The 72,089-nt window shown below is 33.2% G+C and overlaps 3 protein-coding genes and 1 pseudogene across 3 annotated transcripts; 3 read left to right on the forward strand and 1 right to left on the reverse strand.

Annotated features, from left to right (window-relative positions):
- Positions 1-20,551: 20,551 nt before the first annotated feature.
- Positions 20,552-36,366, forward strand: LOC120274674 (chloride channel protein CLC-d). Its single transcript, XM_039281205.1, is given in 26 exon segments — positions 20,552-20,821; positions 20,823-20,852; positions 20,939-21,011; positions 23,156-23,377; positions 23,452-23,498; positions 23,586-23,684; positions 24,188-24,262; positions 25,273-25,361; positions 27,918-28,014; positions 28,016-28,059; positions 28,144-28,214; positions 28,340-28,419; positions 28,521-28,634; positions 28,636-28,671; positions 28,802-28,861; positions 28,967-29,041; positions 30,336-30,487; positions 30,983-31,118; positions 31,186-31,317; positions 31,396-31,473; positions 31,563-31,618; positions 31,766-31,846; positions 31,927-32,083; positions 32,171-32,272; positions 32,378-32,424; positions 36,072-36,366. Coding segments are annotated over 26 exon segments (2,379 nt in total). The 5' UTR covers positions 20,552-20,683; the 3' UTR covers positions 36,160-36,366.
- A 1,295-nt stretch (positions 36,367-37,661) lies between these two features.
- LOC120274649 lies at positions 37,662-39,038 on the reverse strand (annotated as a pseudogene).
- A 571-nt stretch (positions 39,039-39,609) lies between these two features.
- Positions 39,610-40,543, forward strand: LOC120274650. The gene is made up of 2 exons (XM_039281184.1): positions 39,610-39,831; positions 39,905-40,543. The coding sequence occupies exons 1-2, from the start codon at positions 39,610-39,612 to the stop codon at positions 40,541-40,543; spliced, it is 861 nt and encodes a 286-aa protein (XP_039137118.1).
- Positions 40,544-42,703: 2,160 nt separating this feature from the next.
- On the forward strand, positions 42,704-47,180 carry LOC120274462 (sugar transport protein MST4-like). The gene is given in 6 exon segments (XM_039280996.1): positions 42,704-42,907; positions 43,442-43,494; positions 43,497-43,766; positions 44,708-44,832; positions 45,192-45,480; positions 46,360-47,180. Coding segments are annotated over 6 exon segments (1,509 nt in total). The 5' UTR covers positions 42,704-42,804; the 3' UTR covers positions 47,029-47,180.
- The last annotated feature ends 24,909 nt before the right edge of the window (positions 47,181-72,089 follow it).

Here is a 72,089-nt window from a genome sequence, read left to right on the forward strand (position 1 = left end):
AGCTAATTGATCCATTTGGCAATATAGGGGAATTATTGAGCACATGTTAGTCAAGGTTGATAAATTTATTTTTCTTGTGGATTTTGTCATTCTAGATGTTGATGAGGATGTAGAGGTACCTCTTGTCTTAAAGCATCTCTAATGGGTCAGAGAAAGAGCACTCAATGATTTCTCTGCCCATTAGGGAAGGTTGGTGACTATTGAGCACTCAGTGGCCACCAACTGTTTAATTGGTAGGTCCCACTTTTATTTTACAGTCAAACATAATGGGACCCACCTATTAATTAATGATTTTTGTAAAAAAAATTCAAAATGTTTTAACCGTTGCATCACCCAACGCTCAGAATTTTTTATTTAATTTATATACACCCACATTCTCAAACAAAACCTACATTTTTCTCCACTTTGTCATCTTTAATTTTTCTACTCTATTATGGATAAAAATGCCACTCGAACTTACCTAGATCCAAATTTTTCAAATAATTTTCAAAATATTTTATATTTTGTTCCACCAAAAGTGCAAAATTTTCAATATCCTCAAAATTCACAAAGTTACCCAAACTCACAAAATTTCCCCCACTTTTAATCCAAATATCCAAAATCAACCATGTTTTCTATATGGTTATCCTATGTTTCGGGACCCAGTTTTTTCAATCCTATCATGGCAAGTCAACAAGTCAATGTAGAAACAAGTGACTTTCTAATTCCTGCAGGTGCCCCTGAAAATTTGGATAAAAGTTCTCATGTCAATCAACAAAATACAATGAAAATAGGTTCATTTTTTGACTCTCAATTCACCCTTATTCCACACAACCAGATATTGAGAAAATCATTTTGGATGAAGAACAACATGAAGAATAAGTTAAAAAAAATAGCAGTCATGGATTATGGAAGATAATAAAATGCTCGTGAGTGCATGGCTTATAATTTCAATTGATAGCATTATAGGCACTTCCCAAAATGATAGGACATTCTCGTAAATGAGTGACCGAGTATTTCAATAAAAATCGGTGATCTAGTCCAAGAAGAAAAACAACTTGCTGTAAACAACATTGGTTTTGGATGCTTTCACTTAATAATGTATATAACCAATTATACAACAAATTATTAGGGGAGCATCATAGTGGATGGAGTGATGATTAGTTGAAGGGACGTGCTCGTACTCTATATTATCATAATTGTAAAAAATATTTCATCCATGAGCATGTTTGGGTTATGTTGAAAGATAATCCAAAATGGAAAGCAAATATGTCTCTTCCTAGGTCTTCAAAGAAATTTAAGATCAATCAAAGCGGTGCTTATACATTATCATCCAATGCAGATATAAGTATTGATATAGATGACAAAGTGGTTGAAGTTCGTCCGATCGATTCAAAAAGCAACAAAGGCAAAATCAAAGGCAAAGAGAAAAGGGAAGTCAAATGTGGCCAAAAAAATGTGGATGAAGATATGGAAGCAATATGGGCAAGGAATTACGTTGATGAAAAAAATTACTAGAAGTGCGAGGTTTGAAAAAATCTTTTGAAATGGTCGCTAATCATTAAATTTTGACCATGGATACTACTCACATGAATGCAGAATAACTTGAGAATTATCATCTTATATGTAATGTCATAAAATAAAAATATAATATATAATGTTTATATGCTTTATTTTTAATGTAATGTAATTTTAAATTAATGTGGTCATGTAATGTAGTTTTATTTATTATATAATGTGTTATTAATGTATTTTATCATTAATACAATTTGAGTGATATGAAATATAAAATTAAATGTAATTCATTTTATAAAGCTAGCCATTAAGAAACTAACCATCATAAAAATTAACCGCTTTTGAAAGTAGCCGTTTTAAAACTAGCCGTTAAAAACTAGTTGTTATGTTGTGCATATATATATATATATATATGATGAGAATAAGTTCCATACTTCTCCACTCAATAAACTCTATATTTTATTAAACTACATCACTTTGTTAACATATTAGAGAATGGATCAAGCCAACTTGGAACAAATCAAGCAATATTTGGTAGATGAGTTGATGGATGGTTCAAAGAAAAAATCTAGTAGCAATAGAAGAAGCCAAAGCCATTTGAATCATGATCGTGGAGTAGGACATGAAAGCCTTTTCAATGACTACTTCACCGATGAACTAGTTTATCCTGATAATGTATTTCATCAAAGATTTTGAATGCTCATGGCATTGTTCTTATGATCGTAGAAGCACTAGCAAACTATTCATAATATTTCCAATTATGGGTTGACGCAATTGGTAAACGGTGGCTTTCACCACTTCGAAATATGTACTGCTACTATAAGACATTTAGCATATGGGGTACCAACTGATCAATATGATGAGTACATACCAATTGCTTAATGTATTGCAATTGAATGTTTATTCAAATTCTGTTGATGTATGATTGAAATTTTTGCCGCAAGGAATCTAAGAAGACCGAATAATGAATATGTTAGACATTTATTTCAAGTGCATTCTAAGCATCACAGCTTTCTCGATATGCTTTGTAGCATAAATTGCATGCATTGTCATTGGAAAAATTGCCCAAACGTATGGAAGGCCATTTCACTCGAGGTAATCAAGGGGTTCCAACAATTAAATTGGAAGTGGTTGCTTCAATAGACCTATGGATTTGGCATGCACTCTTCGGAGTTACTAGTTCTAACAATGTTATAAATATGCTCAACCAATCTTTGATGTTCAATGACATATTATAAGGATATGCTCCAGAAATTCAGTTCAATGTTAATAGAGTACAACATACACAAAAGGATATTATCTTCCTCATGGAATACATCTAGATTGGGCAACATTCATTAAAAGTTTCTCACATTTGGAAGACCCAAAGAGGATCAAGTTCAAACGAAATGCAAGAGCCTAGACGAAAATACGTTCCATGAGTATTTCGCATGCTTCAATCTCGGTGGGCAATTGTACGTGGCCATGCTCACTTTTGGCACATGGAGAACTTGAGATATTTAATGTACACATGCATAATATTGCATAACATGATTGTTGAAGATGAAGGAGATATAATCAAAGATTGAGTTGATGATGAAGTGAATCCCTATTCCTCATCAGTCGAGGATGCACTCAAGATTTTCAACAATACCTAAGAAATGCAAAATTACATGATCAAGAAGTACACCAAAAACTTCGATCAAACTTGGTAGCTTATTTTGCGCCATTTCGTAGTGAACGAAAATGAAAATTAGTTTTTTTTAAATTTTTTAATAATAACTTTAATTATGTAATATTTAAATTTTTTTAATTTATATTAAGTTGTTTTTCATTTCTTGATCAATTTGATAATTTTTTTTATCATCCACAAATTAGTTAATTTTTGAAAAATATATTATAATAATTTATTATTAACATCCATAAATAATATGCATGTTTACATCTAAATCTAGTTTTGGGTCACCAATACAAATGAAGTTAAACCATTATCACTGCTCTTCATAGGCACATAAGTACTCAAGGCTTCATCATCTACATTTATTCCTTTTTATATGTTACGTTCATTCATTGAGGATATCCATCTTTTTAAAATTTATTTCAAAAAAAAAGATTTATATTATCTAGTAGATTTTATTTTGTGAGATTTTGGTAAATATCTATTTAATTTAATTTTAATTTTAAAAAACTCTCTAATACTATAAATCTTAGGTATGATTTAAATTAAAGGCCTGTTCTCTAGGCCTTGGGAATTTTTATAAATTTTGGGGGGTTATTATGGTCACTCTCTTTTTAGCCATGCAGTTTATTTCTTTAAGGCTGGTTTGATTTATGAATGTATGTATATATATATATATATATATATATATATACTTTTTTAAAAAGAAAAAATATTCAAAATTAAAAATATTTCTTAAAATATGAGATAAAAAGTAATGTTAAAAATATTCTCCAAATTTATACCTCATCTTCAAAATTTATATTTTCAAAGGATTTAAAATTTATACGTCTATGAGACATAAAACTTTTGTTTAAGATATTTTTTGATATTTTTTAAGATTATTTATCTTATTAAATATCTAAATTATTCAATTTGGTCACTAAAATATGTCAAGCATACTTTATTTATTAGTGTTCTCAAGGTTTTGATTTGTGCTCCAAAGAAAAGACTTTAATACCACCGTAGTAATCTTGTTTTTATGACAATATTTAGTAAACATTCACAGAAAATAAAATATTGAGGAGGAAAAATATTTGTGTCAAAACAAATGAAAATATTAGTCATAATAATATTTGTTGTCACATTAATATTTCATTCCCACCGAAATTACTTTGACATCAAATTTCATATACATATAGTGGAAAAGTTTAGTCACAAAAAGATTGCATATATTAATAGTGACAATGTAATTGTGAGACATTATAAATCAACACAATTGCAATTGTATTAGTGTAAAAAAAAATACATGACAATTAACTTAAACTATGTGTCAATTAATTTTATTTTTTTTGTCACAAAAAACCATACATTTGTGGCAAAAAGATAGATAGCCATAGAAAAGTTGCCACTAAATGTCTTAATTTTTGTCATGATGGTATCTTCTATTATGACCTGCTGCTTTACATATGCTACAAGTCATTCTGGCCCATTTCTCAGTCACCTTCCCATTTGTGAATCCACTATTCTCTTCACCTATTTCCTTCCTCCTTAACAGTGTTTTTATTTCTCTTTTATTGTTCACTAGTAGAGGTGGTATCATGGGCTCTTGTTCACTTTTGGGCTAAGAATCCCTATCATGTCTGGGGTTTAAAGAATGTCCATAAGTATCTAAATATATGCTCACAATATAACACTCATATAGGTAATTTTTTGGTCTTATCTTTGTTGTAATAAATCACTAACACTACATACCTACAAAACACACCAGTGAGCTGCAAACCCTATAAGAACAACTTCCTTCAACTTTATCAACAACAAACTGCTCATCAGTGCCTAAAACTTGATACTTAGCTCCCCTAACCAAGTTGTTTTATAAAAACAACTCATTTGCTTGTATCTTCTCTAATTTTTTTTAAAATTCTAGGGCAATAAGTGGTTGTGAAATTTTTCAATAGCATCTCTTCTCCTTTGTATTCTACTCATTAGTTGGATTCTAATCATCTCATTCATTGCAACTATTCCCTTTGTCCTTGCTTCAAGTATATGGCTATTAAAACATTCACACAAGTTATCTAATAAGATGTCACACGTAAATTTTTCTTAAAAATGTGCCCTAGTCCAATGCTTAGCAGCTATTTTTTTCATGTAATCACATGCTCCTTGAGACATTCCTACCAAGATTTCCATTACTCTATCAAATGCAGCTGGGTATGTTGCTTTAGCACAACTCCACATTTGGTCCTTGAGTGCCCTTACTCTAAAATTTTTTCTGAAAATTGGTGTGGATGTATCTCACTCAAAACCCATGCTCACTATTAGGAAATAACTCATCAATTGCATTAATTAAATACTAATTTGGACACACCATCACCCATAACATAAGACAAATAGAAGAAACAAAAAATATTAGTCAGAAGAAGATGTAAGCCATTCACACCACATGTCATCCAACACCCTTGAGAAAAAGTAACATAAAAAATAATTAGCAAACAAGAAAAAAGCAAAGATACATATCTTCTATCTATCACTCATAAAACACCAATAGTAACTGTTTGTAATCATGAGGTCCTCTACTAATAGCTACAAAAACCCTACCCAATTTTCGTACCCAACCTTTTTATTTCTCGTATTCACCACAGAAATGGAATGTGTTAAATATAGTTACTTGCATCTATACCTACTACAGTCAGCAACTGACCCCATATAAGCCTTTTCAAAAACAACCATCTATGGAGATAATTCTCCTGCATCCTGACAAAACCCATTTCTAAGGGTGACGGACACACATACATTGCCTCAAAAACACCTTGATCACATCTAATTTTAATTGTTGAGTCAGGGTTGGTCTTAAGGAGCTCTAGCCTGTAATCATATAGTCTATGCATCTGATATTCCTCATCACCATCTATTTCCTTAATATTAATAGGAAAACATATAACAATGATGAAAAGTAAACAGAAGGAAAATAGCTTAAGGAAACCATTTCTGAACCTAGCTATCTAGATGAATGCCTATGAAGTAGTGAATGATTACCTCAAGGCAATTCATCTGGCCCTATATGTTGTTAAATTAGTTATTTCAATTTCTTGGTTGGTCTTCACAACTTGTATAATTCCAGTATATTTTAAATTGTTCTAGGTATGTTCTTGCTATCTAACTAGCATTTACATATTTGGTTTTATGTTTTTTTCCACACTTATGCTTCAACACCCCTGATTTGATCTAAACTATAACCCTATCCTTCACCATTGGTGAAGCCCACAAATAGAAAGGGCATCCTTATGTACAATGAGCTTTGCATCTTGTTTTGGTGTTTGCCCTAAAGTTCATGACATATCTGTGTTTAATTTTATAATTTTTTACTCCTTTAAATTTTTTGAAACCTCTAAACTTCATTCCCATCTTAAACTAAGGGTTTTTCATGTCAATGCCCTCATTGAAACTTTTGAATTTTTTGGCCTAGCATTAACCATTTCATCTGAATCTTTTGATGAGCATGACTGTAGCTTATCAGAATCTACGTATCAAGCCGAACTTCATCATTATCCCCCAACCCTGGTTGTTCTCCATGTACAGCTACAATAGATCTACATAGGCATCTATTTTCACATAAATCCTCATCAATGTCATCATCAAGATTATAGTCTGAGTCATGGAATTCAATTTCTTCATTACTATTTTTCCCATCATATGTTTTACCTATTAAAATCCCCTCTAAGTCATCTTCATCATGTTCTCCTTCATCATCTTGGAAATATGTTGTTTCCTTATCATTAACACCAGAAACATACTCCTAATCCCCTCCATCAATAACATCACCAATGCTACCTGCGTGACACCAATTTCCACCAGGAATCCACCCTTGATATCTTATATCTATACATGCATAAACCTTTCTACTGGAATCCACAAGCATGCCCATTGTAACAGCATCTAAGTTAGTTACTATTTCTCCAAAGCCTCCATTTTCACTATTTCCATCCAACCACCATATGCCACACCTTTCCATATCTAGTTTAAATTCTTTGGTCATGCTTAGGAGTTCAAACTTTGATATTTGATCTACGCAAACAAAACCCACATATCCTGCCATCCCTTCTATACCATTGCCATGTAGTGAATACATACTGTGAATAATTCTGCATCTAGTACTGAAATTAAATCTAACAATGAGGAACTTAAATTACTATCCTCTACAGGTGAAAGAGTGAGCTCTAACCTAAATGGTCTCGTTCACCAAAAATAAAAGTTTGACCCTATGCCAAACATATAATCCAACAGACTTAAAACAACAATGATCATAGCCAATATAATTTTGTTACACACATTAACATAATGGAGATAGGTTAAACATAGTTAGTAGAAATTGAATAAAAGTTTTTCAGCAACAAGAGGAGAGTACATCAAGTTATAAAAGCTGCATAGGAAAAGAATCATACAACAAATAAAACATGGTACATTAGACACTTTGTTTCATTGTCAACGTAGGATTGTTTTAATAATTTATTTTTCAGCGTGTATTAAGAATTATAAGAAACCATCCAGAAGCAGAACGGTTAGACGACAAGTGTTAGGGCTCAACAACCTCATTAACCCATAGCCCTGGTTGCTCTTAAGCTTCAAATGAGAGTCTGTGATTCCTAATACACATAATGCTACAAATATAACAGATAAAAAAATTATAAATTACCTCTTGATTACTTATAAAAATATTATATACTTCGTAAAAATAAACAAAGAAGATAACCTATAAAAAGATCCATACAGTAGTGTGCATGCCTTCATATATCTGTGCTTTAAAATTTCTTCATTCAAGGAACATACATCAATTAAAAAAATGCCATCATAAAACAAAGAACAAGCAATAGTGGACAGTGAGTTAGGAAAAATAACGTCAAAGATCTCTATATATGAAACAAACAACAAATGTAATAGATAATCCCAAATGTAATGCACAATAGCAACATTAAATAATCTCAACATATTTTTTGGCATGGAAAATAAACTCAACAAACTTTACTGTTAATCTAGAGGGTTTTATTTTTATATTGAATGCATTAGGAATCACAACAAAAAATTCAGAAGCCGATCGGTTTAAGGACAAGTGTCAGGGCTCAACAACCTCATGAACTTGTAGCTCAGGTTGCTCTTAAGTTTCAAATGAGAGTGGGATTCCTAATACAGTCAGTACTACGAATTTAACGGATAATAGCAAATAATTACTCACAACCATAGTACTAATATCAATAATTTCTATTTAAAGGACAACAAACATCATAATTACATGATAAAGTAATAAAATTCCTAATGTCAAAGTCCAAGCATCAAATAAAAATTCATTATACAGTTAATGCTAATAAATTAATGGTTTGGCTATCATATGGCCTTCCAATTATTTATAGAAACATTAACTTCAGATTAAAAAAAAAAGACTCCAGCATTAAGAATAATTTCTTCATACAACAAAGTGCATGCAACAAGTAATAATTTTTTTTTTTTTTGCATGGAAAATACACCCCTACGAACTTTACTATTAACCTAGAGAATTTTTTTTCTTGAATGCATTAGGAATTACAACAAATTTACTTATAAAACCATTACATAAAAAATGACTCCAAAAAAAAATCCATTCAACAATACACAAAGTTCCATATTTCTAAAACCATTATAAAACCATTACATACTTGTAACATTACTTCATAAGAACAAGTAAGCTTCATACATCAAAGACCACATACCAAAAGAGATCCATATAAATGAAATTCTTATAAAACCATTACATACTTATAAAATTACTTCATAAGAACTAGAGAGCCCCATACATAAAAAACCTCATAAAAAACCAATCGTTGCAGTGATTACTTTATATATATATATATATATATATATATATAAAGAGATCCATACAACAATACACATACCTTCACTCATAAATACTTCCTAAGGAACAATAATTTAGTAGAAACAATAATAATAATGATCACTTTATATGCAACTTAAAACAAAGACCCTATCTTTTTTATATAACAAACCACCATTAAAATAATTTCTTCATGCATCAAAGAGCATGTAGCAAGGAACACAAACTCATAAGAAATAATAATTTCAAAATCCACTATATATGAAACTCACAACAAGTAATAAAATTTTTTTGGCATGAAAAATAAACTCAACAAACTTTACTGTTAACCTAGAGTTTTTTTATTTTGTTTGAGGACAAGTGTTAGGGCTCAACAACCTCATTAACTCATAACTCATGTTGCTCTTAAGCTTCAAATGAATGTGTGTGATTCCTAATGCAGTAAGTACTACAAATCTAATAGGTCATAACTATCAAATAAATTTCTTATTACTTATAAAAACATTATATATGTTATAAAAAAAAATTACTCCACAAGTAAAAAAACTAAGTTCCTAAATGCAAATAAAATCACTAAGTAATAAAAAAATTTGTCACTATTTAGTGAAGCACTATTTTGTGAACCCTAAATGCAAATGAAACATATATAAAAAAAAAGTAAAGTTCCAAAACATCAATTTCAAACTTACAATAAACTATGAAGGTAGTAGCCCGATTAGGGTTTCCCGAAAAAAATAAAAATAATTACTCACGCGGCTGCTCAAGATAAGAGAAAAGGATGATGGTTGTCCCTCGCTCACGTGGTGACACTTGATGGGAGAAGAAGGGGATGGAATACCTTTTCACTTGAGCAGTGGGCCTCACCTTGGATGATGGACACTAGTTTTGTTGATGTGGCGTTAGGATGCTTATGTGGGCAACTTAAGTGATGTGGAGCCTCCAACAAAGCCGGATGATGTCATAGTTGAGCTGACTTTGCATTTTTCTGGTGGCCACATTAGCAAATTGGATCTGGTTACTCGCAGGTGGCCTCCCAGTGAAACAAAATCAAAGATGAGTAACATTTTTATGCAAATTGAATCAAATAACCAAAATGAAACAAGACCATAGTTCAGTGACCTATTAAAAAATTATACCCTCAATTGCCGCATTATCCTAAGTGTCATCTCACCATCCAACCAATGGCTATCAAATAGACCATCAAAATGAATTTTTAGAGGCTAAACCAAAGAATAACCTAAACTTTAAGAGCCATTGGTTAAAAAAATAAATAAAAAAAAAAAAAAAGCCAGAAGCTGTTTATTTTTACTTATAACAACCAAACATCCATTTTCAAAGTAAAAGAGCTTTCTATTCCTTTAACTTGCTACAACCAATATCCATTTTAAAGTAAAAGATCTTTCAACAATTTAAAAACTAATTTCCCCCATAATTTTAAACATTGACAGGCTTTTCAACCTCAAAACAAAAATACATAACACTGACAATAACCTAGTGGTAAGACACTTAACTCCAATGCGGGAGATTGAAGGTTTGTGTGGTGTTTCGGTTTTAACGAGTGTGAAGACTCGAACTTTTTGTTGGAGTCTGTATGTTTTTGCTTCTATAGTTCAGGCTGAGTCTGTTTGTTTGCGTTCGAGTTGGGTTTAACTCGCACAGATGGGCGCTTGCTTACGCGCTCACCGTGTGGCTCACTGGGTCATCCTGGTAGCCCTTGCAAGGCACAGGCCACTGACTAGCTGCCCATGCGAGTGGTGTGCGCTAGCAGGGCTGCCGTGCAGTGTGCTTGGGCCCTTTTTAAGCTTTTTTTAGCACTTTTCTTTGTTTTTCTTCTCTGCTTTGGCTTCCCTCCCCCCTTAACTCTTCCCCTCATTCCTTGGTGTTCCTTGGAGCAAGAAGGAAGAATGCCTTGCTAGCCTTGTTCTTTCAAGATAGTGCTTTGAATTCATCCCTCTCTTTGAGTTTCTAGGTAAACCTTCTTCCTTCTTTCTTCTTTGGTGTTTGGTGATTGGATGGTTGATTTAGGGGTTGGATTATGGCTTAATCTTTGTTCTTCTTATTGGTCATTGCTTTGAAAGCTTGAGAGTTTGATTGGCATTGTTATTGCTCTATTGTTTGATTGTATCCATGAACCATTGCTTACTACGGTTCTTGGTCACTGTAGTGTTACTATAGTACTAGTTAAATTTAGTTTTTTTCTTTGAATTCTCTGGTTTACATGAATCTCAAACCCTTAGGAGTTCTTTGGGAACCTTGAAATCAGTCTTGAGCTAACCCTAGGATCTATTTAGGGTTGCATGCCATTGTTAACCTAGGGTTCATTCTTGGCTTATTTGTTTAATTCTTGTTTGTTATTTGAGTGTATGCTTTAGCTAGGAGGAGAGAGCTCAGCTTGAGGCAAGGGGACGAGTGGAGTAGTAGCAAATCCATGAATTAAATTGCCTAAGTAGTGAGTGGGCTTTGTGATGCATAATTCTATTAGAGTATTACTTATAAATCTATACGGCTTTATTTGAGAGTTTTTTTGGTTTTATCACAATGAATCAATATTTTGATTAGCTTGAAAACTGAATTTATATATTACTGAATCATATATGAAATTTTTAATGTTCGAATGAAAGTGTTTATGATTATATCTGTATTTTGAGTTAGATTGATTTATGAGGTTTTTGTTATTCTAACATGATTTTAGCATTGGTAATTATGGAAATGATAGTTATTCTCGATATTTGAATATTGTCCTGGTTAAGAACTCTATGATGAGGTATGCATTTATTACATTATTTTGTTTGGTGACATCCTACTGTAGTAGTTAGTCTTTGCGACCAGCCTATTGAGGTGGCATGGAAGACCAGCTGATTTCTTCGTCCAGTTCAGGAGGGGGTGTGGAACCCTGATTGGAAAGTCATCAGGAAACTAGAGTAACCCTTCTGTGAACCGATGGATCAACATCAAGGGCATGAGAGCCTTGACGGCCCTCAACATAGCCATGGCCAAGGTGAAAGTTTAGAGAGATTTCTAGACCACGACTTGTTTGCTTGCAATGCAAAAAACTTAGTATTTTAAAGGAATTGTGTTTTTTATACAAAGTACCTGTGAGATGTGATCTCTTGTAAATTATTTGGAAACTAAATTGACTTGATGATGAGCATCATGCTTTATGGTTTAAAACTCATATTTTACTATTCTTGAGTAATGAATGTTGAAACCCTTATTTGAGCAAAGAGGATTCTTTTATGTCATCAATGGCTTTTTTACACTTGTGTTGTGGTACCCTGTCCCGATTGTTGACCTCTGGCCTCTTTTTTCGATTTTGTCCATGCATTAGCGGGTAAAATGGTTATTTTGCACTAGTGGCATCCTTGCATGAGTGCACAGTAGGTTGTGTGTCAAAACCAGCAGAAAACAAGGGGCAAAAAGGTCTTTTGGACCCTTTTTCATTCTATTTTCTCTTATAAGGCCATTTTGGTAATTTCTCCTTTTCTTGAAAAAAATTTTGAAAATCTGAATGAAAGGATAAGAAGCAATTTCTCATTCCTTTCTTATCTTCTTGTTTTCATTCTTTTTCTTCTTCATTTCGGCCAATCACCAAATTTTGAAAAAAAAATTTGTCGACGAGCTTTTTCTTTGAATCAAAGCCTCAAAATCCTTCCTCCCAAGCTCTTGAGTGTGGTAAGGCTTCGATCCAAGGTTTTTTCGTATTTTTCTCGTATTTCATTGTTTTTGAAATTTTTGAAAATCTAGAAATAAACCATGGTTTGAGTTGTTTTTGGGCTAAAATCGAAGCTAATGTTGTTGATATTCATTTGTGTGTATATTTGTCAAGAAATTTTTGTTTTGGTGTTGTAAATCGATGAGAAACCACTAAAACAAGGGTGGTCAACTGTAGCAAATCCGTGCACTGTAGCAATTCCGAAATTACTGTAGCACCAAAAAAAAACCTTGGCCTTTTCTTGTATTTCTTTGGTCCAAACTAAAGCCCTTCTTCTTTGGAATTCATTGGAACTTTTTTTACTTTGTTGAGGTCATTTGGATCCAAAATGACGTCGTTTTCCCCTAAAACCCTAGAGTTACATGTTCGACATGTAACCTTGCTTTCACATGTATTTTAGTTTCCATTCTTGTGTTCATTGGTTCTTGGATTCCTTGTTTGACTTTAGGTGGTGAAGCTTCCTCCCAAGGGAAGAAAATTGCTGACCTGTGAGCATGTCTCAAAGCGAGACAACTGGTTCAGTGAGTGGTTCAATTGTTAATAACATAGATTTAATAAGAGTATTATAGTATTTTGTTATATGTTTTATATCATAAATTTGATGTTAAATCTGATTTCACTTGCTGTATATATATATATATATATATATATAGATATTTTGAGCATGGAGTTATTTGGTAAAAATGATTCTAGTATACTTATGCGTATTTATTTTTAAAGAAACATGTTTACATGTAAATGTATTTACATGCAAATGGAATATGGATCGATGTATATTTCCGTATTTACACATCATATGTTTGATTCCTCAAGTTGGAATCGGAAAGAATTGCATTGTGGCATTTGGATTTTGATGGTGACAACGGACTTCAGTCCGACACTGCAGTGTGGGGTTCCACGGTCCAGCCTAATGGGAGGTGGCGTGGTCAACCCTAAGTTTACCCTGGTCAAGAGGTGCGCGGAGCCATTAATATGGGGTTTTTTATGTGAGTAACCCAGGGTCTCCACACGCGAATCTCAGTAGCCAACACCAAAGAAGGCAGTATTATGAATTTTAAAAGTCTTAAAACACCTTAGTGGTCTCTTAGCTAGTCGCAACCACGATTAGCTTGGGAATTGTTTGATGCCAGCATATATTTTGAGCGGTGCTCAATGTGTTGGAAAATGTTAGTTACCTGTACCATTTATGAATTATTGTGCTATATGTTCACTTGTTGAATACATGGATCTACTTTTATATGTTATTATTATTGTGGTGATTACTATTTGGAATGCTTTTACTACTCTGTTATATCTATGATGTCACCACTCACTGGGTAACATCTGTTGCTCAGTACTTTCTGTTCTTTTTTCTCAGGCTGTGACGTTGGACTGGGTTGTGTTGAGCAGACAGTAGATTGAGCGACCTTTTCTTCTTGTCTAGGTTAGTTTGTAGTATGCATGTAAACTATATGGATCCACTGGACATGAGTTTTGTGTATTGTTAATATATTTATATTTTTTGGTTGTATTTGGAACCCTGGTTGGTTTTGTAGTGGAGTTGTCTCATTCTTTAGTGAGTTGCGATAACAGGTTTGTTTGAGCCTTACGGTGACTAGGAGGTGGGATGCTGTAGGGTCCACTCCTTGTTGTCGTGGCGATTGCCACGTGCCCGGCTAGGGTCAAGGCGTGACATGTGTATACTATTATATGCTATTATGTTCTAAACTTTTTGTAGTATGGCTAAACCAAGCTTTGAAATTTTTATCAATTTGTTTGGTTTATTCTATTAGAATTGTGCCAACCCACTCATTGTGGGACTTAGGTTACTCACCCTCTCTCTTCTTTCCAGGCTCTAGCGACCATTAGTGTTGCCGCTGGATGAAGTGCTGGGCATTCGCTAGCTTTCTTTCTTCACCTTTTTTTCCATGAATTATGTATGTTTATTTTTTTAGCATGAACATGTTGGATAAGAATATGAATCCACTAGTGTGTCTAAACTCTTTATGCATGGGTTGTTTGCTTATCTAGTTTTCTTGAGAATTCTGTTATATTTGTAACCAGTAGATTTCTTGAATTCTATTGTCAAGTCATGTTGTTGATGCTTCCCTTGCGTACCTTTGAGCTTCCTATTTTGTACACTCTATGTAGTATTGTTATTCCAGGGGTTTTTGTTAGCCTTGCGGTGACTCGAGGGCTGAGTGGCATGGGTATCCCTCCTCGGGTCATCGCAGTGGTTATCGTGTCCCGGGACCCGCGGGTTGGGGTGTGACAGTTTGACTCTCTTCTAATACATGATTGAGGCCGAATAACATCACATAATATGTTTGGAATAAAAGGAGGGCACGGGCCAATTAATTGAGCCCTCCAAATCGGGTCCGAATCACCAAAAACCAGACCCGAAATTGGACTGTGCTACAAGGACAACCTCTAGACAAGCAAGGTTTGGAGTTGAACGGGACCCGACCCGCTCATCACCAGAACCTACCGAGCAGAAGAGAATTCGAACGTGGGACCTTACCTTTCTCGCAAGGATGCCCCAACCATTAAAATCAACTTATTTTATTGCAATAGTATTGAAAAAAGTTTTAAAAAAGAAATGTACAACAACTCAAGTGTTGCATTACCAAAACAGTTTATAGATGTTATGGAATATTTATACATAAAACTCATTGAACAATTTGAGTTCGTATTTTTGAACAAAATTAATTAAAAAAATATAAAAAAATTAAAAATATTTTTTAATAAATCTCAATAATTGTAAATAATTCAAATAATTAACAAAATGAGTGACTTGCACTTAATTACCTATTACATAGTGTTTGGATTCAAAAGTCGAAGGGAAAGTAAGGGGAGGGAAGGGGAGGGAAAGGGAGGGAAAGTGAGGGAAAGGAAAGGACGGGTTCAAACCCTCGTTTGGATAGACAAATTTTATGGAGGGAAAAGAAAGGAGAGTTCTTTAATAAACCTTGTTTGGTTACGGAAGGGAAAGGAAAAGGAAGGATATATAATAATATGATTTACCAATTATACCCTTATTATTAAATAAAAATTACTAATTTCTATTTAAACACATGCATTATGAATATCTCGAATAAATTCACACTTTAAGTAGATTTTTTAATAAATATTAAAATTATTATTATTATTATTTTTATACTTTAATTTTGTCTCTTCTCAAATACAACCATTTATTTTTCCTTTGGAAATATATTATACATTATTGTCTTGTATAGGACAAAAAAATGTTGCTATTTACATCATCACAATGGATTGATGTTTGATTAGGTCTACTAAAATATAAAATAATTAAAATAGCTAAAATAACATAAATATTATTAAAAAATAAACAAAAAAATTTAGAGAAAAATAACTTGTTCCTTTATGAAATATATGAGAAACAAAAATCCTAAAAACTAATTTTTCAAATTTTAAAAAAATATTACTACGATGTTGATGAATATGTTTGATGTTTAATGGCTAGAAGGACCGAGCACCAACTTTTCCACTAGCTCCTTTCTTTTCTCCCACGGACATCCAAGCACTGCCCGTACTTTCTCAGGACGTTCAATGAAATAAAGGTAAATAGTAGTCATTAAATTTGAATCTATTCCTATGTCCTCCAAAAGCTTCCAAATGTCACCTTCTGAAATTGGATCAAATCGAGTATTGACTTTTTCATAAATGGCATTCCAGCAATTAATGCATTTGCAACCATTTCAAATCTCTCTTTAATGAGTTCTCCATCTTTGTCATCTAATTTTGCTTTCTTTGCTTTTTTAGTTGTTGAATTGTTCGGAACTTCAAAAGCAACTCTAGATCGATTTTCAGGGGATTTTGAAAGATCAATAAAATGACCTCCCATAGTATCATCGTTCTCTAATAATATCTCATTCTGGGAGACTAAATGATCAATTTCTTCAATATTCTCCCTTAAATCATCATTAGTTATTTCAAAAGATTGTTGTTTTCGTTTCATTTCTGAAGCAATCTCACTTTGATCTCCAGTGGCTCGATCATTGCCATATAGAATCACCAATTTATCATAATTAGGAATGGGTTTAGTCCACCACTCTTTAGCTTAAGGATATTTCTGAAAAATGGTGAGCATTATATCATGTGAATATAATGATTAAAATGCATAATAGAAAAGATATGAAATTAAAATAATATAATATGTAAGAAAATTTTACTTCAATCAATCGTTCCCATACTTCAGGCTCAGCACCCCATAGTTTAGAAACTGGATCCCAAGAAAATCCACTCATCCCATTATTCTTGAACAAGTCATAATTTATTCTAATCACTACAAATTACCAAATTATAATAAAATATAATTGCATTAATGTCTAATCACATAATTTATAAAAAAAAATAAATTATTCGGAGATTTGAAGCACAAATAAACTATTGTATATCATATAACCATATAATATTTGCATAAAGAAGACAAAAACATAGTTGAAGATAAAAGTGAAACCAAAATATATATTTCTCAAACATCAAATTTTTGAAATACAAACAAATTATTAGTTATCAGAATCTATAGTTGAAAGAACAATCTACCTTTTGAATAACACGTTATCCTATGTAGCACCACGCATGAACAACTAGTCGTGCGATGTAAAGTAGCTTGTAACTATTCTAAGAATAGTCCCCCTCTCAATTATGCAACACCAAATTACTTAATTAGGGATTTAAAGACCAACTCCTCCTACAATTCTATATGGATCATCACAAGATCACTTTTATCATATTGTTAATAAACCTATTTTTAATATTTTTAATTCATAGCATAATAATCATGTTGCATTAGATAATTATTAGTTTTTTTCTCACTCAAAGAAAAATTTTTAATTTTATTTGTACTTGAATAAAAATTTTCAATAGCAATAGAATTATATTAAGAATAGAATTCTATTAAAGATAAATTATTCTAAGGATGAATTGAGAAAATAAAAACACAATATAAACAAATTGATAAAAAAATAAGCAAACAAAAAATAAATACATAAAAACAAAGATTGTGATGGGTGTCATGTGAATACTTGATTAAAAATAAAAATTAGATTGAAAAAAAGTGAAAGAAAAAACTTATGAAGTGGTGATATATAATTAATTTAAAAAAATTAAGGGTAATAAGGTCTTTTAAAAAATTTTAAAATCTTTACGAGGTTCTCCCTCCCCCGGCACCCCAAATCGGGGGCCAGAAAAAGGGGGGTTTCGGAGGGTCAGAGTTAACTCTTCCTTTCCCTTCGTTAAATTAAAAATACCAATCCAAACGAGCGAAGGGCCGACTCTGACCCTCCAAAACCCTCACTTTACTTTACTCTCCATCGCCGACCTCAATTCAAACATAGCATTAATGTCTCATGAACTATTTTTTTTCAATAATTAAAAATACAAAAAAAAATCCTAATAAAACACAATAATTTGAAACATCTCAAAATAACTTTAAAAAAATATGAAAATCTTCCACTAAATTTGTTTAGTCATAAATTTAAATTGTCTATGTATCCTCTTAAGGATAAGATTAATCAAAGACTGCGTAACAAATCTTTTAATTCATGTTTGGCATTTAAAACAAATGCAATAAAAGCAACAATCGGTATATATATCTTCATAATTACTTAACCATTTAGTCTTCAGTTTTGGTAGAAAATTATAATTTGATTTTCAATATTCATTAAAACAAATGCAATGAAAGCAACAATCGGTATATATATATTTATAAAGGTTCAAACTTTCTTATAATTATACACACTTACAAACATACAATTCAATTCTCTTTTTATCAATTTTCTGTGTGTCTGTCTCTTTTGTCTACTTGGTCTTTTTTTCCAAGATATGTTTTACAAAAGTTCCTAGTTCATTTTTTTCCATATATATAGAGAGATATTTTTAGTATTCTGTAAAGATAAATATATATAGAATAATCTTATTTTATTTCAACGTTCAAATAATAAAAATATGATTAAAGGTTTTTCTTCACTTGTTTCATCCCAACATTCAAATTTTGATTTTTTTGAGACAAATAACTAGAAATTTTAAAAAAATGTAGATTTCTCTTATGGGATTTTTTTATATGTATACTTGAAATAACATAAAATGACAGTGAGTCTCTAACATATGAGGACCTCTATCATATAAACCAATCCTTGTTTGTAAAGATAAATAATTAAATAAATAAATAAAAGAAGTGGAAAAATACCATGGGGTTTCCTCAATAATTTCAAAGTGATCAAAGAGGACATATAACTTTCACAATGACTATTAAGGCCCTAAATATCACCTATAATCATATCTCTTTATTTTATTTTATTTTTATCATTTTCTCTCATTCTTTATTATCATTATAATGCTCATGGGCAGAAGGAGAGGGGGCAAGGGTGTGCTCTTGCCCATAGAAATATATATATATATATATATATATATATATATATATATATATATATATATATATATATGTATATTAACATATTTGTTTTCTTTTTTTTTAAAAAAATTCCACCCACGTTATTTAAAATAAATTAAATAAAAATATTAAAATTGTTATATTAGATAAAATTGATGTTTAATGATAATAATAAATAATAATATAATATGGGTAGTGAAACATCCATCTTTATAATATTTAATGTTTTTAAATTTTATATTTTAAATATATTTTTTTATTAAACTTATCAATTTTTAAATAAAAATATTAATTTAAAAAATAATAGTATAATAACAATTATAATTTATATACGTATAGTTCCCTCTTCATTTTTTTAATTCCACCCATGCTATTTAAAATATATTAAATAAAAATTATAAATTTATTATATTAAATAAAATTTATGTTGAATGATAATAATAAATAATAATATAATATGGGTAGTGAAACATGTATCTTCATAATTTTTTTGTTTTTAAATTTTATATTTTAAATATATTTTTTATTAAACTAATCAATTTATAATTAAATGAGTAATGATATTTTTACCGAATAGATTTTCTGAATAGGTTTCTTGAATAACGTAGATGCTAAGTTGACATCCATGTCAGCATCCACGACATTCTTTCTTTATCTCTTCTTTTGTTTTTTGTTTTTTAATTTTTCTTTATTATCTAAATTTTAAATTTAAACTTTTAATCATGATAAATCGAACTCCCTCCCTAAACCCTAAAGTGTAAATTAATTTAGTATTTAGAATTTAGGGTTTAGAGTTTAAGATTTATTATTTAGGGTTTAAGTTTTTAGATTTTTAAATATAGATTTCACAGTATAGAATTGTTTAAAATTTATAATTTTTTAAAATTTAAATTCAGCATCCCCTTATTTTTGTTTCTAGTTTCGTCAATTATAATAGTTCTTTATGTTATTATGATCCTTGTTGATCTTCTTCATCATCAATTCATCATCCTCCTTCGCTTCTCAAATGGGAGAACGATAAACACCGCCATGCCTCAACATTCAATGTATTTCCCTCTCCCATATTTTAAAAATTAACAGGACATGGTAATAATGTAATTTTTATTTATTTACCATCCTTCTTGAAAACCAATTTAAAAAACAGGGAACTTAAAATCACCATCCTTAGAAAACATTGCCAAAAGTAGGGACATTAAAGTCACTTCCAAAAGTTACAAAGACCACAAGATCAATTGCAGTTTTGTAAAGGTCTTGCAAGTACTAAATAAAAGTTTAATGACTTTTATAATTATCTTAAATTAGTATTTAATCTGAACCGTTGGATACTCTTGTGTTCCAATTCCAAGAGACCAATAGACCATCTTGCACAGGCTTGACAGTAACTACACCGACTCGTGACTGAGATCGCGGGAAGACTCAACACGTCAATCTTCTCCGCGAGACATCGTACCGTCCCAATCGGAATTCCGTCTTCTTCGTTTGACGCTCTTCTTCGCTTTTGCTCCCAAATCTCTCATGCTCTCCGCTTCTCTTGCTCTCTCAGGTTCCCAATTGCCGATCTAGGGCTTCGCTTTTGGATCAATCATGTTTTCCAATCACATCCAGAATGGGATCGAGACCGCAAGGCTCGTGTGGTCGCAGATCCCGAGATCAGAGGAGGAGGAGCTCGCCGAGGTTGGGCGGAATGGCAATGGAGGTGCCGAGAGTCTTGATTATGAGGTTGATCGAGAACTATGCCTACAGAGAAGAGCAGGTGCGATGTGGTGATCGAAGCTTTGTTTGAATTTAGGTTGATTGGGTTTTGTTATGCTGATGTGATTGTTTCTTTGATTTTGGCAGGCGCAGCGTGGAAAGCTGTATGTTTGGTATTATGTGATGCTGAAATGGTTTTTCTCATTGCTCATTGGTATTGGTAAGAGGAGCGATGATGAAGTTTATTGTTTGCTAGCTGTAGATTGATTGATTGATATATTGATTTTTGGGCATGTTTGTAGTCCTAGGCATGTTTGTAGTCCTAGGTTGTGTAATTTGAGATGATGTTTTATTTTATTGTTCTGTTTGAGTATATTGTCTAATGTTAACTGGTAAGAAATCAATGTGGATCATTTGATGCTAGTCTGTAGGGGAAGATGCTGAATTTAGGGTTTTTATTAGTGGGAATGGCATCAGATAAGCTTGGATTTTAGTACTTAGGCCAAAATGCTGGATGTGTCCTTGAGGTGCGATGGAACTTTTTGGGGTATAACAATCCTGCTCTTGTTCTACAATGAGGATTATGGTGGTTTACTTCTTTCAATCTATTAAACAGCATGCAGAATGTCATATTTTATGTTAGTAGGGAAAGGAGCAAGAAATGCTTTATTTAATTTGTTTATTTATGGAGACAGATGGATTTTGATCTGAAAATGAGTACAGATTAGGCACTGGCTATCTTTCTTTGAATTAGCTGATTATTAACAATATTAGTGATGCGATGTGTCAGTGTTGATGTTGCACCATGGAGATGCTTGATTTGGCTTGGCCAACAAATGATTTTGAACCCTTATTGTTAAATTGGTTTGCTTTGTATTAACATCTGATTATTCCCTCTATTTATTTTGGTACCCAAACTATGTACTTGCAAAACAAGATGAAAAGCAATTTTGGATGCTGAAGCCTGAATCTTCCATTGTGTCTGTAGCTAGAAGAAATATTTGATCATTAAAATGCTTTCGCTACTGAAAACGTCGCATGGAGCTGCCAACTGAAAATCATCCTCCTAAAAACTTACATTGGCTTCTTGCAAACATGTGTGTGGTATAATAAGATGTGTATGTGAATTTCAATTTGCCATTTTCATGTCTTCTAAGGGGTGATATGGCCTTTTGCATATCTTATCTGGGTTAGCCTTATTTTGTTTATGTTTTTGGTGTTTGCGCTGTAGAGATTCAATTCAGGTTTTATGTTGCCTTGGTTCGGATTTGTTTGTTTAATGTTTTTTGAAATCATATTTGTTGAGTATCTTACACATCAAAATTTGAAATGAATGTACTTGCATATGATATAAGTTTATTTCAAATGAAGGCATCCTCATAAGTTTATTTTCAAGTTGCATATGCCACATTTTAGAGCAATGCTACATGTTTTGAAAGCATTAAATTTGCTTTTCAAGATTGAGTTTTTGTCTAAAATACGTGCTTCTCTTGTGGAGATTCATTTATGGGTAATGGAAGGTCTTGGAGCATTCTTAACTACTTAATCTATTGTGGTTTCTGATTAAAGGATGATGTTTAGTTGCTTATCATTTGAAAAGCCCCCCATGTTTTAATTTCATTTGCTTCCCTTGAACTAGTTGAAAATCCAGAGGCTATTTGATTTGTCTGTTTAACATCATGAAATTGAGATCTAGGGCATGTAAATACTTAATAATGTAATGTTTCAAAATTTCTATGTTATGTTAATCTCTATTCACAATATTGTTTGTTCCTCAATTTTGTAGAGACTTGACCCTTGATTAATATAAATTACCCTAGGTGGCTTCCAGACCCTTGCATTGAATGTACATTTGTAATTGTAGTGAGAAATTCCTAATAATAAAGAAGAATGATACAAAATAGGATATTCCTTTTCATTGCTTAGTGTGAGCCAACCAAATTCTCTCGTGGAACTGATTTCCATCATTAGTATGTGTCTGTTTTTTTCTTTTGAAGGTGCTAAAATGGACATAGTGTCCTATGTGTATGTTATTATAACTTGTAGTAGTCATCCTCTGACCTAAGTTCTTATGTCAGATGCTATGTGTAATTATTTGTTCTTTGGGAAGGGTGAGATACTTTGTGCACACACGAAGCTATGATAATTTTTGGTTTCACATGATTATTTTTACAAACAGTTTTCTACTTTCTTAATTGATTATTTTCATGACAAGTAAATAATATTTTATCATGAATCTTTCCAGCAATTTTTTGCATAACTCATTGTGGTTGGTGAGTTAAGATAGTGTATTTCTTAAGCATTTAATTCTTAATTTGATTAGTCTTTAAATGAATAACAGGCATTTGCTTCTAATTTTTTCAGGCACTGCATTATCTGCGGTTTTCATAAATCTAGCTGTTGAAAACTTTTCTGGCTGGAAATATGCTGCGACATTCTCTATCATACAACATTCCTATTTTGCTGGTTTCTTGGTGTACATAATATTCAACTTAGGTTTGGTATTTTCTTCTGTATTTATTGTTACTCAGTTTGCCCCAGCAGCAGCTGGGTCTGGTATCCCAGAGATCAAAGGCTACTTAAATGGTAGGACGTGTTTTACTTGAAGAACCTTCATATTTTTCTTCTATGATCTTCTGAATGGTATACATAATATGCAGGTGTTGATACACCTGGAATCCTCCTGTTTAGAACATTGATTGGAAAGGTTTGTCTGATTTTGTAATTTAACAAATGCTTTTTGTTGGCTGGTCTGACTTTGTTCATATTCTTTCTTCTTGCTTCGTAACTTCAGATATTTGGTAGTATTGGTTCTGTTGGAGGTGGTCTTGCACTTGGAAAAGAAGGTCCCCTTGTTCATACCGGTGCTTGTATTGCTTCCCTAATTGGACAAGTATGTATTTACTGACTGTGAATTGCTTGGATGGCTTCTCTTTCAAGTGGCAAAAGTTCTTGTCCATAGAAAGTTCTTGGTGGTCATAATAATGACTATGAAAATGTTTGCATTTGCTATTCTTGTTTAATATTTCTCGTTGATTGCTTCTTTAGATATAGAGAATATTTAGGAGGTGTCAACAAATTTAAGTTTTAAAATAGAAGAAATTGGGAAAATTAGCAAATAACACATTACATGTTGCTTCCCTTGAACAGTTAATAAATTTCCTGGATCTTCCCACACTCTAAATTTTCCTTGTAATTGTTATGGAAAATTGGACTTGTGATTAAATTTCCAATCAATAAAAGATGAATTCTCTTTTGTCATCCATTATTGATATTCCCCTAGCCCAGGTTTATATCTTTCTTATACAGCTATCTTGTTACCTGCTAGAGGTCTGGCTTCTAGAAACTGTCTGCTTGGTCGTGCAATTATCCACTGTTACATTATGAATGTTACAGGGTGGATCCACAAAGTATCACCTAAATCCAAGGTGGCTACAAGTTTTTGAGAGTGACCGTGATCGTCGTGACTTGGTAAGCGTTTTTGAGCCCTTGTGCCTATTGAAGTGGTGAACTTGTTAATCATAAGAGATACTGCTATTTAATCATCCTGTGTGGTATTGCCTGGTTATTGGTTAGCCTTTCAATAGATGCCAATGCCAATTCTTTTGAAAAGTTGTAGGCTGTGGATGCATTTCAAAAATCTGTTACTAAACTGTCGCAAGTCCTTTTCTTCAAATGGCTATTTCTTCAGTACTCTGTTTATGATTTGATTAACTTTCAACTTTAAATGTTACAGAGTCAACACTGTTGTAGGATGTTGAGTTATTGATGGATATCATATTAAAGTTATACTTAACGCATTAAGTCATGAACATTCCTTTGTTGTTTATCTGTAGAATATTGTTAATACACCTATGGCTGTATGCTGTGTAATTACTATAATTTATCTTGCAGAAAAGAAATGCTTTCTGTATTGGTCATGTATGAATTGGTCAACAAACAATCTGAGCTTGAGCAAGCGCAGCTTGTGCTAAGGGGAAGATTAGACCAGTTCAATGAGCTTTAGATGTAGTTAAGGAGCTCTGCTCAAGGCTGAGTCATCCAATTTTTAACTGAGCTTGAGTTGCTGACTGAGCTCAGATTCAAGAAATGTATAAATAATTCAAAACATGCAGTTAGATTGTTTAAAGAAACTTCGTATTTTGTAACCATGTATTCTTGTCGTAAGACTGCCAGAGTAGTATGCCAGCATAAAATGAATGCAATTGTTGTGTCTTGGTATTGTAATGTTTAGAAAATGTTGTGATATTTTTTCATGGTTGCTAAATTTTCTTCTAATTTTTAAAATGTTGTGTTAACTTGATTATGCTGTACTCATGCACTTTTATATTGTTATATCTATTATAACATTTACTTTTTGTGTTTCTGCATTTCCCCATTTACATTCAGTTAATTTTTTGTCAAATCAAATTCCCTGAAATGTATTTTTTTTTGTTTGGGTGTAAATTTTGCATTTTCTTGATTCTTTTCTATATTTAAAGGTAACTTGTGGATGTGCTGCTGGTGTTGCTGCTGCTTTTAGGGCTCCAGTTGGAGGTGTGCTATTTGCTCTGGAAGAAGTCACGTCTTGGTGAGAAGTTCTTTCTTTTTTCCTTCAGTATGTCTTTTATTTTTTTTTTCATTATGTTGCATCTTTGGATTTCTATTTGGAATTTTCTTGGAATTGTTGAAAACAGGGCATCTCTTTCTGTTTGATGAAGCCTCTGGTAAACTTTATAATGATTGTAAGACCCAAAAAAAGTGCATATTTGTTCAAAATCTTATGCTTTTGACAGATCCCCTCATTAGCATCCTACTTTCTTATTTTATTTTTTGTTTCTGGTAATATTTTCTAATTATTTATTTTCTATATAGATTATCTATTTACACCATAGATGAGATTCTTGCATGCCTCCTGAACACTCTGACTAAAAGTTCCACTTATGATTCTTCATCCATAATTCCTTATTGACCGATTATCATTTGACGTAGTTTAGGTTTATAAGTTGTCTAAGAATTACAATCATTTGTTTAGGTTTTATGAGGCTAAGAGATGAATCTTTTTAGGAAATCAATAAAGCTTTGAGATATGATTACTTTTTTATTCCAAGTGTGGTTGCCAAGCTATCTTGTATCACATAATTTGAGTCTTTCATTCTTTTGATTTTATTATTTGAAACTAGCAACCATAATTTTAATACAACAAACTTGTTCAATGGTGTTCTTTTCCTTCCTGTGTACATATGGTAAAAACTGTGAAACCGTCTATATCCCTGCAAATTTAAATTGATTTGATTTTAAACCTTTGGAAATTCAAGTTGTGCTTATACACCCCTTCTCCTACTCTTTTGTTTACCGCCATGGTTTGAAATGAATAACAGTTACAAAATGGCCTCAAGGCATGTGTGTGGATACGCTTATTTTTAAAAATCACAACCAACTCTTTTTGTAAACTTAATGCACATCTCCTTTAATCATATTGCACAAATGCAAATGGGGTGATAGAGCACATTTCACAGAGTTGATAATTCTGTGAGTTAAAGCTTGCTGAATTTTCGTGGACAGAACAGGAATGAGGGGAACAAACATATAACTAAGATAAATTTGATAATCTCTCACTATCAATGAATGTTAGTGCCTTACCAACCTTGATTGATAGTTTCTCACTAACAAGAATCACTCTAGAAAAGCTGAAATCTTATAAACAAAAATTCTCTGCTTGAACCTATGAAGCAAGCACTTTAATTAGACCTTCTAATCTAAGTAAACAGCTTGATTTAAGGAATTTAAATCCTATCAAAAGGATAACTAATTCTAATAAAAAAAAATCATGATAAACATATCCTTAAGAAAATCAATACATTCTGAAAAAGTAAATAGCTTAAAACAGTAAGAACTAATCAATTAATGTTGACTGCTGTGTGATAGAGTTGATAAAGATGAAGATGGGGAGTACTGATGGTGTTGTTGTCTAGGTGTTGTGCAAGAGATGAAGTATGTGAGAGAAGAAGCATAGTAATTAACTAGAGAGCTAATTAACTATTTTTATTCATGACTAATTTTTCGAGGGTATATGTGCAACTCTTTTCCATGGGGCAAAAAAGTCCCTTATTTTAATTGCTTTGGGAGAGAAGCACCACCAAATGCCTTAAGTTTCTGTTTTTCTGATGTCAAAGATACTTGATCAATTCTCCATACCTTGAGAATAGTCCACAGTTTGAATTAATAGTTTTAAATGATGTTTTGTCAAGGAGCCTTGACATATCCTAATAATATATTATAAGGAGGCCATTATTGCGGTGTCTTTGGTCCAAGAGCTTCACTCTTTGTAAGGACAAACTCATAAGTGCAACCACTATATCCAATATTCACAAAAATAAATATAAATAAAAATAAAAATAAAAAATGAAAATAAAAAATAAAAAATAAAAAAATCCTTTCCCTATGTCATAGTGCCATTTCTTATATAGATGTGGTCCAATCAGTAGACCTGAGAACATGATGAAGTTAACAGACTGCTTGGTACCAATGAGCGGGAATGTGACTTGTTGCTGAGAGCAATGGGATTATGTTGTACTACAACTAACGGTGGCCTTAGGGGATGGGAGTGGCAATGAAGATTGCCATTCTGAATTGTTGTGAATTACAGCTGCTAATTCTAAGATTATGAAACCAATCTTCCCTGGTATGGAGTTTTTCTTATTAATTCAATCTGCACTTCAATCAATATTTTTGCAATTAATCTTTGGAGGAAGGCATTCGTCCACGGTTTACTTGTGCAGTCATTGGATCCTGCCTTTGTTGTCTATTGAATTTCTGGTCTACTTGTGCCCCCTACTTCAGTTTAATTCTCTCTGTAGAAGTAACAACTTTCATTCCTTATTGATTGTATGTGTTCCATGACTTACTTTTTCTTATTGAGGAGTTATTTTTAAGAAGAAAATCCCCCCTTTTTCATATATATTCAGCATGCACATTAGTCATATATTCTGCCAAAGTGAATGATGTTTTCAGCATCATTTATGTTTGTTTTTGACCTATATGTCTACCAATCATTTGTGAGTTCTTTCTGCAAATATAAGGCCCAGCGTTTGCTTCAATTCTATTTTCTGATTGCTAGCTTTGTTTGTGTACTCTCTTTTTCAAGGTGGAGAAGTCATCTTATGTGGCGAGTGTTCTTTACATCTGCTGTTGTGGCTGTTGTGGTACGTTCTGCTATGGGCTGGTGCAAGAGTGGGAAATGTGGGACATTTTGGCTCTGGTGGCTTCATTATTTGGGATATATCGGGGTGTGAACTCAGGATTCTTTTGCTCATTCCTATTTGTTTTTCCTTCAAACAAATATGTTTATCATTCTGTTATTTTTGTTAAAGTGGTCAGGAAGACTACTCATTTCAAGAAATGTTGCCCATGGCCATAATTGGTGTTATTGGTGGTCTTCTAGGTAGGTTTTTCTTGAAAAGCTCTGAAGTATAGATTTTTCTTCTTTAGTTACAGTGTTGCATGATTGTATGTGGTTGGTTGTTTGTTTACTTTTAACCAATAGATTGCCCATGCTTACATTTTTAGGAGCCTTATTTAATCAGCTGACTCTTTACATGGCTCGTTGGCGTCGCAATTATCTGCATAAAAAGGGGAATAGAGTCAAGGTATGCCTTAAATGTTTCTGAAAAGTTTCTTGTTATTTCTGCAGCAGTGTTTCTGTCTTCTTATTTTAGTTTCGAATTTATATCATTCTGAAACATTTCAGGTTTTGGACGCTTGCATTTTGTCACTGGTGACCTCAGTAATTTCCTTTGGGCTACCACTTTTAAGGAAATGCAGCCCATGCCCTGATTCAGAAGCTAATCCTGATATTGAATGTCCCACGTCCTCCAGGAACATATGGGAATTTTGTGAATGTGAGATGTCCATTGAAAGTCTGTGTTTAGTTACTTGAATGCCAACTTGTGATCGTATTCTGAACTAACCCAATTTTGGTTGTTTTTCATTTTAATCAAAATCTCAGCTATATGTGTTTTGTTCTTGCAGTTCTACTGTTCCAATGATAAACAATACAATGATCTGGCAACTATATTCTTCAATACTCAGGTCTCCTCATATCTCATCAAATTAATATATCTCCTTTTGTGTTATTCAGCCCCCACTCATCTGATTACCTTTTTTCATGTAAACCTTGTCCTGTCTCTTTTGCAGGATGATGCAATACGGAATTTATTTAGTGCTAAAACATTTCATGAGTATAGTGCAAAAAGCCTTATAACCTTTTTGGTAATTATTTCACCTCATTCAAGTGTGCTATGTCTTTGACATATTTCATTATGTGTTTGAATGTATGATTGAACTGTGCAATTTCTTTTTTTGAACTCATAAAGTACTATTTACTATCTGAGACTTATTCTAATGATAGGTTGTTAACTTGTCATTTATCTTTTAATGGACTTCTGAAGGACTAGTTTTTCAATAATGCATCACCCTTCACGAGAAACTTAGCATGTATATAAGAGAGATTGTAAACTTTCTGCCAATATATGTATATATATGGGCGTTTTTCTTTTAAATGGAAGCAGATAATGGATTCTTGAGCAGAGAAATTTAGTGGCATATTTTATGTCAAGATTATTGAGCAATGATCGAGCACTCTTCTCAATGGACTTTTGAAGGGGATGGGAGAAAGGGCTTGCAATAATGCATCATAAATATAAGAGAAACATTGTGAACTATCTGGTGATCTATGTAGCAATAGATATTGTGTTTCTCTTTTAAACATTTGGTCAATAATGAATTTTTGAGTGCAAACTAAACTTAATATTTTTCAAATCAAGCTCTCTTGCACAAAGCTGTTTTTTTTATGTGGGATGTAGACATGGGTAATATATCAACTTGCACCTGTAATCACCTTTCTGTGCAATAATCATACTTACCAAGTGGAACCTGTTGGACTTCAAGTGCTTTCTGTTTCGAAATTAGAAGATATTTCATATGAAAAATTTGAATAGCTAAATTTAATTGTAGGACTTGAGTCAATAAACAATGACCATTCACAGGCAGAGTAAAATAGATGCTTGGCTGGCATATACAACTGGTTGCAGTTTACAAGGGCAAGAAATCACGCTTCTGAGAAACATTTAACCTGGTTTTAGTTATGCGGACTGAAATAGAAAATAAATAAGCACTGATCGAACTTCTGAATTACTTGACTCATGATGCAGCTCTAGCTCATTTGATTCTCAGTATGTTTATTGGATCTTCCCAAATGAGCTTCGTTTATTAATTTAAGATATAAAGCTAAGTTCGAAGGTCAGAAATCTTGAAAATTGTTACCAACCCATCTGGAAGCTTGAAATTTGTTTTGTATAATTTTCTTATACAAGTTATTGCTGACATCATAATTATTATTATGGTTTAATTTTTGATGGCATTGCTTTGTTCTATTCAGTGGAAGTTCAGTGCATATGATATTGAGATTTTTACCTCCTTTTCTTATAGATATTGTGCATGTAAGTTGGTTGAGTTTTAATCTTGATATTTTTGTTTATTTGGTTTCTTTTTATGCTTTTCGCAGGTGATGTTTTACTCTCTAACTGTGGTGACATTTGGATCTGCTGTCCCTGCTGGTCAGTTTGTTCCAGGAATAATGATTGGATCAACTTATGGAAGGCTTGTGGGAATGTTTGTTGTTAAGTTTTACCGAAAGCTAAATGTTGAGGAGGGAACGTTAGTCTTTGCTATCTTGTTTTTGTTGCTTCTTTTAAGATAATTTATGATGGTTACTACCTTATTTTATCTTTTGTATTTACATTTCTGCTGCTTTTTTATAGTTTTTGTCATCCTTTTAGAAAGTAATATTAATGAACTCTTTGTTGGCCAGTCAATTTATATTTTCAATGGATTATTAATATTGTTAAAATTCTTCACGGAATAGTTTATTTGCTCAGATATTTGTGACTATTTTTTCAATTTATTAGACTGATTATTTATTTATTAGTTTGAGTAGGATTCTTATAGTTTTGTTTACTTGCCCATCCTGATAGCTGTTTTACTTTGATCGTGTCATCATTATCATATTGTCAAAGAGTTAACCTGATGCATATCCCGTGCGGAATATAAAAGTTAGCATTCCATGATCTCCTCTTCTTGTCGAAAGATACTGGTTTTCATTGTGCAATATCTACCACGATTGCTTCAATGATAGATTGCATTTCTGTCCAGATATGCTCTCCTAGGGGCTGCATCTTTTCTTGGAGGGTCTATGCGCATGACTGTTTCATTGTGTGTGATCATGGTTGAGATCACAAACAACTTGCAACTCTTACCACTCATCATGCTTGTTCTACTGATATCAAAGGTAAACACATTTAATCTAAATCATAATGATTTTTTGTTCAATACTTCACTGCATCAATTTTGTATAGGCTGTTGGTGATGTTTTCAATGAAGGACTTTATGACGAACAAGCCCGTTTGAGAGCAATTCCTTTACTTGAATCTAGGCCTAAGCAGTATATGCGTAATATGACAGCTAGGGATGCATGCAAGAACCAACAGGTGCAATTACTGGAATCAAGTGATGTTTAAAGCTCTCTTATGTTGCCAGTTTCTAATGGTGTGCATTTTGCTAAAAAGGTAGTCTACTTCTCCCGTGTTGCCAAGGTCGCTGATATTGTTTCTGTTCTTCGAAACAACAAACACAATGGCTTCCCAGTGAGTTATTATATTTTCTGTAATCTAGTTTTGTTGTTGGATGTTCTGTTGTTTCAGAAATTGTGTTAACATATATTTGTCAAATCCAGGTGGTGGGTCATGGAAGAAACCAGGAGCCACTTGTGATGGGTCTCATCCTTCGGAGGTGGGCTTTTATGGGTGTATTTGGTGGTCAGTTATTATTTCTTACCAGCATAAGCAGGACTTACTGATTGCTAAAAGCCATTTTCCATTCCTAGTTTACTTGGTTTTCAGTGTGTTAAGTTTTAATGTGCACTCTTCTGGAATGCAGCCACTTGTTGGTTCTTCTACAGTCAAAGATAGATTTCCAGAACAACCCTTTCCCTTGTGACCTCCGAAGCATAGCAAACAGGTGTGTGAATTCTTCCAGCAGCATTTATCATTCTCATTTGTTAAAAGAAAAGTGATGTGATTGCTGCTTTGTTAATTTAGGCACCACCTCAGTGACTTTGTGAAGCCCATCTCAAGCAAGGGACTTTCAATAGAGAAGATTCATCTGGGTCATGACGAACTAGAAATGTATTTAGATCTCACTCCTTTTCTTAATCCATCACCATATGTTGTGCCAGAAGACATGTCTTTAGCAAAGGTATTTTCCTGTATTTGAAGATTAGCCCTTGGCTTTTTCTGCATTAAACTAATGTTACAGCGCCATCTTGGCCAAACTTCAATGTAGGTGTATAATCTTTTCCGGCATTTGGGACTTAGACATATATTTGTTGTCCCTCAGCCTTCTCGGGTTGTTGGTTTGATCACCAGGAAGGATTTATTACTTGAGGTATTTAACTAAAACAGCAGTAATAGCATAGCAGATTTTCTTTTTGTGTTTTATTTTGACATGTTAGCAAATTGTGAAATTTTGGCTAATCTTCCATGATGATAGGAAAATCAAGATTCAGCAACAGTGGAGCTCCAATCGACTAGTGTAAGGTCTCGACACCGCTTCACTTACATAAATTCTCCAAAACTTTGCTTTACCATGATTTTGCAATTTTTGAGCTCATCATTTCATGTTTTCGGTATCTGCGTATCTCCATAAATCTTTAACGGCTTAATATTGGCTAAGATTAAGGTGCCTAACATTTTGGTTGTTTTTGAGTTGCAGGATTTGGGTTAATTCCAATTTAGTGATATGAATTCTTGCTTTCTAATATTATGTAGCATACTGAGTTATTTTACTTGACTAGAGTTCACAAGAGTATCAGACCTGGTCTTTAGGAATGCCCAACAACTAGCTTAATACAAAAGGAACTTACTTGGCTGGTGTATATATATTTATTCCAGTGAATCACTGAGCCATAACTATACTTAGATATTTGGTCTAAGCGGTATTAGTTCTCTGGATTTGTCAAATCATGACCTATTGACTTGTTTGAGAATAAAAGAAATAGTAGTTCAGTCAAGTCATGAATGGACCTAGCCAAGTTTACTGACTCTCCTGAGTAGTTCTAGTTTATTGAGATTTTGGATGCATTCTAATGACAGTTTTATGAATAACAGAATAGGGTTCATGCATTAACCTGGCATTAAGTTTAGAATTGTTTGCCGATATATTTAGACAAAGAAAGGATGGAAGTACAAGCTAGTCACGTCAGAGAACAAGGTCTTTGACTGCCTTTGTTGATTATTGACAAGTCACTCTATAGAAGAAAAAAGAAGCTGATGAGGAAAGGAGGAAAGGAAAAACTACTTGGGGAGGGCGATGACTGACACAGAAGTGAATGAAAAAGGGAGAAATAGGAAAAGAAACACAGAAGACAGAGGAGGCAAAAGGAAATATAAGGGGAAAAAAATATGTACTTAAAATTTAGTGCTTATTTATTTCAATCTACTGTTACTAAAACTGCTGTAGATGTGGACACTTGAGGCTTTTGTGTGTACTGATATAAACTTCAGTGGATTTTGGTTGGGTTTGGGGGTTTTTTTTGGAGGCTTTTTGACCAAGTTGACCCTGTGTTTGACTAATCAATATTAATTAAAATAAACATTTTTCATTAATTTGTACTGTTCCAATTAATGATTGACATGGCATATATTAGTAGTTAATAAATTTTAAAAATAATTGACTCTATTTATGTATTTAAATTTTGAAAAAACTATTCCTATTTGGTTTTTCTTGGACAATTTTTGGTTGGTTGGAATAACTTTGTGGATAAAAAATCCAGAACTGAACAATTTAAATTTAGCTAGACCATGAGCTGAAAGCTTTATGATCTTTTCCTCACTATATTTTATGTGTGAAAGATGTCTAGCACAGTCTAAATTAGATCGTGTGCAATTATATATCTGCTTATAGATATACCTGATATGTAGCTAGACCAATCACACAATTGTACTAGCCTTATTGTATAATATTTTGAGCTATGCATGTTAATGTTTCTTTGGGGTTAAGAATTATTTTGTAATCAGTGAATCATAGAATGAGATCTCATAATTTTGAAGATTCCTTGTTCCTCACCAAAACAATAGATCGGAATGTATAATGCATGTCATGATTAACTTATTGTTTACATTCAGTGTTAGAAGTTGTTTGCTATTACATAATCTGAGATTTGTCTGGAGGGTAAAAATTAGAACTTGATAGTTGCCTGGATGTCTATTGCATGGCAGCCTGGTTAGCTGCCTAATGTGTTGCTCAGGAAATTTTCTGGTATGGATTGAAAGATAGGCCCTTGGCATGGCTTGATCTTGCCAGCATGGCCTTTAAAGGCAAGGTGCTATTGTTTTTGGGTCTGATAAAATTTCATATGTTTGGTCTAAAGTTTAGCCATAGAGAATTTCCACCATATGAGCCAATCCTGTTCCAGGCTTGGGCTTGGCTTTATCATATTCAGATTGAGCTCTGACATGCCTTCTGATCTAAAGATTGCGTACTGTCACAGTCTGTGGTACGGTTAAATGCTTATCGGATCAATTGCCTTCATTGCATTTGGGTTCCTCATGCTGATTGTTCTTTAAGGTATCATGAGTATTAAAAAAAGAAGATCAAATATTATATGGAACTTATGATTGATTTTATTCATGATCTGACTATATTGGAAACTGGTCTAGAGCCTATTTTTTCTTGTTGCGTTCCATTGTGGGGGTGATTGTTGTCTCACTGGTTCATATTTTCAAGTCAGTTTAGTGGTTCAGTTCATCTGCAAATTTGATGCTCCTTATTGTGACTTTTGTTGAGTTGTGGTGATTTTATTTGACATATACTTTCATGGGTCCCTTAGTGAATTATTGATGTTGAATATTAGGTATTGATTAATTAACAAATGCAACAAATGCAATTTTGGCTAGGAATAAATCTCTTTGTAATTCTATGTGATGTAAAGCCTACCTTTTTTTCGCTTCCAGTATTTCTATCAAGGAAAACCAAAAATGAATGGCTTCTTTTCTTGACTGAATGTAAAAGGAAGTGACGATGTATTTTTTTTCTCATGATAGTTATTCTCGTTGTTAATGCACAAACTTAAGTCTTTAAGAGAGAAACAGAGGATCTTGAATACAATTGGTAACATCCATTGGACATCTATCATCATTATTTTGTAGATCGGAAACAATGTCTCTTGGGTACTAGTGTCTACTTATTAAATCGCATGCATACTTTTTGAGTGCATGCTTTAGTAACTGCTTTAAAGTTTGCTGCAAAGTTTGGCCACAATTATGTAAAGGTTTAGGTGGCCATATTTCAAAAAAGTTGCTGTTACTAGAAAATTAGCATGTGTTCTTAAAAGATAATTGAGGATGATGACTAATTTGATTGTTAGTAGAATTCTTCATTGGAGCCTGATAAGTATGCAACACCAATTTTGGTATATTTGTGGGAGTAATTTATCATTGATGGTACAAGTTGAGTTCATCTTGCTTTGAAGAAGTCCGACAACCTTGTGCTTATGTAGGGACTAGCATGTCAGTACTTGTAGATAACAACATCAACCAGATGTTTACCCGAGGATTTTAATGCATGCGCGCCATATATTAAAACATTATGGTGGAAATGGACTTTGTTTTTTAATTTGTATGATGAGCATTTGCAAGAAAAAGCTAGTAGTGTAACTCTTTGTACCATATGTAGGAGTAGATTAATGAATTTTTGCTGGTGAAGCAATTATTGAAGGTCTCTATTTGATATAATTCTCTATGTTTTGGTTTACTGGGTTTCAATTATTTTGAATTTGCTATACTACCTTTGAGTGCATTTTTGTATTTTTATTGCCAAATGAACGGCTCAAAAGTATTCTTCTACAAGTTTTTGAACATTATTTGCTATTGTTGTTACTGATTAATTTAAAGGTTACATTTATTATAATTGTAGACTTTCATGAAAATGTCGTCTTAATATGGACAATATATGCCCAATCAAATATTTGCTTTCTCTTTTGATCATACTCATATTAGACATGTCACCCTCCCATCAAGGAGGGGTATGGTTGTACCTTCCATCTTTCGATTAAACCTTGCTTTTCAACTTAGTAGTACTTCTCGAGTCACTTATTCTTTGTTGCCGTGTTCATTTTATACACATTTGCCAGTGCATTTAGTTCTTGTATATTTTGTTTTTAATTATTACTTATGTTGTTTTGCAGAGCTCCGCAAGTCCGTAGAAATATCAAACAGCATGTTCATTCAGAGCACCAACCTCTCCTCGACAATCTCTTACCCGTCAGTAAATAGTTAATATATTCTTTTACAAAATTTTCGTAGCGGTATGCAACAGACATTTCATCATTACAAGTGTATTTTATAAGGAAAAAAAAAAGGTAGTTTGTTGAATGGGTAGTTGACATTTAATTTATAGGGAGGGTTGAAGAACATGTACTGGCAAAAGAAATCTCATTCTTTTGTACTTCACAAATGAGTTAGCATGCTAGTTTTTTGCCATACATAATTTCTGAGAGTTAATTGGTTGTGGAGTGTTTATAATTGATGGAGGTCATCAGGTCACAGGATAATTCAAGTGTCTTTGGTTTTATTTTAAAATTTAAGTCATTATTATCAAACTCCAAGCTCTATTTTTCATTATTTATATGTGAGTGACAATGAATTGTTAGTGGTGTTTGGATTTGGCAAAGCAAAATCATTTTTTGTTTCTCATTTACTCCACAATCAATTAGCTTTTGTTCATTTTAGTTCTTTGTTGAGCTTTTCATATAGAATGTGCTTGTTAAAGAACTTGTTAGATGGTAATGTGTTAATACAAATGGATGATGTACCATGGACCATGGTGGTTCAATGTGCTAATTTAATTTTTATTTTATATGTTTTTGAGGAAACAATTGATTTTTTTCTCTACATGAAAACCATCAAATGTCTTGAATGGCCTTTGAAAAAGTGGATTTTTTATTTTAGATTTACTCATTGATTAAAATAAATACAGGTAGGTACTGAATACAGTTGCACATTTTGTCTTTCTAAAAAAAAACAGTTTTAGGAAAAAAAATTTAAATAGCAAGGTGCAAAAATTTAAACAGTTAAGTTGTACATGAATAAAAAAGAACTTAGGAAAAAGATATCATACCAAGGTGTAGGAATATAGAAAAAATCTATACAATAAAATACAATATTTTAAATGGTTGAGTTAATTAAAAAAAAAATTGAGATCAGAAAATAAATAAGAGGCAAGAAAATAAATAAATAAGGTGCAGGATTGTAAACACTTGGGAAAAAGTAACCGACACTTGCTTATTGCAAGAGCAGTATGTGGTTGAAAACCTCATGACCGTTTATATGTGCATAATGTTAGATTTTATATTTTTATACTAGTTGGTTTTATATGGGCTTAGGCCATCTCCAACCCAAAACTCTATATTTACCAGTACTCAAAAATATAGTTTCTACAGTGAAAGTTTCTCCAACCATCATCTCTATTTTTAACTCTAAAATAGAATATTCTAAGAATATTTTTTTTTATTTCACAATTTATATATTCATACTATCCACAAATTTAATCATATTTAAATCTTTTTCACTTTTAACCATTGAATTATTTAAAATATGATTTTAATTTTTATAATTATTATAAATACTTATTAAATATAAAATAAAATTCAATTGGTTAAAAAATGCAAATACAAAAATCAAATATTACATTAATTACTTAATAAAAACATAACATACAAACAAGCACCATTGGTAAAAACAACACATTATTGGAAACTAGAGTAACACATAAGTTTTTAATTATCTTCGTTATTTGCATAGCGCAACCATAAATGTTCAATCAAGGCATTGTGAAGTGCAAGATGAGTGTCTTTGTCCTTAATTTGCCTGTAACGACCAAGAAATTGTTCAAATCGAGCATCTTCATCTTGTACCAATTCAACTACTAGGGTCGTCACTTCTCTTACATCCACGATTGGTGCATTGATATCTCGTTCATCCTCGACTATCATGTTGTGCATTATAATGCATGCAGTCATTATGTCATGTAAAACATTTTTCCTCCAAAACCGTGCAGACCCTCCCACAATTGCAAAACGAGATTGTAGAACTCCAAATGCTCTCTCAACATCTTTTCGGCATGCTTCTTGTCTCATTGCAAAATATTTTTTCTTCGGAGTTCGTGGTTGATGAATAGTTTGTACAATAGTAGGCCATTTTGGATATATGTTATCAGCTAAATAATATCCCATATTGTATTCATTTCCTTTAATGATATAATGAACAGGAGGAGCAATACCTTGTGCTAGGTTGGAGAACAAATTAGAAGACTCCAAAACGTTTATGTCATTGTTGGTGCATGGCATACCAAAATAAGCATGCCATATCCAAAGATCATAATCTGCTACTGCTTCAAGAATAATGGTTGGGCATCCATACCTTCCTCTATATTGTCCAGCCCATGCCGTGGGATAATTTTTCCACTTCCAATGCATACAGTCCAAACTTCCTAACATTCCTGGAAAGCCACGTTGTTCTCCAATGTATAAGAGTCTTGCAATATCATTAGCATTAGGTGATCTAAGATATTGCTCAGTGAAAATCTCTACGATTGCTCGACAAAATCTTTTGAAGCTTTCAATTGCAGTTGATTCACCAATTTTGATATATTCGTCTGTAGCATCAGCAGGTAAACCATATGCCAACATTCGAAAAGCAGCAGTATTTTTTTGCAAAGTAGATAACCCACCTCGACCAATACCATCACAACGTTGTTGAAAGTAACTATCATGGTTCTTAACTACCCCAACAATGCGAAGAAATAAACTTCATGACATTCGATATCTTAGGCGAAACATTTCAGCATTATATCGTGGGTTCTCCGAAAAGTAATCATTCCACAAATTGCGATCTGCCGCTTCTCGATTACGATTGATAACAACATGGCCTGGAATAGAGCCACCATGGGAGCGACGGTTGTTCAAATGACTAAGGGTTAACTCTAATATCATGCTATTATTTTGAATAACCCGATGCATTGCATCTTCTTCCATTGAAAAGAGACCATACATCCATAACATATTGTCAATATCATCATCATCAGAAGATGATGATGATGATGATGACAATATGTTATTTTCAGTATTTGATGCTCCTCCAACGTTGTAACTCATTTTGTGTATATATTTATGGGTTCTATAGATGGAAAAAAATAATAAAATTGTCAATTTATAAGAAAAAGTTTGATATGATGAACTCAAATCCAACGGTTTTGATGTGGATGAAATCCATCCGACGGTTGATAGGAAGATAAGGTGGTGCATTATTGAGTTTGCTTGTCTTCTTTGATTGGGAAGTGTCACATTATTTAAATTGCTTATCTTATTGTATTGGAAAGTGTAATGAGTCTTGCATTGGGAAGTGTCACATTATTTAAATTGCTTATCTTATTGTATTGGAAAGTGTAATGAGATAGGGTTTGATATGATGAACTCAAATCCAACGGTTTTGATATAGATGAAATCCATCCGATGGTTGATAGGAAGATAAGGTGGTGCATTATTGAGTTTGCTTATCTTCCTGCATTGGGAAGTGTCTCATTATTCAAATTGCTTATCTTCTTGCATTGGGAAGTGTCACATTATTTAAATTGCTTATCTTATTGTATTGGAAAGTGTAATGAGATAGGGTTTGATATGATACTCTCCTTATGAAGATGTCCACCTTTGTGAAATTTACATGGAAATGACTCAAGACCCCATTATTGGTACGAACCAGTCCTTAGAACAATTATGGGCTCGAGTTGAGGAAAAATACAATCTGACAAGAGATAAATCTTGGGTAGAGCGTTCTGCTCTGTCTTTACAATGTCGAATACAAACAATAGAAAAGGCAGTGAAAAAATTGAACGGATGTATTCGACAGGTGGAAAATTTGAATCCAAGTGGTGCATCAGACCAAGATATTGTAAGTATTTTATATATTTTATTCTTCACAAGTTTATATTTTTACAAATACATAACTCTGAAATCATTTATAGATGAATCGAGCAAAGAGGATGCTTTTGGATGATCCTAACTACAAGAAAGGGTTTAAGTTTGATCATGTGTGGCACATTGTGAGGAACTTTGAGAAGTTTAAAGATAATGTCATGACATCTAAACAAATTTCTCGAAAGCATGCATTTGACTATTTATCATCAGAATCTAAAAATCCCACGCCAGAATCGCAAGCACCAGAATCTCCTGAACTTTCTCAATTTTCTTTTAACTTAAACGATAGTGTTGGTGGCTCACCTTCTGAACGCCCAATCGGACAGAAGAAAGCCAAACTGAAGAAAAAAATGGATGACGAAGTGACAACTTCTCTTAGTCGTCTAAAAGATGATAACTCTAAGATTATGGAGATGTTAGAGAAGACTAATGCTGATCGACAAATGTTCATAGAAATGCAGAGTAAAAATCTTGCTTTTCAACAAATGAAATATGAGGACAAAATCTTGATGCGAGATTTGAATTCTATCACTGATCCAAATATTCGTGCTTGTATACAAGCACAACAACAAGAAATTTTACAGAAAAGAGGGCATTTTCAACAACCACCTCCTTCTGGATCTAATATGTTTAATGACATCTTCGGCAATATTGGTGGAAGTGGCGATAACATACCGGACTATTAGCCCCATCTACTTCAAACTTTATTTTGGGTGTTGTAGTTTTTTTTATATATATCGCTTATAGTGTATGTTTTAAGATTATTTTCTATGTTTTTATCTTATCGCTTATGCAATTTTCGTTAATTTAATGAATTTATAATTCGCAAATTATTTTCTTTAATTTGATATGTCTTTATAATTAGCAAATTATTTTCGTTAAAATTTAATTATAACTTATTAATTTAATTTAATTATAAAGTTATAAATATAAATTGTAAAGAAATAAAACTAAATTTAAAAAGAATTAAAAAACAGAAAATCAAAACCGAAATTCAAAACAAAAATAAAAAATAAAAAATAAAATATAAATTTAAGAAAATTAAAAGCAAAATTAAAAACAAAATTAAAAAAGAATTAAAAAAAAAGAAAATCAAAATCGAAATTAAAAACAAAAATTAAAAATAAAATTAAAAACAAAATACTGTTGCTACAGTAGCGTGCAATATCCTGCGCGCCATTGTAGCAAAATTTTAAATTGGCGCAGGGAATGGGGCCTGGTTGGAGCCATCCCTGCGCCAAATCAAATATTTCATGACAAAAATACAGCACCGTTGGAGATGCTCTTAGGGGCCTTACACCAAAAAGTCTCAAGACTTAGTGGCTCAACTTTTATACCTATATATAAAGTCATTACACTTCTATTACACAACCAATGTAGTACTATATTTCTAACACCCTCCCTCAAGTTCAACTCGGTCGAACTTGCACAGACTTGTACACCAGAGGTCTGTTTACATGGACTTGTACACTACTTGTGTCTCAGAGGTCCAACACACATGGAGGTCATACATATATGGACTTGTATCACATCGGTGGCTCAACTATATTTCTCTGATACCATGTTAGATTTTATATTTTTATACTAGTTGGCCCTATATGAGCTCTATATGGGCATAAGGGGTCTTACACCAAAAAGTCTCAATACTTAGTGGCTCAACCTCTATACATATATATAAACTCATTACACTTCTATTACACAACCGATGTGGTACTATATTTCAAACACCCTCCCTCAAGTTCAACTCGGTCGAATTTGCACAGACTTGTACACTACTTGTGTCTCAGAGGTCCAACACACATGGAGTTCATACACATATGGACTTGTATCACATCGGTGGCTCAACTATATTTCTCTGATACCATGTTAGATTTTATATTTTTATACTAGTTGGCCCTATATAGGCTCTATATGGGCTTAGGGGCCTTACACAAAAAAGTCTCAAAATTTAGTGGCTCAACCTCTATACCTATATATAAACTTATTATACTTCTATTACACAACTGATGTGGTATTATATTTTCAACACATAATTTCACTCATAGATATACAGGTAAAAGTAAAATTTGCCAATAAAAATGTGACTAAATTTTTGGGGCGGCCTTGACCAACCCAATCTGTTTGCCGAGTTTAACTTTCACCTTTTATTTGCAGTACAAATTTTTATTATCCCTATCCGCATATTTGTAGGAACATCCCTTTCAAATGTGTCTCATAACTTACTAAAATTCCAAACAAGTTGAAAAAGAAGACTATCCATCTTATCCTCTTCCAATCTCCCAATAATTCAAAGTCTCAAGCGCAGCCAGTGTGGATCTCCTACAAGACAATCAAACTGAAAATGATATCAATAAATAAAAACTAAATTACTGAATAGTCCTTGATAAATTTAATTCTAATTATCACATAGCCCACGAAGGTTAAATCCTTTCTTTAGCTTCTAATTCTAATTCTATTGCTAACCCCAGTGAAGGATCTTTGATCATTGATGAGACAAAAAAATAAAGATAGAACTCCAATAGCAGAATTTTGTTAAAAAATCTAGAGAGTAATAAAAAAAATAAGTGGCATCACGGCAGGGGACAACACCAGCACCAAGACGGAAAAAAATATATAAAAGCAAAGGTTTAAAGAGGTTAGGTTAAACAAATAAACAAAAAAAAATTGAATTAAAATAGGGAGCAATAATAGATATATAAAGGGATCTATTATGAAGGTTGAACAAATCCAAGGACTATTTATTAATTCCATCTAATAAAAAATGTTTTCAATCAATAGAGGAGCCGTAGTTGTTTGACTCTTGCACATCATCATCATCATCATCATCATCATCCAAATCTTCATAAAAAATATCTCAATGCTTCTACTATATCCCATTCCACACATAAATTAATTTTCCTACTTCTTCTTCTTCTTCTTCTTCTTCTTCTTCTTCTCTTTTAATGTAATGATGATGGCCGGAGAGGAGAAGATCACACCGGTAGTGATCATATCTTGCCTCATGGTGGCCACTGGTGGGTTGATGGTTGGCTATGACATTGGTGTTTCCGGTAAGATAATATCTCATCATCCTTCTCTTAATTATATTTTTTTTATGTGTTTCTTTTGGTTCCTGTTGATTTTTTTATGAGAATAAATGCTTGATTTCTTATTAGTGAAAATACTAAAATTTAACTTAATTTTTTAAATGTGATTTATTCTGAAGATATATGCAAGTTTGTATTTTTTTTTTTATTGTTAAATTTGGATAATATTATTTTAATTTTGATTCTTTAACTTGTTGAGTGTTTCATCTGTTCTCCATAAAAAAGTTGTTGACTTGTTTATTTGGTTTATGGCACTCAAATACAATTTTATCCTTTCAAGGCGTGTGATTTCCAAGTGTTGAATTTATGATGCAATGGAGATTGATTTATTATTTAATTTAAAATTCCCTGATGTTCATATTAATCATTTTATTTTAATAATTTTGTATTTTATAAAAATCACATTCTGCATCCTACCGATTTAAAAAAATAAAATTTTGTAGAAATCACAGTAATAAGTATTCATTATTTCAATATATAACAAAAGTTCAATAACAGGTGGTGTTACATCAATGGATGATTTTTTAGTGAAATTCTTTCCCAAAGTTTATCGACGAAAAAACAAGAACAAGGACTAGAGAGCAACTATTGCAAATATGACAACCATGGCTTGCAATTATTCACATCATCTTTGTATCTAGCTGGGCTAACATCGACATTCTTCGCATCATATACAACTCGTCGTCTTGGTCGAAAAGCAAGCATGCTCATTGCCGGCGTCTTCTTCGTCGTCGGGGTGATATTCAATGGGGTTGCACAAAACCTTGCCATGCTCATCGCCGGAAGGATATTACTTGGTTGTGGTGTTGGCTTTTCCGGGCAGGTAATCTCAGTTAAATTTAGAATGTGTTTAGTTTGAAGTATTTACATATTTAGTCTCTAATCTCCTGTGTTGACAAGCTTTAATTATTTAGGGTTAAAATACATTAAAAAAAAGTCATCGAATTATTTGGAAAATTCTATTTGGATTACTAAATTATAAAAAATTTCAATTGGATATTGTGGTTATTTTGACACTAACTCTTATTTTTGTACGTCAACATAGTACCAATACAATGTTATAGTTTATTAATCTATTAAAAAAAACTATGTTAGACTTCATTTTACTATGTTAGCTTACTGTTAATAGTATAAATACTAATGTCAAAATAATAGTAATTCTTATGTTGAGTAACTTAAATAAAATTTATTATAATTCGATAATCCAAATAGAAGTACCTGAATAATTATGTAACTATCTTGTAATACTCATGTTAAATAGAGCTAAAAGCATAAACTCACAGACTAACTATTCGGTCTTGTATGTTATCATGAAACATCTTTTAATTAGTTGGTACATACTCCAATAATAATATAATTAAATCTTGAATTAATTATTTAATCAATATTAACTACCCTTTTTCTATCCATTAAATGAAATATTATTTATATTCAAATAGATATTATGAGATCATTAATTTTTGGCATCTTTATTTATGTTGTTTGTTGTAGAATTACATTTGATCATAATAAAAAAAAAATCTGAAAATAATATTTCAGACAACACTAAAATATATTAATTAGAAGCACAACATGTTTAAAACTCGAATTAAACAGAGTCATAAAAAACAATTTATTTCTTTTTTTTAAAAAAGCTCTAATTGAAGAAATCTCATTTATAAGAAATTAAACATATCTAGCATAATTTATGTAACACACTATGCTCAGTATTGATTCATTTATAACTTGCCATTTCACCTCACTATTATGCTTCGCCAATTTCAGGTTATACCCTTATTCTTATCAGAGATAGCTCCGACTAAAATAAGAGGAGGTCTAAACATCTTATTTCAACTTGATATCACCATTGGCATCCTCTTGGCCAATCTTGTCAACTATGCCACCGCCAAGTTACAAACTTTCTCCTTTCTCTAATTACTTTCTATTTTTACACATACGATAAGTGCATATATAATTAAGGACGTGTGTAAAAAAAGGTAATGACACTTCACTTTGTACATTTTTACTTAGCTGACATGAGAATTAGGTTGCAAGCCCGTTTGCACATTTAGAGATTCTTAGTATAATTTTATTTCGGAACGTATTGAGCCCAAACAATAAAAACCTCATAAACTAAACTTTATGCCGTAGTGCCAGTACCGCTAAATCAAAGATCCTTTAGCTTTAGTTTTAATTAGTAGTCATCAAAATTATTTAATCCATTAATAACTATTGAATTTTTATATAAATGAATGGCCTTGTTATGCAGGATACACCCTTGGGGTTGGAGGCTATCTTTATCTCTTGCCGGCATTCCAGCTATTCTTTTAGTGTTGGCTTCTCTGTTGGTTGTAGACACTCCCAACAGTCTCATTGAACGTGGTCGGATAGAAGAAGGCAAGGCAGTGTTGGCAAAGATTCGTGGTACTGAAAACATTGAGACAGAGTTTAATGAGATCATTCAAGCCAGCCGTGTTGCTCAACAAGTCAAGCACCCATTTTGTGACCTCATTAAGAGACACCATCGTCCTCAACTTATTGTTAATGTGTTCATCCAAGTAAGTCAACTAATTTCCAACATAAACATTTAATGATCTATTTGATTAAGATATAATTAGCTTAATTTTTGAAGTGTAAAATAATTTTAAAACAGGAAACATTAAAGTCATGTTATTTATTTATTTTTCAAATAATGGAGTTGAACCTAAAAGCATGGGCTCTGGATCAAGTTATTAGATATAAATTCAAAAATACACGAAAAACAATTATTAGTGGCTCAAAAAAGTTATTGATAATTCTTTGACTTTGACTAATCAATTATATATTAGTGTTAATTCTTTGACTTTGATTATTCAATTATTAGTATTAGCGGGGACGTTTCTGTCCAATACAAATTGATATTATTATGGAAAAATCATTTTTGTCACAGTTTATAATTACTGTTTTTAATTTAATTACTAGCTTTTCAAAATATCCATTTATAAATGGAGAAATGAGTTTCTATAAAAGGTATAGTTCATCATGTATTGTCGGTGATTTTTTTTTTTTTAACATCAATCTTCAATCTTTGAACCGGTTGATAGTAAAGAACATGTTTTTAATCACCTAAGAACAAGGAGATTAGTATGTATTGCAGATATAAGTGTTTGAAACAAGAAAATATATCACAAAAAATATATTAAAAGTAAAGTTGTTACAGACACAAGTATGTGAAACATTTATATTTATTATACCTAAAATTTATATTTATTAGCAATGTTACTGATTATATTGGAGAAAACATACATAAATTTTCCAAAACTCCAAAAATCAATTAACCAAGATGTACTTTTTCAATTCACAAGTAGTATCATTGAAATCCTAACAAAAATGATCGATCACCCTTATATCATGCTACTTCCAAGTGAGCATTACAAAGTTAACTGCATAACTTGCAGGTCTTTCAACAGTTAACCGGGATTAATGCAATCATGTTCTATGCACCAGTGCTCTTCAACACCTTAGGTTTCAAAAACGATGCTTCTTTATACTCAGCTGTGATCACCGGCACAGTTAATGTTCTATCAACCATTCTTTCTATCTATTCAGTAGATCGAATTGGTCGTCGTGTACTCCTGCTCGAGGCCGGCATCCAAATGTTCATTGCACACATCATGGTTGCCGTAATCCTCAGTATCAAGGTCTCCGATCATTCTAGCACTTTGAGTCATGGCAATGCAGTGCTTATAGTGGTACTAGTGTGCATCTTTGTTTCGGCATTTGCTTGGTCATGGGGGCCTTCGGCATCACTGATACCAAGTGAGACGTTTGCTCTTGAGGTGCGACCGGCCGGGCAGAGTTTGGCTGTCTGTGTGAATTTGGTGTTAACCTTTGTTATTGCCCAAGCTTTTTTGTCCATGCTTTGTGCTTTCAAGTATTTTATCTTTGTGTTCTTCTCTGTGTGGGTTTTGATTATGACTTTGTTTGTGATGCTTTTCTTGCCGGAGACTAAGAATGTACCGATTGAGGAGATGGCACAGAGAGTTTGGAAGAAACATTGGTTTTGGAAGAGGTTTTTGGTTGAAGATGAAGAGGAGAGGAAGATGAACGTTGGAGAGGAACTCTGAGTTCTTTTTAGTCCAAGAGAGATTTACAACTTAATTTTCTTTGTTTTTTTTTGCTATAATTATGTTTAGATAAAAAAAAAAAAAATCATAAGTACTAGGGACTATTTGGATTCATTTATGAATAACTTCTTAATTTATGTTATTTAAAAATATTCTATCAATTGTCTTTAGATTTTTTACAGAAACATTTATTTTATAAATTAAAAAAAATAATATAATCCATACAAAACATTCCTGTTACATCAAAGATCATTATTATCCCTGCAATAGATGAATTAGTATTTCAATTTCCTCTCAATTTAAAAGTTGTAGATTTGATCTCATGATTTATCATATTTAAAAACAGAAATAGTCTTTTCCCTTACAGAAGACCTTTCATTAAAAAGTAAATACATTAATCAACTTAATAAAAGGAATAATACATGATAACTAATGATTAAATCAATTGATACTGTTTATGATAACTCTATAAATTCTTTTTCTTCGTTTTTTTATATATCATCCAAATTTAACATTGTTAAGCATGGGCTTGAACCAGATGAAGTTTTCTTCCCCATTTAACTAGAAGAACTATGTAATAACTCTGATTACTATGTGATTATTTTATTAAATTTTTATCATCCAAAATAGTTTTATTTGATGTAGTTGTTGATTTGATTAGCTTAATACTTCCGCCAAACTTTTAAATTGATCGAGAATAATCGATAAATTAATTATGCATTTTTTTTTATCAGATTTCAAGTGTTAGTAGTAAATGTACTATATATATATATTTATATATATATAATCAAACATAGAATAGATTCAAGCAAAATATATAACCTCAATAACCAACTAGGCATGTTTAGAGAAGGACCGTCTTCTTTACCATTATTGCAATTAAGTTTCATTAAATAAGTGATTATCATTGTTAATGTAAACACTACAAGAAAATAGAGGTATCAGAGATGGAAAATTCCGTAACTGATAGGTAAAATTCCGTTGGTGATAACTTTTATCAACGGAATATTTCATTTGAAATTTTATTCGCTAAAAAACAAATCGCTAATACTATTTCATTAGAAAAACTATTCTGTCGGTGATGTTGAAATATCACCAAATGTAATTTTATGTTATGGAAAGTATTTATTACCAATGGATTTCCGTCATTGAAGGTGTTGATTACCAACGAAATTATGTTTTTCATAGTCTTTATCACCCATGGAATTTTCATCACTAACGATGTTTATTACCAATGGAATTATGTCTCTGATCGTCTTTGGGTGTGTTTGTTTGGGACTATTTGTTTTTATATGTAAAGACCAAATACTTTTTTATAAAATCCATTGTTTGTTTGGATGAATCAGTAAATCTTGGAGTATTTGGTTTTACACTACAGTGCCTTATTGGGAGTATTTCGTTTTACGCCCAAACCGGGCGTAAAACCAAATTCTGGGAAAAAGGAAATCAAAGAAGGAAAAGAGGAGGGGTTTCATACGAGTGTTGTCATCCTCCGCTCACACCGGCAAGAGCTTCTCCAAGGTCTCACACCGGCAAGAGCTCATCGAAGGAAGTCCTCCACTCACACCGGCAGGGGCTTGTGGTTCTCCCACACAATAGCATCGGCTCATCTCCTCCAAGGGTTCTTTAAGTGCTCTGTTCACGCCGTACTCCGGCTGATGATATTGCACAAGATCGAGCATCATCAACATCCTCTGGTTGCAAGAGATCATCTCATCTTTTGATCATAGCAAAACCTTTGCTTGAAATCATCTTCATCACCCTTTGTTAAGTTCTACCAATTGGATCTAATTTTCTCATGATTTTCCTTAGATTTATTTGTTCTTATAACTTTCATGTTTCTAGATCTAACTATATTTTTCTTATGCATTATTCCTTGTAGATCTTTAGCAGTGAGATAGATCTTCACTAAACTTTGAAGTTTCCTTCATATTTGTTGTTTTCTAGCTTAAAGGTAACTAATTTTTCTGATTTTTTTAGATATCCACACTTAAATCTTTGTAGATCTAGCCTTTTTCTTGCTTATTGGTATATTTTTCTCCAAAAATATGTTTATATATATATATATATATATATATATGCTGAAAATCATATTGTATGTGTTGTTTTTTTATTTAATATGCAAACATTTTATTATGGAATGCCTAGTATGAATACAAGACCTTATTAAGGTTGATTGCAGGTTATATTTACATGTATATATACATATGATCCAAAAAGATGAATGAAGATGAAGATGTACTTTTATTGTAAAAAAATGCCTTGGAGTATGTCTTAGAGGCATAGCATAAGGTAAAAAAGAAACAGTGATTTCAATTGCAAGATTGTTTAAATTTTTCTAATGAAAAAACAATAATAGTGGTTGTATTAGTCAATAGGATTGAGAACCAAGAAATAAGTGATTTATTCCAAAAGTTTTGCATTTCAGTTAACTGATCACATTTGACATTTAGTTTATTCCTAGAACAAGAACTAAAGTGCAGAAATCCAATAATATTGACATGATGAAGTAGTTAACTGATCACATTGGCAATTTGGATGTATGTGATCAATTATATTAAAATTGCAAGACCAGTGTAATAAAATGCAATTAGACACAGAGCTCCAAAACATTGAAATCCAATTATATTTAGTCATTTTATTTTGTCTTCTCCAATAATCTGGTTTTTGAAATGGGGTTTACAAGGAGAACATGCACACCTGCTCTCACTTATTTGTTCTCAAATTTTGTTTGGAGACATTCTTAATACATTGTCTGTTAGATTCTAGCTCTTGCCTGTTTGATTGATTTTCTCTGTTTTCTTTGTATTATTTGAACCTAAAGGTTTAGTATGATTACAATCATCACACCCTTTCTCATTATGTTCTCTCTTCTCCCTTATGTCAATCTCTGCATTGTTTCATTGCGTTTGGATGTATCACTGAATAAGAATGGGCTATTGTTGTAGATATATTCTAGGCTGTGCATTTTTCAATTGGAATAATATAATTATATGAATGCTCTGGATGATTGTAAACTTTTTCTTCTAGACAATTTTTTTATTTTTTATTTTTGATCATTTTATATTTTTTATAAACAATATCTGTAATTATGATATTTTGGAAGTCACATTTAACTTGTTTTTACTTAATATAAACATCCTAAAATGGCAGGACAATTACTGTTGGGTGTTCAACAATTTGTCAGGGTTACTGATTTAGAACTTAGAACTAATCACTCATAGCCAAATGGTTGTAGACCTATGCAATTTTGACTCAAGGGTTGCATGTTCATAATTTATCCCATGCTTGTTTATTAAACAAAGTTCTCTTGTTGCATATAGGTCTAAATTAGATTTCTTCAGTAGCTAGAAATCTTACTTTAATAACCTTAATTTAGATAATATTATTATAACTCTCTTTGAGAGGGCTTTCTCTCATATGTTTGTAGATAGTTTTAGGTTTCAAAAACTAGTTTTGTTTTTATTTTTGTTTTTTGTTTTTAAATTAGGTGGAGTTCTCATTGTCTTTTTGAGATCAAAATGGCATGGCACGCAGATTTCACTTTCTTTGGCAAGAATTACCTATTAATTTTGTCTTCATTTTAATTAGTTTCACAACCCTCTTGATAAGAAAAATATTAATAAACCTTTAAAATTTTAAATTTTATTATGTAATTTACCACAATCTCACTTAAATAAACAATATTATATATATACAAACGTTTAAAATAATAAAACTAGCTCAGTTAAGAAGCTAGAAAGAGCATTGTCCACTTGTAAGCCTACAAGTGAAATACCATATTGCCATATTTCCATAATTAATCAACATGATTAAATTATTACCAATTTTCCATTAATAAAACTAGATATCCTAAAATATCTGCATAAATGATGTAATGTTGAAATGGGAGCTCATTGTCATAAGCTTCTATGTGTTCAGTCACTACATCATATGAATGTATCACATTACATGGACTTGTGTGATTTATATCCGAAAACATATTAATTTATTTAATTAATTTTGTGATCTTTCACAATATTTTGTTGCATTATTTTGTGCTTTTATGGATCCTGATTTATTTTTTGTTTTAAATCTTTATATTTTTAAAAAATTGTAGATGGCTACGAATGTCAGGATCAGTTATCTATTATGCAAATATTTTTAGCTGTGGCTTATGCCGTCACGTTGGCTTTACGTAGCAAAAGACGTAGAGTTTGTAGAGAACCATCAAGAAATCGGTTAGTAATTAGAAAACAATATTTGTCCAGGCTAGTGGATGACAATAACACAACTAGTATCAACATGGTCCGCATGAACAAATCCACCTTCTTTAATCTTTGTTCTATAATGAGACGAAAAGGTCTTATGAGAGATACGTTGCACATCACCATCGAAGAACAACTATTGATGTTTTTACATACAACACAATTTTCTTAGGTCTGGTGAGACTGTTAGCATATACTTAAATCATGTGCTTTACACAATTGGACAATTACATGACGAGTACGTCCACCCACCTAGTACACAAACGTCAACATACATAGCATTGAGGTATACATTATACCCTTATTTCAAGGTAGACATACATTTTTAAATTATATCTTGAATTTACTAGCTAATAAATAATTGTTTGTTATACTTTAATAATGGTAGGACTGTATTGGGGCGCTAGATGGGACCCATATCCATTCTTTTGTTCCTGCATCTGAAGTTGCAGCATTTCGTGGACGAAAACCATATCCTACACAAAATGTGCTTGCTGCTGTGGATTTTAATTTACGTTTTACCTATGTCCTTGTTGGATGGGAAAGTTCAGAACACGATGCTCTAGTCTTACATGATGCACTCGAGAGGCCGAATAACTTGTCAGTTCCCGAAGGTATCTATTTTGTGTAGTTTACTATAGGTTAACATACGACAATAATCTATTAATTGATTTTTATTAGGAAAATATTACTTGGTTGATGCGGGGTACGCTACAAGACTAGGATTTTTATTTCCTTACAGGGGTTAGGTACCACCTCAAAGAGTTTGGCTCACGAACACCGGTGAACCATAAAGAACTTTTTAACCTTCGTCATTCATCGGCTCATACGACAATTAAATGTGCATTTGGTTCTCTTAAGGGGCGTTTTAAGATTCTCACATCTAGACCATTTTTTCCATTCAAAACTCAGGCTGAACTAGTCTTGGCTACATGTATTCTACATAATTACATCTTAAGTGGGGGTGAAGATGTGTTTATACCATCTGAGGAAGAGTGGACTCCGCATCGGCCACCCTCACAGAGTAGCACAAGGGAGCAAAGAGAAGAGGCCCAAGAATGGGTGGCATACCAAGAAACAATTGCATGCAATATGTGGGTAAATAAGTAGATAGTTAATAGTTTGCTTTTATGTAACCAAAATAAAAATATTTCTAGACCATGAGTTGTACCATTATTTGTTTGTGGGCCATTTTGTAAGACAATTCTTGTGGTAATTGATGGGATTCAATGTGTTTGGTAATTCAATGTTATTGGTAATTTAATGTTATGGCAATTCATCTCTAGGTCCTTACAATGTTTTTTTGGTAATTCAATGTTATGGTAGCTAAATTCTGTAGTTGTGTTTTTTTTTTAAAATTTTTTTTTGGTGTTATTGGTATTCAAATGTGTAAATTTATGAAGTATATTTCTTCTTCCTCTTAATCATCAAATATAATCTTTGGCACATAATTTTCATGTTTATAAAAAAGTTGGTTGTTGGTTTGCTTTGATATTGAGACAAGACATTTTTAAGAGAATTTAGGAATATGAGAATCTTTTGGCAACATATCTGCAGCCTCTGAATTATATGTTTCCACTTTCTTTTGTAATTTTATATTTTGATATCTTTTTATAGTATGTTCATTCTGAAATTTATGACATTGACTAGTTGATTTGACTAAACTTCAATTGTTCTTTTTTAAGAAACAATGCTTATGTTTTTGGAAATTGTAGAATAGACACCATGAGAGCATCAGAGGATAACCCAAACATCAACAGTAAGAAGCCCTAATAGAAGAACTAGTGGAAACAAAAGGTGGACATCTACTGAAAGCCGCTTCTTCATACGGTTCATGCCTTCCCAAGTGGAACATGGCTTTTAAGTCGATAAAGGTTTCAAACCCCAAGCATTTCATGTTGCAATTAAGGCAATAAAAGAGGAATTCGACATCATAGTTATTGAATCAAATGTGTCCAACCACCTAAGGGACAATTAAAGAATGATGGGCAAGAATTAAAAAATTGAAAGAACTAAGTGGAATGGGTTGGGATGATGGACTAGAAATGATAATCATGGGTGAGCCAGAGTATAAGAACTATATCAAGGTACTAATTTACTTGGAAGCAATCTTATTTATGGTTTCTTTTAATTTTTATTTATGTGTGAAACCCTTTACTAATTTGTTCTTGTGTACTAGATTCATCCACAAGATGAACCATTTCTAAACAAACCAATTGAAGATCATGAATTGCTGGAGACTATTTGTGGTAATGACCAGGCTAGTGGACATTGTGCTGTTCACTTTGGGGATGAAATTCTCATGGACATGTATGATAATGAAAACTTCCGCCAATTGACTCAAATTGGTGGTCTTGAAGATATGTCTTTTTGAGGAGACAAACTATCATGCAAATATGTCAACACCTATCCACACGCATTCAGAAAGCTCAAAACCACGGGGAGCAACATCCACTCAAACAAGAAGAGGAAAAGGAAAAAAGAAAATTAGTCTCCGAAGTTGAAGCAATACAAGAAATGAATAACACATTTGAAGAAGGCACTAGGGAATATGAATTCAACTCGTACTTTGTACTTTGCCAAAGACCTTATGAACGAGTGCATGAAATTAAAAACACATGGATATTCTGGCCATGAGATCAGTAGGGCCTATGATTGGTTGATGGCGGATGAAATGAGGGCCATATCTTTCTTAGCGAATGATGAAGAACTTAGAATATATTGGGCAGAGGAGTTTTTTGAAACAATGGCTAATCAAAGAGGAGGGTATTGAGGGCAAAATTTGAAAAACTTGAAGCTAATTTCTATACATTACTTTTGTATCAGTTGATGTCTTATAATGTTGGAATGGTCTATATATGTTAGATTATCTTATGATTACAACTGTCAGGGATATTTAACTTTGTTTTTTATTTGTATTATGCATGATGAACATCTTATGTTTTCCATTGTCCCATTTGTTATTGTCTTTATTGTCTTGATCCAGGGACACGTTGAATGGGAAGCACTAGATGGTGCATTATGAATGTAGTTTTCCTCTTTGAATCTTTTTGGGAGTGAATGAATGTTGTATCAAAATTTTTCTATGAAATGATGTTGTTGTATATATTGTCTCACCATATTTTTTTCTTCATAGTTGTATGACATATGGGGTACAAGAAGCTAATTTGTAGCAATATTATTATTCAAAAATATTAAATGAGATATTATGAAATGTAGTCGTTTATTTAATTAAATTTTGAAGTCATAACTCATTTAATCAATTTTTTATTCAAAATTTATTTAACATGCATAATTAAATTTTATTTAACTCGAATTATTTAATTAAAATTTAAGAACACAAGTAAAATATTATTGGAGAAGTCATATATTTAAAAAAATATCAATAATTTAGAAATTAATTTAATTAAAAAAATTTTAATGCTTATGTTAATTAATATAATAATTACAATCAATAAAATAACGTGGAATGAACAAATAGCCCCCCTCAAGTTTGGTTATGCACAAAAACCCCTCATGATTTTCAGTATTCACAAAAGGTCCCTCATTTATCATTGTCTTTCATTTTAAATCCACACCTTTGCTAAAACCATGATGTTTGAAAGGAAAAGACAAAAAAGCCCCGATGTAGTCATCAATGCCTATGACCATCTCTCCACATTAGGGAACGGCAGTTTAGTCGGTTACAAATCCCGATGGAGCTGCGATGGTTGTCTGTGTGCCTTTTGATGTTATCGGAGGGAAGAAGCCGAAGGACTTTCCCTTCTTTGCATTTGTTCGCCACTGTGAAGCTCTATGTTCAAGATTGAAGATATTGGGAAGAATTTTGTAAGAGATTCCATTGTTTCCTTAACACCATCTCTCCATTCTTGAATCAATGAAAGTCATACCTTAAGGTATTAAAGTAACATGGAAATCGCTAAAGGATTCTTGGTGGTTGTAGGGTTGTTTTTATCCATATATTTTGTATCTAGGGATTTTTTTATTGTTTTGTTCCTATGTAGTTGTGTATGTTTTGGTGTGTAATTTGGAATGCTGGCATCTTATTCCTCCAAGAAGATGATCTGCATGTTATAGTTGTATCCTCCAGTGTTGTGATGCGCGAGAGAACATCAATTATGTGTGTTGTGTTCAGATAGATAGTGTTGCATCAATGAAAAAAAATTGTTTCTCATTAAAGATGTTATTTACCATTTAGATTAAATGGTTTCCATTTAAACTATCGTGTTTCCGCTTATTTACACTAGTTTCCGCTTAATAATTATTAATGGCTCATTAATTGTTGGTCTTACTGAAGGTACTGGAGATATAGCCACCAACTTTGTCAAAGGGAGGTTTTATTTGGTCCCAATATTGGAAATGATTGCCGATTTGAGACATAGCATGAGTTTCAGAGCATTGGGAAATCATACAAAACACTCTTTTCTCATCTTTAACCGAAATTGAACTTGTACTACAAGAGAGGGGATTGCTCGATGCTCTGATGCAAAGATACGATGAGTGCTCACAAAAATTCAAGATTGGTGAGAGTCTACTGAGTTTCAGGCCCGAAGATGTAGCGATTATTCTTGGCCTCAAATGTGATGGGAACGTAGTAGTTTTCAAGAAGAAGAAAACACAATCAGAATTTCGAAGCAAAATATTTCTCCAAACATATGAAAGACAACATACGGATTCTGTCAAAAAACCCCTTGGTGAGGTTGTTCGAAAGAGAGGAGAAGAAGTAAACTATGTGAAGTTATTGTTAGTGTACATTATGGGAACCATGCTGTTCTCAAACACATCATGCTCCATCCCTAATTGGGTTATAGACTACGTGAACGATCTTCTTGCATTGAGGTACTATGCATGGGCGCAAGCCACACATAAGTGGCTTATGGAGGACGTCCTACAAACGGCAGCCAAAGTGCAAGCGAGGTGTTCCGGCAAGAAGACAAGCACTGGCTACTTGAGAGGATGTGTTGTCTTACTAAATATTTGGTTCTATGAGGTTACCGACATCTGGTAAGAAGGTGCGCTTTGGTAAGACTTCCCGAATACTTTGTTATGGGGGGAAAAGTTTTAGGAAGTAAGCATCCCTTGGTCCGTTACTAACAACACTCGATGGCAAAGAGGTATTAAGTTGTTTGGTGTCTGATTATGTATAAACATTTCCTCTTACCATAATTTGTTTCCCTTTAACATTTTATGTTACCACTTAAGTTTTGGAGTTTCCGCTTAAATATTTATGTTTCCATTTAAATATGACCATCATTCACTAAACTTTTTATGTTTCCATTTAATTTTAAGACTTAACACTTATCTAAGTGGTTTTTCATTTAAGCTATATCATCGCCCCTTTGAAGTTTTCCATGCTCGCCCCTTCTAATGCCGAAGAAGAAGATTTTCTCAGGACAAGCCACCGTTGAGAACAAGTGACTACTACATTACATGATGGCGCAGATATTGGGAAGAAGACCTCAAGGAAATGTGGACGATCTCCTTCCCCACCTAGAGCCCACTACGTCAGCGTCGACGTACTTCCATTTCTAGTAGTCCTCCGAGGGGAGCGGTTGACAAAATTTGAAAATTTGGCCAAGACAGTTATTGGTATGCAATCCCGAGTAGAGGCAATTGAGGGACGTAGCCATTTGAGGTTGCGCCGTCTGCGCCAACTCCATCAAATGAGGACAATACTCTAACTGCACCGCCGATCTAGTCAACTACTACGAGTTGGCGGGTGAAGGTTGCCAATAGACGAAGGAAATCATTGTCTCTTCCCACTTCAAGTGTAGCTCAGGTCCCTAATAACCAGTGACCAATGACAAGGAGAGCGACAAGGTCAGCGAATGAGCAAGCTGATCGCCCAGAAGACCCTCTAGAGAAAATTGCTTGAAAGGGCAAAAACAAAAGACAATCAAAGGCATCCCCACCTGCATCACCATCACCACAAGTGGCATCATCCCCACCTACGCCAGCATCCCCACACGCACCAGCATCCCTGCAACCAACACTATCCCCACCCACGCCATCATTCCCACCCTCGCAAATATCCCCACCAGTGCCACCCATTAGCACCACCATCCTCACCAGTGTTTTCCCCTAATTTTGAAATTGTTAACGTTGATGTAGACGTTATCATCAAATCACTAGCAGCATTAAGGAATGAGGTGCCTCTTTCCGGTAATGTTGAGTTTGTCAATAAGAACAAAACACTGACTGCTATTGAGGTGCCCAACGCGGAGGAAATTCTCAATGAGTCTCCACTGACAGACATCGAACCACAGAAATCATCTCCTGAAATTACTATCGGTGAGTGCGAACGACAACCTATCTTCTCTAAGGAGAAAGTTCCTCCACTGCAGTCGAACACATCACAGATGATGTTGTAACATCTAGTGACTACATTACCCCCATTGATGTCATCCCTTAAGAAGCTCCAGTGGAAGAACACTCCCCTATCAAAGTTGAACTTAAAGAATATACCGTAGAAAATAAGGCGCCGATGGATGTAATTCAAGTTCTAGATCATAAAAATGAAAAATTAAGATCCAATGAATATGTCTGCATTGGAAGTTGTCGTTGCCAAACAAGCCAGTGAGAATGTTAGGAAGAATTTCATCCCAAGGAACAAAGGACCTGCTTAATTCATGAGGTTAAATAACATTAAGCAAGCAACAATTAGCTTATTTCTAAACTATCAGATCGACATGCAAGTATTTTGTTAGAAAAGTATTTGTTTTTGCTTAGAACTTACTGTTATCACTTAAAATATTACTTTATCACTTAAAGATTACCGATCTTGCTTAAGCATCTTTGTTTCCACTTAAACATTATTTTTATTGCTTAACAAGCTTGGTTTCCACTTAAACATTATCAGTCTCATTTAACACTGTATTCTGTTTTTGTGCTGTCATGGATAGGACTATTGTCTGGAAGAGTGAGTTGTCATATATGACTCGAGCACATGTGTACACCCTGATAGAGGGGAAGAATATGGTCCCTGGCGATGTCATGGACGTATTTGTTTTGATTATCATTGATAGTTTTAAGAAAGATTCGTACCCTTATAAGAGGCATGCGGCAATATCATGGCCACTGGCACTATTAATGTCCAAGGCAAAGCACACTGCTGAAGACTCCTTAACCTTGGTTCGGTATGTTGTTCGTAATTTTGAAGAAGCTGAGCTCATCCTATCACCGATCATACTGAATGGTTACTTCCACCTCATCGTGCTTGATAAAGGAAATGAGTATATTCATTATTCTTCCTTAGTAAGCCTAACATACAACGAAGACACGGTTGGCATGGTAAATAATGTTTTTGTGCATGACTCTACCATTATTTTCATCTCCACTTAGCCTAACCAATATATGTTCTATCGATAGAGGAACTATTTGATAAATGTTTGGCTATAGAACTTGGAGAGACAGGCACAGAAAAATACATCCACGAATGCAATTGCCCGAGTCAAATGACTGGTAGTGTTGATTGTCCAGTCTATGTCATGAGCTTTATAGAACAGATCCTCGAGGGTGAGAAACTCCGTATTCTCCAAACTGATGTTCCGCACATGTGTCTATGTTTCACGAGTCACATACTGATGGATGGCATCACCCGAGGTGGTCGAAGTTCTGACAGCCCAAAAAAGACTTAGGATTTGGTTTTATATGTGGACATGTATTTATGCTTATGACTATCTTTTCTTTGAATTCAACTTGTTTCCGTCTTCTAAGAGCTATTACTATGCGTGTACTACTTGAAAATATTTGTTTCCACTTCAAATTAGTAGTTTTCATTTAAAACTAGTAGTTTCTACTAAAAATTATTTGTTTCCACTTCAAATTAGTAGTTTTCATTTATAAGTAATAGTGTCCACTTAAAATTACACATTTTCATTTAAACCACATTGTTTCCACTTAAACTTAATTGTTTCCATTTTGCCTCAGTCACCTATCGTTGCATTACAGGATCTACAGTTATGTCCAGCATCATGACAATGACTGCAATGTAATTCTCACACATTTGATGCTTATGATTCTATCCGCTTCGCTTTGCCAGACCCACAGGTTTCTTTGTGATCGGCGGCTACAGAAGTAATTCGCGCCCTTGTCATTTGGTTTGTCATTATTTGGTACTAGAAAAATAGCTTCGCATATGCTTGCTAGTAAACTCCTACTATGAAGTAGTCCTCAACATATCGATGAATATTTGTGTCTGTCTGCATTATTGGCATACATGCATGCTTGCATGGTATGCCATTAACTTGCCATTTGCGATAGGAACATACCGGAGAAAGCAAACTGCACAATAGTTGTTCTGTTCAAGCCTGTCGACTCCATGATCTCGCAATATGTGCTGAATGTCAACAACCTTATATAGGGGATGGTCCTTCAGTTTCGATATGACAATGCACTCACCCACTTTTTCAAAGCCTTGGGATATGAGGCAATGCCAATGGCACCACCGCATGTGTGTGTGGGATACATTGTCTTGATCCTAAACGTCTCATGGTTGCCTTCCGTGGACGTATGGACATGCCATTGACAATCCTCGCCAGCTCATGTCACAATCACCCTCTTCTTGTCATTCTTAATGAATGTAAAGTTAAAATTCTGTTTGATATCATAATTCCTATGTGCATCCTTAAACTATTCACTGTCATGAAAACTAATCACCGATTTTCATTGATACAATTTCGGGTTGTTTTCGACAAAGGATAAATGGATAGAACCTCCGTGGTTTGTTAATGTGGTGGAAACATGCCCCTATTGATACTCTCCGAAAATGAATCATTGCTATCATAGTGTATCCCATTAGCAAGATTAGAACAATAATTTAAGAACAGAAAACAATAATGTTACATGGTGTCTTCATAAAATAAACAAAAAATGATAATTGTAAGCAAAAAGTGATAAAGTTGAGCAAAAATTTATAATGTTAAATGAAAACTAGTAATGTTAAACATAAACTTATATTACTAAACGATAACACTAGAAAATAACTGAAAACTGTAAATGGTAAATGATAACTTTATATCCTAAATGGTAAATATCAATTTTAAACGAAAAGGACATTTGTAATGCAATGACCAGTTGGTTAATGCATTTAAGGGACAGACAGAAATAAAAGGACTACACATAAAGCAAACAAATGATATTTACGATGAGAGTGAAAAAGATGAGGGCACGACCACCACATCTACATCTGCATCAACAATAAGGTCAACCACAGCACTGTTTTGCATATGATATATATAGCACATACACTGAAAGTCAATCTCAGAGTCAATAGGGCATATCATTCGGTTAGCATCGGGTGTGACAAACTTCACTTTGATAGTGGAAACGTCAAGCCCCCATTTTTGGCAAATCTCATCTACTACTGACTCCCAAGGAGTCAACACTGTGAACCGGAGGACTCGGGCCTCCCTCTTATACCTGACAACTGCGAAAAAGGTATCCGTTGACAACCTACATGAAGAAAGCATGGTCAACAATTGAATGGCCATGAAAAACTTCACAACAATACGGGAAACTCATAGGGATTGTCTCTTGAGCTAAGAAAATGGTTAGTATCGGAATGTAAGACAAAACCAAAACAAGGGTGAAGAGACAAATCTATCTTGTGTATATGGAGCAACAAACCAACACAATAGATGATGGAAGAAGAAGAAGAAAAAGAAGAAGAAATGCAACTTGGGGTAAAAATGCATCGAAAGTACATAATTTCAGTGATAATTTGGCTAAAAGCTGAAATCCATACTTTTTCTCGAAAAAGTGACATGCCATAGATCCTTTTTCTCCCCCCAAAAAGCAGGATAAAGTTGGAATTTTGCTTAAAGTAAATTGATGGAGTTACAACCAGGGTACCAACCCATAAGTAAAATAAAAAAAGGAGGGATTGTTTGTCAAATCAAAATGTCAGAGATACTTTCTGGGAAGTTTTAAAACTTTCAGAATAATAATAATAATAATAATAATAATAATAATAATAATAATAATAATAATAATAATAATAATAATAATTCTTACTTTTCTAATTTTCACTTTAATAAAAATAAAAATATTAATAAAATAATTTGAAAAAAAATTCTCACATTAATAATTCTCAGGTTAATAGTAATAATTCTAAATTTAAATAATATTTTTCTGTTTTAATAATAAATTTAAAAAAAATTGGGTTAAAACCCCAGAAATAAGCTTTTTAAATAATTATAAAAGAAAAAAAGGGGCTAAAATGCAAAACCAGTGATTTAGTTTTTTAAATATTTAGTTAGGAGACCATGCGTTGATTGGGCATTAATGTGATGGTCGAATGACTATTTCGACAAATAAAATGGCTTTAGAGCCATTTAGGCAATAAAAGATATTCTTAAGTGAATAAGGCAAAACGCTCTTCCAACTTTCATTAATAAAGCACCTGTCAATCTTTGAAAAAACTCCTTTTATCACCCATTTAATTATTAGACCAGGTAAATTTAGTTTAAGTAATCCTGATCTCCTGCAAATTGGCCTTAACCAATCAATCTTGGAAATCATTCGCAACAGAATCATTAATAGGAACACCTCCCATGCTGTTTGCATTACTGAGAAGAGCATTGACATCTCCATGTACAAACCAGGCTTTATAAATCAAGCAACTAAAATTAAAAAGATCATTCCAGATGGAGGTCCTAACAGCAGCATCATGAGACCCATATACACATGTCTATAAAAAAGGTTTAGCCTCCCACTAAATTCTACCATGAATATACTAAGCATCAGAGTTAATAACAGAAAACTGCATCTTATCATGATTATGTAAAATCCATACTCTTTCTAGATCATCACTTGAATAATTGTGTACCAAAGATCAATTAAACAAGTTCAGATTCCACCAAATAGCCGCCTACTTCATTTCTTTCACTCTTGACTCAAAGATACCCAACAAAACTGCCTTTATGACAGTAAATCAGAAATTTAATCTTTGACTAGTTTAGGCAGGTTAGGTTTCCTACCTTTCCTATCTTCTCCAATTATACCAATTGTATTACTAGAATTATCCTTCTTAAAAGGTTTAACAACAGTTCCAATAGATGTACTCTGAGGAAATGAATCCTTAAAATGCACACCTCTTGTTCAAACTCAACAATTTTGCCTTTAGAAGAACTAGCACCATACTTTAAATGAGTATTAACAAAATTATTTTCACCAAATAACACTCCACCTATCCTAACAATTCCAGAAGCGCTGTCATCACCAATAATATTCACAGAAAAAATGTCCCCTGAGACATCTCCTTGTCCTAATTCTTAATACATATGAGAAGCAATCTATTCAGCATTCTATAGATCATTTTTAGGCAAGGAGAAATTAACAAATTAATCATTGATAACATCATTAATGCATGCATCCTCCTGCATTCATATCTTTTTGACCTTCCAAATCTTTTTCCTTATATTTTCAGCTTTAGAAGGCTACCTAACATGTCCAAACCAGCTACAATTAGAACATACTAAAGGCCTCCATTCGTAGACAACCTTTTGATGTAAAACAATCCCTTTTTCCTCTTGCAATGCAATTAAATTTTAAAAATCACCCCCACATCCATATCAACAAGAATTCTAGCATAACCCAATCTAACTCTTGAAAGAGTACATTGATCACAATGCAAAGGTTTCCCACATATGCTTCCCAATCTGCTAAACATCTCATTTGTCCAGAATTCCTAAGGCAAGCCTAGAAACTAGATCCATACTAGTGCTGAACTAAGAAAGGAGGCATCCAAAGACACTCTTGGAGACCATTTCCGCAAAATAAAAGGATGGTTATCAAAAGGAAAGGGTCCATCTCTCAGTAAAAGATTACAACCATTCTCATCAGAAAATTGAAACAAGAACAAAGAAGAGTTAATGCAATAAATCTGCAAGAAACCATACTTTTCCATCTATCGAGAGCATATGAAATCAATTTCTCAAGATTTGGTTTTTAAATCATAGACAGAGCCAACAAGAACAAGGCAAACCTGGAAACTAGATCCATACTGGTGCTGAACATAGAGAGGAGACATCCAAAGACATTCTTGGAGACCATTTCCTTAAAATAAAAGGATGGTTATCAAAAGAAAATGGCCCATTTCTCAAAAAAAGATGATAACCATACTCATCAAAAAATTGAAACAAGAACAAAGAAAAGTTAATGCAATAAATATTCAAGAAACCATACTTTTTCCATCTATTGAGAGCATATGAAGTCAATTTCTCAAGATTAGGTTTTAAATCATAGACAAAACCAACAAGAGCAAAATTTAGCACTGATCCCTCTCTTTCACTAGTGAAAATTAACAAACCTTTTGCTGTCAGAGACAAAGGGTGGAATAAATTTGAGCTCAATTCCAACCTCTCTAACTCTATTTGAAGCGAGCAACACCCAAGATTTAGTCTCCTCCATCAAGGTTCATTCAAGACACTCTTCTTATTATCATGAGACAACACAACAAGCTTAGGCTCGCCATAGGCAAGCTTAGCATTTAGCGCCAAGATGAAGTGATCCCAGATCAAAGTTTAGCATTGAAAGAATTTTTTATATGCACTTATTTATTTTTACATAAATATTTAAATAAAAAACAAAACTGTGGAAAAAAAGATAAATAAATAAACAATAAAATAGTGCTGGTATTTATTTGTCTAAATCCTCTATTGTTATAACTTTTTGAGTTCAAAAACCAGAAAATTTATATAACTTTTTCATATATATAGTTTTTTCATAAAGACTATATAGTTTTTTCAAGGGAAAATTATTTTTTAGTCCCAGAAATTTTTTTAAATATCCCTTACAGTCCTCTGAAAAATTGATATATTTTTTAGTCCTTCTTTTTTAAAATTCGTGTCATTTGTTCCCTGACATTACTTTGCACCATGAATTTTTTTTTTAATCCCAAAATTTCCCTTGTATGTTTTGGTGGGAAGAATGGCACCAAGTCTTGTCAGTCATTGTTGCATGTCCTCTTAGCCGTGCTTGAGAAGTTTGTTTTCATCTTTTTAGTATAATTCTTCTTCTTCTTTTTTTTTTGTTCGTCTTCTTCTTTACTATTGTTCTCTTGTTCTTGTTGTTTACTAGTATTCTTCTACTTCTTCTACTTCTTCTTCTTCTTCTTCTTCTTCTTCTTCTTCTTTACTAGGGTTCTTTTTGTTCTTGTTGTTTACTAGTGTCCCTTCTTCTTCTTCTTCTTCTTCTACTTCTTCTTCTTCTTCTTCATTAGTAGGGTTCTTACGGGTGCATGTGAAGCTGACGATAAAGTGACAATAAGAAATCCTCATGGAGGTGCTTGTTTTTCTTAACATCGATCTCATTGGTGTAATCTTTTCCTTAATATGTAGGCCTTGGATGGACACATTTCATGGTATCACGCGATATAAGGGCGAGGCTATGTGTTGCAGTTCACTGTTTTGACTGGATGGGAGCAAGTACTTGAGGAAATATGCAAACGATGGAATCTTGAAGCTTCTCGGGTGAGAGTGAAATATTTACTTCCAGATGAGCAATATCTCCCACTAGCTCCGAAAGTGACTTCCAACAAATGTGCCATATTCACATATAAGAATGTACTGATATGGTTATAGATGTTGTGGATGGAATGATTGGAAGTTTGGATGTGTTGTCAATGCTATCGTAAGCTATATTAACCGTTTAAGTAATGATGTTCCTGTTTACCAATTTATCTTGTCTCCTAACTTTCAGTTTTCCTATTCACATATAAGACATTGTATTTACCTTTATACATTCTTGTATACATAATTTGTAAACTATTTATTTTCTATAGTTATTGGTCACATTATCTACTTATCATTTAATATAACATGTCTTTGCTCACAAATATGACTAACTGTTTCTTATTAATATTGCCATCACAAGGGATCTTTTGTCACAAAGCACTTCATCGTATGTCAATCTCGAGTTCTCGCAGAAGCTCTGATTATTATGTGACAATGGTTGGCCAACGTTATGAAGATGCAAAACACTTCAAGGAGGCACTATACAACTTTGCTATCAAACGAAATTTTAATTTTCATTTAAAAAAATGACAAAGATAGAGTTACCATTGTATGTACTGCCGATGGCTACCCATGGCGAGGCCATGCCTCAAGAGAAGGTAATCTTCCTTATTTTTAAAATAAAAACATCACAAGGTGCCAATACATGTGGTGGAGGCAATGCCACAGCATCTCATCCAAAAGCTTCAAAGAGATGGGTAATTAAGCAGGTATTTAACAAACTCTAGGATCATCCTCTATATCAGGTTGTGGATATACAACGGGATATACTATGTGATCACGGTGTTCATCTTCAATACAAACAAGATTGGATGGGTAAAGAGTTGGCGTGGGAGATTCTACATGGAAGTGATATAGCAAGCTAAGATCTATTACTATCGTACACGAGCAAGGTAGCTGAAACTAACCCAGGAAGCATCTTCAAAATTGATAGGGATGGTGAGCGGTTTAGGCATGGTTTCTTCTATTTCCATGCAAGCATTGATGGTTACCGAAAGAGCTGTAGACCACTATTGTTCCTTGATGGAACACATTTGCTTAGGAGATATGGTGGTATCCTACTAGGCGCCACAGGTAAGGATGGTAATGAAGGTTTTTTTTTTATTTAGCTTTTTCTATTGTGGACAATGAGACAGATGAGAATTTGATGTGGTTCATATTAACTTTGGGTGATGCATTATATGGTGAAGAAAATTATGACAAGATCATTACGTTCATCTTAGGCAGGTCAAAGGGTCTTATCAATGCTATTGTGAAGGTATTCCTTTCCTCCCCACATAGTTACTGTCTAGGACATCTTCAAGCAAATTTCCTCAAAGCAAATAGCCGACTGGGGAGGGCATTGAAAGATGAATATTGGAGGCCGATTGTAAAGATTACTTATGCCTGCACGGTTTTTAAATTTGATGATTATGCTAACCAACTCTTACTCTTGTCTGTACAAGCACAAAATTGGTTGTACGAAAAGTCAAAAGTCATGCATTGGAGTAATTACCTATTTAGAGGTTCTCGATGGGGTAAAATATACTCCAATGTTGTTGAGTCCTTCAATTCCTGGATCAGAGAAGCTTGACCCCTTCCTGTATGCAATATAGCCGATTCGATAAGATGCGTCGAATATCATTGTTTATTGCCAAGATATGTCAATCCTATTCTGTATTCACCTCAAGTACACTTTTTCATGTGAAAGAGATTATTTACAGTAATTTCTGTTTACATTCTAGCTTTACAGTTTATTATGTCATTTACTGAATGCAATATCTAATATATAATAATAAATAGTGTAACTATACAAAATTTGCTATTAATATACAATATTGATATGTACTGTTTGCTTAGCTTCCTTTTCCTTCCTTTTGCTTTAATTCCTTTTACTATATAATGTTTACTGATTAAATTGCAGATTTAAGCTCATGAACATGATGTATAAAAGGCGTGAACAATGCCAGAATTGGGACACTCATCTTTGTCCTGAGCTTCATAGGAGGATTGAAGAAATGGTCGAGGAAAATAGAACCCTAGTCGTTGGGTGCTCCAATGAAGAACAATTTGAAGTTATTGACCATCAAAGTAACATGGTTAACATACGAGAGAGAACATGTTCTTGTCAACATTGGGAGGTATACGGCGTGCCATATAAGAAAACATGCATGCACCGCAATTATGCAAATTGATACTAATGTTCATCATTTCATTGATGATTACCACACAGTCGCAACTTACAGGGTAACAAATGAGAACACAATATTCCTAATATCAGACCAAGACAAACCTAAGGACGATAATCAGGATCTCTATCTTCGACCACCCATCTCGAAGAAGCGACCTGGCCGGCCAAAACGTCGAAGGATCGAGTCACAAGCGTTCAATGTTCAGGATTTATGATGTAGTCATTGTCATGAAGTTGGCCATAACAAAGCTACCTGTAATGACTAAATGATATTTATTGAATATGTCTACTCAAGATATCAACATGCAAAGAGTTAAGCAGTTTCTAAATGGGAAGGCCTGATGTTACACATTATTATTGCTTTTTAAATAACTTTATATGTTGGTAAATAGTTAATGTAGTATATGATCATATTGTTTTGAAATGAAACAATGACCCAGTTTTGTAAAGACATCTATCGTAATGTAAGAATTTATCTCATTTTACGTCTATATTGTTTTTATATTAAATTGTATTGCGGAGTTTTGAACTAGTTGTTAGGGAAGTACTCATATGAAATAGTTACGTGTACATTTGGTGATAACAAGAAAATCTAACATTTTATAGCTGATTGTCCAAATATTAAAATAGAGTTTGTGGTTTTCAAACATAAATGACAACAAGTAGATAGCTAGAGTCAGATTAGAATTGAAAGTAGAGTTTCTCATCACATACAAAACATATAAGCAGTATAATTGTTGTTACGCATCAATTGGGGCTTCATAAGTGTTATTTATTGTATCATTCGCACTTAAAGGGGCTTAAGCTACATTATCTTCACTGTTCAGTGGTCCCGTTAGCGATGCTACCTAATCTTTGTCATCCATTATAGCCAATTCTGTTGTTCCACTAGGGTTAAAGATTGTTGTACTTGCAGCTACCTCGGCCATTATAGGTGGGTCTTCCAATGACGACATCATTCGTCTGTTCCTCATCACTATTGGCTACGGAGTGCTCTTTCTTTGTCAGCATTTGGCACAAACTGTCTGCCAATATCTGCGAAACATATTACAGACGAACATGAGCAACATCACTGGTGGACAGATGAAGTTGCTCTCCCTTGAGTATTTGTTTCATGAATCTCATAAGGTAAATAAAACAATCAATGGTATCTTCCCTTTGTTATGGGCAGTCTCGCACATGTGACATTGGGTAGGAGCTGGTGTCAATGATGCTCAACTTAAGCTGCAAGTAATTTTTGAAGAGTTGACGTTGCAAAATCAATAATAAAAATACGGATGAAGTAAACAAAAAATTTATTAAGCACAAATATGTAATGAAAAACCATGACGCATACCATAGCACATGCCGATTGGTCATATGCCGGGCTACTTATTGACAAATAATAAAGATACTCCTTTTCTGTCCTTGTCCAGAACAAGAAGATGGTAGTGCTCATGCCACACAATCGGTATGAGCACTATTTCCACTGTCGGGTAGTCATCTAGTGTGGGGGCTAGCATGTTGTAAACACCATCAGATGAACACAGCTGCTTAGATAGAGTGAGGACCATTTGTCTAGTGATTGTGGCATACCTCTGGTAGAGTGATAGAAATTTCTTCAAGGATTCTAACAACATCAGGATGCAGATGTCAACAACATCTTTAGGCACAAGTTGCTTATCTTCCAGGAAAGCAAACATATATGAACAGCATGTGCGCCCTCGTTCATTGCTCCAAACATGCGTTCTGATAATTAATATATGAAAATAGTTAATACAGACATGGTTAAAAACAACAACATCAAGTATTAAAGATTTAATAAAACTTGTAAATGATTAGCTCTGAATATAACCAACAAAGTGATCCTACCAACTAGATTGAGGCAATATAATACAATACTACAAATATTAATATGAAATATGAAACACTAACTACCTATGGCTATACTAATTGTTTCTACAAAACTTTAAATCTAAAGGTATGCCATGCATAATGGACAAAAATGTATTAAGAAAACAAAAGCTTACTTGTCTATGCGAGAATTTAAGAAAACAGACACAGTCATTTGCTGCATCTTGTTGAGGTGTGCAAACCCAGCAGACCGCTTGTTTGGAGAATTAAAATTTACATGTAAGGCATTAACTGTATTCTCGGCTGCACCATTATCATGTTGGTTGATTTCAGTTACTATCAATGGAGGGGCATCATTGTTAGAAACTTGTTGCTCATTTTTCAGGGTTGCGAGCGACTCTATTATTTTCCCAACATCAACAATTGCTTCTGCATCTACTACATTTAACTCAGATGGTTTTTGTGTAGTTGCCTTTTTCTCCTTTTCTTTTGGAACATTTTTTTCTTTCTTTGGGGGATTAGGCGCAGGGCATGCCGATTGTGCTCTTCTTGACCTTGCAGCTCGTGTGACAAGCTTCTCATATTGAGTCTCACTTTCTTTCATCTGAACTGGGGTTTCTATGGTTTATTGGCAACTTTCTTAACCTTCTTTAGAGGTGGGGTAGAGTTGCCTTCCTGTGATGGACTAGAGCTTATCTTGATTACTTGTGATGGCGCATCTTGATTTTTATCACGTGCGTCCACTATTTCTTCAAAATTTTTGACTGGTGTCCTAAGAGCTCTAATTTTTTTTCAACATCAAGTGAAATTTGTCACCTACCACATCCTTTTCCTTGGTACTTGAGGACCTGGAATGCATGCCAATCTTCAATTGGGAGGACTCTGATTGCATAGGTTGTGGATCTCTGGGGTGAGAAGGCCTTTTTTTCTCATCTTCCTTATCTTTGTTGTATCTTGACTTACTAAAGCTTGATGCGCGAGGGCCGGTAGATACCTTGGCAACAACCCTTTGGTTGATCTGTGCTCTAGTTTTTCCAAAACCAATGAACTCAAATTCAGTCTGATTCACTAGAGTCAATTTAAAGAACTTATAGAGAACGACAAGTATTAGCAAAAAAAAAGGAAAGGGTTCGACTATATCAACATATAAAACATGAACAAATTGTCAAATATTAGACAATCCAACTATATAAGTCTACATTGTTTTCTAAATAAATGAACATTTATTCAAAATAATAAACACTTTAGCAAAAAGTCAAATGATTATTTCGTTACATAAAGATATATGACCACCTTAAAGAATAAAGTAATTTTAAAAGCATAATCATATAATTTTGACCATTTACAGTGTATTATGCATGAATAAAAATGATGGAATAGTAACTCCTATGAGTGATTCTAATCCAACATATGTAAAACAATTGTTTACCTTGCTGTCCTCCATAAACTCAACCAAGGTAGAGAATGCGTATTGTTTTTCCAAACCTCAACTTCTTCCTTGTTTCTGTTATCTCATAAACCCAAATATTAAGAGCAATAACACAACCTTTTAGATATTTTGTCCTTATTGTCTTCCCAGAACACCTAACCTTCACTCATGTGGCTGCAGTAGGGACATTCTCCATGAGCCATTTATGAGTGGCTTGTGCCCATGCATAATGATCCAACTTTGATAGATCATCTACATAGTATGCTAGCCACAAAGGTACTAAACATGTTGTGGTCGGGAAAAGCAAATTGCCCAGGATGTACACTAATAGTAACTTAATAAAACTACTTTCCTTCTTAGCTTCTTTTCCTCTACTAACTTCATTAAAGTTCTGACTAGTCAGTCCCTAGATCGATCTACTCCCTTTGTGAAGTACTCCTCCTCAAGTGCGCAACATTCCTTTCTCTTTTTAAAATTTATGGCATCACCATCACAACGTAACCGTAGTATCAACGCTACATCCTTTGGCCTAAATTGCAAATAACTATTACCCAGCTTGAACGGTTTAGTGCTTCCTTTGAACACTTGCATAAGCATGTCCAATATAGGTTGTTCTTGTGTTATGGGCTCCAAGTCCATGAAATGGCTAAAAGGTGTCTGTCGGAGTATTTCCTAGTGTTTGCGTCTCATCTTCTCTCTCAAATCCCTTATGGTAGACACTATTGGTGCAAAGAAACATTGTCCATTCACATAATGGACGGACTTGTTGGCCATCTTCCTCTTACATGCACAACCAAAACATTTGATTTCAGTTCACACATTGCAAATGGTGCTAATTACATTACTAAAGTACTAAACCAAGCATTCGTTATTTCATTGCCAAAAATTAAATTATAAACTGAAAATGTGGAAAGTAAACAAAGAACATATAACTACATATTAAAAATTGATTGTAACTGTTTTACATTTATGTTGAAACTGAAGAACATTCTCAAATTCCATCATTCCAAACCAAAAAATTTTAGGACAACAACTCCACATATTGGAAATTTTCAAAATTCCTATATTGTTCTAAACCCCAAGTAGAAACTATGTATAAATAAAAATAAATCAACAGATCTTTGTTTATCTCTTACTCGAATTAGGGCACAAAAAACTTTTTTAGCCAGTATTACACAATCTTGATAAAAAAAAAAAAATTTACAACGACCTCAGATGGCATCAGGCCATCATACCTCTCGCCCTTGGGAATATAGGGATGATGTTCCACAGGTGAGCGACTTTATTTTTACATTTTCTTAGTGCAATCTTTTCCTCTTCCCACTTGTTTAACCTGCAATGCAAGCTACACCGAGAAAAGAGCACAAGACCATCCTCCTCCATGATGATGTCTTTCTCCCTCCGGCAATGTCTTTCTACGGCGAGGGCAAGATCCGGTGTTGCCTTTGAACTAGGGGAGAAGAGAGGTGATGGAACCGATGAAGCTTCTCGGGAGACGAAGAGATGGGATGGGCATTAACTGGTAAACAGTTTCAAAAATTGTTTTTACTTTACAAACTCTCACAGGGGAGCAAAATTGAAACTTCACCATCAATCTAACCCGTTAAGGTCTTCTTAGATTATAAAGTCCAAATGTCAAAAAAGAGGGGCTACTTTGGGGATATGAAATGGTTCAAGGACTTTTTGATCAAATAAGAAAGATGGAGAGACTATTTGAATAATTTCTCTTTTTCCAATTATCGTTATATAGACTTGTCTAAAGTCTACATAGTTTTTTCATAAAGCCCCTGAAATATATTAGAAATTGTATGAAGAATTTAGATAAATATAATAAAATTAATAATTAAGAAATATAATTTGGCACCTGG

This window comes from Dioscorea cayenensis, chromosome 13 (assembly GCF_009730915.1).
Source record: "Dioscorea cayenensis subsp. rotundata cultivar TDr96_F1 chromosome 13, TDr96_F1_v2_PseudoChromosome.rev07_lg8_w22 25.fasta, whole genome shotgun sequence".
Lineage (NCBI taxonomy): Eukaryota > Viridiplantae > Streptophyta > Magnoliopsida > Dioscoreales > Dioscoreaceae > Dioscorea > Dioscorea cayenensis.

What these genes read in the sequence shown, in the direction of transcription:
- LOC120274650 (XM_039281184.1), top strand. Translation starts at nt 39,610, where the DNA reads ATGACTCAAGACCCCATTATTGGTACGAACCAGTCCTTAGAACAATTA. An exon ending in GTGCATCAGACCAAGATATT is followed by an intron (nt 39,832 to 39,904) that starts GTAAGTATTTTA and finishes AATCATTTATAG; the next exon opens with ATGAATCGAGCAAAGAGGAT.